This window comes from Aythya fuligula, chromosome 3 (genome assembly GCF_009819795.1).
Source record: "Aythya fuligula isolate bAytFul2 chromosome 3, bAytFul2.pri, whole genome shotgun sequence".
Taxonomy (NCBI): Eukaryota; Metazoa; Chordata; class Aves; order Anseriformes; family Anatidae; genus Aythya; species Aythya fuligula.
Window position 1 is genome coordinate 81,203,820 of NC_045561.1, and position 72,089 is coordinate 81,275,908.

The window sequence follows — 72,089 nt, forward strand, 5'->3', positions numbered from 1 at the left end:
TTGTGAGAATAGGAAGGGAGAGGCTGAACCAGGTTGGCGTGGCTAACCCCAAGACGTGGAAGGGTCTGTAGAAGGGCACCTAGGATGGTGCCGCTCCGATGCTGCTGCCCCCGACCTCCCGTGGGACATCGACCCCCAATTTGCACCAAGACGGGCACGGGGAGGGCAGGAGGCATCCGCAGCCACCTCCACGCGGGGCAGGGCAGCCCCACGGCGCCCTCCCGCTGCCTCTTCTCCCTCCTCCGCCGCCGCCAGCGGGCAGCCCCGGGGCACGGCCCCGAGCCGGTGCTGCGGCGGGGGCTGGCGGGCGGGGCGGGGCTGGGCCGGGCCGGGCCGCGGCTCATAACAGCGGGCGGCGGGCAGAGCAGAGCGGTGGTGGAGGTGGTGTCGGCATGCCGGGCGGCGGGGGGACGGCAGCGGCAGCGGGGGGCTCCGGGCAGGGCAACGGGGAGACGGTGGCCATGGTGGCGGCGGCGGGCAACGGGCGGCGGGAGGGCCCCGCGGGGCCGGGGGTGGCCGACGGTGAGGCGGGGGCCGCGGCAGTGCCCATGCTGCCCGCCCTGGAGGTGGCCGAGGAGCCGGAGAAGGCAGCGGGAGGCAGGAGCAAGGACCCCAACACCTACAAAGTGCTGTCGCTGGTGAGTGGTGGCGGGGGGCTGCGGGGAAATCTGCACAGGGGGGTTTCAAAGCCGTGGGGAGCCGAAGGGACGGGGGAAGGAGTGAGCTGGCTGCGTGCTGGGCTCGCACTGCGCTGCCCCTGCAGCCGCTCGCAGCCCGGGTCTGCTGGACCTGCGTGCAGAGCCGCTGTTAGCAGGTAGGTCAGCTTCCAGTTTTAGCCACGCTGCTGTATTATAATTATCCTTCCTGTAGGGCTGTGGAAATAAGACTGTCCAGACTGCCTGGTGTGATCATTGCGAGGCTAAAGTCATTGTCAAGGTTAAACCGGGGCACTCGTGGAAGGAAGCTACTCTGCAACCGCAGCAGCCTTTATTGCTTCACACACATTATATATATATAGAGCATACACCTGTAAGCTGTCCTCTTATCCATTACAGCATAAGGATTAAGGTGCTTTTCCAACCTTAGGGGTACTGTTGTAAGCTGGTTACTGTGTCAAATGAACTGGCTGCCACACTGTAGCAACTATATACTTCCTGATCTTTCAGTATTGTGGTTACTATTCCCAATGAGCTGGTCACCACGCCATTGCAGCTACACTTATGTCATGCTTCCTGACATAACAGGCTGTACCTGGCATTTGCAAGCTTGTCAGAACCTTATCATAAGAAAAATAGCAAATTTCACTGAAGGTTCTATCATAGTTTCCATGCGGAGGTCTTTCTGGCAACTGTACTTCCATTTAAAAAGACTTTTCATCAGTAAAGTGCTGTAGCTTGTTTCGTAACTTTGCCCCCTTCTGGGAGGGACAGGCTGTTCCAATAAATGCCATGATGATGAAAACAGCCCATCATTTTCCAGTCCTCAAAACAGGTAGTGATAGTGAAAAATCACATGTTATTCAAACCCAATGCAATTGCTCTAGCCTTTTTAGACTCTCATACAACAAAATAATTAGATATAAACAGTCACTTCAGGACTGGTGTTGAGCACAAATTTAAACTTTTGTGCGTACTTATGCACACTTCTGAGTCAAGTCCTTATTTTCCAGACCAGCTGGCAAAACATTCATCCTGTGCTGACTGAAGTTTTCAAGTGAAGTATACATTGTCTGTACAGAAATAATTTGAAAGCTCTAAATATAAACGACCATGAACCCTGTAGCATTGCTTTCAGATCTGTTGCAGGCAGTGACAATTTAGAGTATTCAGAGAGAACTTGGAAAAGTTCCTAAATATTGTAGGTGATATTGGCCTGAGTAAAACAAGAGTATATTTGGCTCAAACATCATATTAGGAAGTCAGAATGGTGAAAAACTGGAGTTGGAAATGTAGGTTCTTTTTATTACCAGCTGCTGCGTTTTACAATGTGTTAGTAGTGTCATTCCAGTGTCAAGGTAAGAAAGGGGTTAGCCTACCTGCTTGGTGTTCTGGGTCATGCAGTGGAAAACAATAAAAGTGATGTTGTTCAAAGTAGGCATAGGTAGACTTCCTTTGCCTGCATTTACCTGAATTGCATGCACCACTGCTACTACTGTTATTTGGGTATAGATGGTTTCAGGTAAGTGCCTGGATTATGCTTTTTATTTTTTCCCCTCTTATTTTTGTTGTTTAAAACCAACTACAACAACAAATCTTTCTGGGAAGCAGGGACTTGTTCATATTCCCCTCTTCCTGTCGTGTGCCTGCCACCCACAGACGTCTGTGCAGGTTGGGAGCACGCCCTCTGTGTTACCGGCTTCTGCCCATGGGGTGAAAATTCCCTGCTACAGAAGATCTGCAGGGTTCCCTTGCAGAAATGGTTGTGCCACACAGAGCCAACCTATGGATTCTGGTTCCAGAAGCCTCTCGATGCTACATGGTGGTGCTCAGCTATTGTTACTGGAGCGTATGATGGCTGGGGGAGGATGTGAGTAGTTGAGGAAGTGGTATAGAATCGCATCCACTTTTAGCAGTTTGTGCTGCGGCAGGCATAATTTTAGCTCAGCTGTAGGTTTTCACACGGTGCTGGTCACTCTTCTGGCGCTGTGTGCAGAGAGGATCCCCTGGCTGGTGGGACAGGCCTGCAGGACTTACTAACCCATCGTGCTTCTCTGAAGGCAACAGAGTGAAAATATCTTGAGCAGCCATGAGAGATGATCCTTCTATACAGTTCTGAAATCTCCAAGCATACTTTTGTTTTGCTCATTTTCTGAGCTCTTTCATCCCTCAAAGCTGTTCGTGGCCCCTCCAGGTGCACCTGCTGCCTTTGTAGGACTGAGCAGCTTGCTGCCCGCACATGAGCAATGTAATTCTTTCTTTGGTTTGAAGTTTTCAATTTAAACCTGCCAGTGTTTCTCAGGCATTGCATTTTGGTCTGGTTCACTCATTTCACTGAAATAATTTTTCTATTTGTTTAAAACAGCTGAAGTGTCAGGGAGAGGAGGCGGAATGTAACAAAATAGATGACTTTTCTTGTTAACAGCCTTAGACTTTCCTTTGACAGAGCTGGAAAACTCATTTTAATGACACTTTCTAATTAAAGTTTCTTTAGAGTTTTTTTTTTGTTGTTGTTGTTTGTTTTTTACAGCTTCAGAATTCATGTTTAGAAAAATTCAGGTAAACTCTGGGCTGAGACCTTGAAAGTATGATAATTTCTTTTAAAGATTTACTGAAGCATTTCATGGAGCATTAAGAGTAAAATTACTGTGGAAGTCTGGGATCACTTTCCTTTTACTTTTTTTTCCAAAAAGGTTAGCTCAGTTTTTAAAGATCAGTGTTTTAGGCATGTGCCAAACACAAAACAGAGTTCTGAAATTTTCTTCATTTGCTTTCTGCAGTTCACTGGGAGGGTGGATAGAGCTTGTGTAATACCCTGTGAATTTAAACAGCTTTTTGTGCCAAGTTCAGACAGTGTGACTCTTGGTATGCGCTCCCAGAAGCCATTCTCAGTTTTAAAGCTGGGTACAGACCAGTACAGATGCCGTGAGGACCAATACAGGATGTGTGGTTGAACTCCTGTAGATGTGGTTGCCTTTTATTTTGGATGGTTAGTGAGCTCCTTATCAGCTTCAGGGTTAGACCAAATTTTTGGGTGGGATAAAATGTTGTAAGCATCTGCAGATGGAAGCCTGTGAGGCAGGCTTTTAGCATGCTTCCGTGCTGGAGATGGGTGGTGTGGCACGGGAACAGGTTGCCCAGAGAAGCTGTGGGTGCCCCATCCCTGGGGGTGTTTGAGGCCAGGCTGGATGGGGCTTTGAGCAACCTGATTTAGTGGTAAGAGTCCCTGCCCATGGCAGGGGGGGGTTGGAACTGGGTGGTCTGTAAGGTTCCTTCCAACCCAAACCATTCGGTGATTCTGTGACATCCCTGGGAGTCTCTGTACCATTCTCAGTTAAGCTTTTTGCCAAGCAGTGTAAGTTAAGTGTGATAAATCAGAAGTTTTTTCTTTCCCTGTTGTCATCACCAGCTAGAGCCCATCTGGAATACTGTGCCTGGGTTTGGCCCCTCCAGTACAGGAAAGATCAATTAAACTGGAGTTGGTTCAGTAGAGGTCCATGAAAGTGGTTGGGGTTGGAGCTTTTCTTCTGTGATGAGAGGCCAAGGGAGGTGGATGGGTTCAGTCTGGGGAGGAGATACCTTGGATGGGGATCAGATCACACCCATAACAGTAGCCATCCCACAATTCCAGGGATGTCATCAAGAAGATGAACCTAGGCTACATGGGCATGAGACAATGGTCATAAATTGAGCAAGAGAGGTTCTTACTGGGTGTAAGGGGGAACCATCCTAGTGAGGATAACTAAGTGTTTGAACAGGCTGCCCAGAGGTCCCATGTATCCTTGGAGGTTTTCAGGACTCAGCTGTGTGAATCCCTGACCCTTCAAAGTCTGCGTGCAGACTTTCAGCTCCTGATGTGGATGTGGTGGCTGGATGAACTCTTCTCTGCCTTCTGCAGTTGCTGTGATGGGGCCTTTGTTCCGAGGGGAGACAGCACAGAAAGCTCTTCCACACCCATGGATTTTCCCTGTGTGTTTATTGCTCAGGCATGAATGTAACTGAGAGGAGAGGAAATTCAATGCCAGGAAAGTGCTTGACCCCTAATTTTGTGATTATTGTCTTAAGAAACTTTAGTACAGGTATTCTGTGGGTTCCAGTTCCTTGGCAGTGGATCCAGCTGACTCGAGGGTACTGTACTTTGTGCCTGAGTTTGGGAGGTGTGGGCTCCACATGAAGTGTTTTCTGTAATCTTTTTTGTCTCTCAGCAAACTATTCAATTTCAGCCTTCTTGTACTGTCTTGCATTATGCCTTCCTTTTCTCATTTTTGAGTAAGGAAAAGTGGCACTTACTGAAATTACTTGCTCCTCTGAGAGTGTTGGACTAGGCTCAAATGGGGCCCAAGAAACTCCCCGCAGCTTAACGGTAATATTAAAGTGATTGTTTGCCAAGTGATTATTATTATTATTTATGGTGCCAAATGTCCTTTGGCGATATAAAAAGTAAAAATGACAGTGACAGGGTGTCCACAGTATATGTAGCCTTTGAAGTGCTATTTGCTTAGAAAATATTAAGGTAGATCTTGGCCAGTCTCCAATATGATAATATTTAGTAGGAAACTCCATTTCAGTGTTTGGAAACAGGATCTCTTACAGTAAATGTCTTTCCTGTGTTCCATCAGAAGAGCAACCATTAGAGTTGGAGAGTTGTATATGTTTTGAATTCTGAAGATGCAGTAAAAAATGATGTTTGTTGGAAGTTTTCTTACTGCATTTGCTGTTGATATTGTGTAAATGCATCTGATTAAAAGTACATATACTTGTTAGCCATTGATGTATAAACAATACATTAATTGTTGCTTCATTTAATCCATTTAAACAAAATGTCAGATTAAGGCCAAACTTAAGATCATAATCTTTTTAGTGGCGTTCTTCAGTCATCTCATTTTTTAAGGAAGGCTTTGAAAATAGTTCTCATTATGCATGTGGAGTAGTAAACCCATAATTGCCTTACTCTTCTTCATGTGGCTACATCTATGCTGGGTATTGAAAAGAGAAATCATCTCACTCTTGTGCTGTAAAAAGCTAAGAAACCTTCAGCCATTCCAACTGTGAAGACTTTTTTTTTTTTTTTTTTTTCCCCGGGGATAACTTGTATTCATGCTTAACTTGTGCTTTGCTTCACAGTGCTCACCAGCATATCCTACCCCAGATGACAGAAGCTGATACTAAATAAAAACGTGATCCAAAGAAGAAGCACTTGCAGGAATTAAGGTTTAGTCTGTATTTAAACAACAAACAAAACCCTCCAAACCAAAAGTTTACATAGAAATCTTCACCGGGGAGAACAGGGACTGCCTGTGTAGTAATTGTACTTGGGACTCGTTTGAACTTTACTGCAGGCTAGGCTGATCCTTGCAGTGTCTCAGAGTTGCTGTCTGACCTGAGACAAAGTCACTTTGTGTCTGGCTAGGCAACAGCCAGGTGTGACTGCAGCTTTTGTAACATACTTGAGCTAACTTTGAGCTGGGTAGGTTAGGCAGTGCTGCCAGCATGGACAGAACAGGGTGGCATTTAGGGCAGGCCATGAGATACCCTCATGTATCTGATCTGGAGGGTGAAAACCATCCTGCAGGCTTCTGTCTCACCTCTGAGCGTAGTGTGTGAGTGGTTTTGGTTTCATTGGCTACAGCCACAGTGCCAAGCTGGGGATCGACCTAAGTACATCCAGCTGTGGGACGTGCGCGCTTCTGTCAACATCCCTGGCTGTTTTCATGGCTGAAAACATCCACATTGTGCCTGGGAATTTTAGTTTAGACTATCTGCTGATGGATTAGACTGTAGTGTGCTAGTATCAGCCATTTGGTCTGCTCAGACCACACAAATGAGTGACTGGGGCTGTGATTAGTGCCATGTGTGCTCAGAGGGCTCACTTGAGCATTTCTTTAATTTTGCAGTAACTGTCAGGGACCAGACAAGGGCAAGTTGTGCTGGAGGAGAACGTAAACCTGTAGGTAGGACAACAAGGCCAACGCAGGCAGTGGCCTTGCCAGTGAGGGACATGGTGAGCAAAGCAGGTTTGGGAACACAAACCATGTTTGGCTAGTTGTCTAGACTGTCAGATGGGTCTGTAGTGATGAAGCAGGTCCAAGGTCAGGGAATAAAGTCAAGTGTGTGAGTTAGGGGTCAGGGTCTGGATCAATGAGGTGTTTAGCCAAGATGGACAAGGCTGCAGGGTGGCCATAACCCAGCTCAGACAGGGAACAAGGGCAAAGACTGCCTAAATGCAGCTCCCAAAAGAGGTTTGGGAGAGACCCTGCTGAGGCTTCTGCTGGCTTTTTGTCAAATAACTGTCTTTAAGGCTGGTTGGGATTTCCCAAAGAGTGCTCTCAGCAGCTGCACCAATGTCAGAGAGTTGGACCCCAGCACAGGCAGCCAACTCCAGGGAGCAGGGAGAAGTGTCTTGGTCCTGGCACCACCTCCTCTTAGATGCTAAAGCAATAAGAGACCAATTAAGAGTTTAAACTTTAACCTTCTGTATTAACTTGAAATCAGAACAAATGTCTGTTACTGTGTTAAAGCTCTTAGATTTTAGGTGAGGTCAAAGATAGAAAATTATGCAAGGCTTCCTTCCAGCTTCAGCTCTTCAACACTTTCCCTTGGTGTTTTTTCACTAATATCAATAGAATTACACAATGGCTGAATTGTTCTGTTTTGACTTACTGTGGAAAGGTACATTTTTATTGATTTCAGCTGAAAGAAGGAATGGAGCACATTAAAGGTTCTGAAAATGTGGAAGGCTTGCAGAGTTTCCTGCTATGGAGCCATTAGTATAGAAATTAATATACCAGTAAACATCACTGTGACCATACTCAGTGGGAACTGGCTAAATACTTGTGTTAAAGAATGCTGTAATTGAATTTGTCATTGTGGTGCATTGCTGTAGTGTTCCAGTTGAATGAAACATTAGTACATGCTATTTTCAGAGAACCTATTTTACAATGATCAGTGTTGGAATTTTGAAAATAACACAGGAAATATATCAACACAAAGCTTTTTTTTTTTTTTTTTTTTTAAAAAAAAAAAAAAAAGCTTTCTGCACTGAAAAACAAAACAACCAAACTTTTGTTTCCTGCACAGATGTTGCACAGGTCAGTTACATAAGAAGTTTCCGTAAGGGTTCTTATAAGGCAGGAGTGGATCTTGTTGTAAATGCAGTGTGGTGGAGGGCACATTCCAAAAAGTAGAGTAAGGGCTTTTGGCTATTGGCTATTGCTTAGCTCTTCAGCACTGAGTGAGTAAGATAGCTAAGAAGAAAGGAGAATTAATGAGAAAAGACGTAATATTTCTAGAACTGGAAAAAACTCAGATGTACCATTTTGCAGTTCGCTTGTGCAAAAGTTTATAGGCAAATTGATCTAAATAGATGCTTTTTAATATGCAGTAGTATTTGGGCACAAATTTGATTGAGACATTAATTTTTTATTATTAGAATCATAAAATGTATAACTTCGATTTTGTGTAAGCAGCTATAGCTAATTGTGTTGTTTATGGTGCTCTTTCTGTTTGACAGGATAAAATGGTCCAGTTCTTAAGTGCTCTTCTGTTTGAAATACAAAGTTTCAGTGTTGTGAAGTAACAAACATTTGATTTTTTTTTTTTTTTTTTTTTTTTTTTGAAGGACTACATTCAAAGGATGCAGAGGTAAATAATGGCCTCTGTCAGCCTTTCACTTTGGAAAATGTTGAAAGGAACCAGGGCTAAAGATGTGCCTGTGACTGGGTATCAGTGAGCTTAGTAGAGGGTCATAGTGAATCACTCTGATACCTTATTTGTCCTGTCTTCTTCCTGTACCCATTTGTGGATCTCTAATTTTTTCCACTCTGTATGGTTTTACAGCATCTAGCAGAATTTCTTCACTTGCTCTGTAAGGTCATCATGTCTTCCTGTTAAGTCTAAAGTAGCTGCCACGACAGTAGCTCCAAAGTCTGCAGCAGAAAAAATGGAGTTGACCGTGGGCTTACTTGGTATGTTTGGTAGCATTATCAGTACTCAGTTGAAGCAGCCCCCTCTGTACACTTGTTACAGATCTTACGACAGTACTATATATAAAAGCAGCTTTACATTTAGTCTTGAAAATAGACTTTTGGAAGAGGATGAGCATAAAGATGGTTCAAGGCCTGATTTTCTTCTCCACTTGTGCTTTTATTCATAGGTCAAGTGTAGCTTGCTTGGGCTGTAAACTTGGCATGACACAGTGCTGACAACTTCTTCTTTTTCTATGTAACCATGCTCTCCTGTGTCACTATCACTAAAGTAGATAGTTGCCTCTGTCTATTGTGTTCATAGTTTGCTGTGCTAAGTAATTAAAATCGTTTTTGAAAGTATGGTACAATTTTTTAAAAGGTACTTTTACCCTCAGGAACACTTTTCAGTCCTGTTTATCCTTAAGTCTTTATAAAAAAAAAAAAAAAAAAAGAAAAAAACAACTAAAAATCTACCTGCTTATTTAATAGCAGAGTCAGCTGCTCTCTGGTAATTTAATTTCTTTAGAGAGAAGTTAAATTTCCTGTTTTTTCTCTTTTTAAACAAGTATATACTTGTAATTTTGTCTCCCTCTAAATTCTCACATGGCAAATACTTTAAAAACAAGGCAGCCAGTGGTAAAATGTATGTGCTTTGATGTGAGCTTGTGTATTAAATACTTTCCCAGAGAACATACTGTACCTATATGGTTGCATAAGCAACAAATAAGAAAAATATTTTAGTACTGAGCTGACAGCTGCTAACTCTGTTTTATTTTTGTCTCTTTCTTGTTAAAACTAGACACTTAAATAGTTTTGGAAGGTACTTTGAGAGCTGTAGTATGATAATGTTTTCTGCTGATATTTCCCCCCACCAAGTCAAGTCACAGCTCTTTGGTAAGCTCCTTGAAGGCTTTTTATGATAGCTCATGTCATGCCACTGTAAGGTGCCTTTAAAACTTTCCTGTCTGTTGAATGACCTTAGGCTGCAATAGTATCTAATAACAGTCTGAGATCATTCCATAGAAACAGCATGGGTAGACCTTCTGCATGCCTGTTTGCGAAGAAAAACAATCTTTTAAAGAGTAAATCCTTTGTGTAGTTCTGAAGAGGTTTTGGGAGCAAACCCCAACTTTTGCCTCCACTGACTTCAGGATAATTCAGTCACTTTCAGTGTTTAAGGACAACCAGGATCTGCAAGTCTCTGCTGCTCCTTTTCCCCTGTGGGCTCCAGGCACAGAATGTGGATCAACAGAAGCAAGTCTTTGGAGAACATAAAAATATTTACTAACGTGGAAAAATGGAGATGAAGGAAGGAAGAAGGATGTGTATGATGAACTTGTTTCAGTGTTGATTACTTCATTTTGGTGACCTATTTATCTACGTGGCTGTGCTGGTGTGGATAAAATATCCACTTCGTTTCAGTTTAGTAGAAAGTCTTAAATATCCTCCTGTTTGTGAATAAAGCTGAATTGGTGAGGGCTATCCCTGTTTAAAAATAGCTTTTATAAGCATGAGCAAATGTTCTGCTACCTTTGGCAAGTGTAGATAAGTATTTTTTTTTAATCTGTAAAATGTTTTCTGCACTTTTAACAATGCTCTTTATAAAGACAGAAGGTGCCTATATTCTTACTTGAAATTCAGTATATATTACTATGTTCTTTACACTTTAGCAAATTAAATTATTTCTCAAAGATCTTTTGGTGTTAAAGTCCAGGTCTTCAGTCATCTATTTTAGGCACACAAAATGGTTAAAAAAAAAAAAAAAAAAAATAGTAAGCCCTTCACAGATCCAGATCCCCGTGGTTTTGGAAAATTCCATGGGTTTTGTAATACTGGCAGCACCAACCCAGTCTAGACGTGCTCACTTCATAGACAGACATGACACAACAACTGCCAGAGTCAGTCATGGAGGTTAGAATGAAAATCCACTATTTGCACAGCTTCTTTATTAGTTACATAGTGGTTAGTTAATGGATGTGTCTTCAACCTTGGATTGACATGGAACACCAGGGATTAAAAAAGGAAGATGGAAAGCAGCTGAGTACATGATAGGCAAAGAGTGAGGAAGGTCAGTCAAAACAGGAAGAAAGGTAATCCCCAATGGTTATTCCTTAAAAGAAATATTCATGTGTTCTTTGCCTTAGAAAATACAAAATAGAAGAGTGGAGGGAGTGTAGGAGTGATGAATGAAACTAGGGAAAAGTGAAGAGAAACAGACCATCTCAGAAGAACTTTGTTCTTTTACAAAGGACAGGCAACAGCAGCTAAGGCTGGTGAGAGGTTTCCCTGTGTATCACTAAGAACTGCTGTGCAGCTGATCAGTCTCTTTGGAATCTGGTACATGCAGCCTGCATGTGTGCTGGCTTTGTGGCCCTTCTACCAGCTCTCTGAAACCCCTGGTGAAATTCTCTTTAACTTCAGCTCTATGGAGAAGTGTTGGAAAAAATCTGCTCTCTAACCATGTTATCATATTGCCATTTGCCCAGCTCAAAATAAAAAGCTTCTGAAATGTTTTTGGGATTGCAGTCTTCCAGACACACAACCACCTATTCCCAACCACCATAATGTTTACAAGGCAAAGCTTTTATTGTGTCCTCCCACATAAAGGAAGCAGTGATGGGACAGAGATTCATCCCTAGATGACAATGTTTCTGATTCCAAAACAAACTTTCTCAGAAAATATTTTTAAAACAGGACATTTTCTCCTCTGCAGTTGTTAGTGTGTTGGTTTAGAAACTTTTCTCAAATATTTGTATTAAAACCAAATCTGACATTTTGTCCTAGCAATCTCTCAAGTTACAGAGCATAAAAAGCTCATGTGCTACACTTGTCTGTAATAAGGTCTGGTTCTTTAATTTTATTTGCCTTCCTGTTATGTTTTGGATTCCCATACTCTTTCTTTTTGCACGTTTTTCTTCTCAATTCTTGCTCTTTTGCAGGGTGGTGGGATGGTGAGGAATGAGAGAGAGAACAGGTGAGGTGTGGTGGACAGCTGAGTCTGGTGCTTGCAGCATGATGCTGCAAGGTTCTAAAAAGGTTCCTGATAGGAAACCTTAAGCAATATGTGCAGGTACTTGTTTCTATATAGCAACAAACATAAATTAAAAACATAAAATAATAATAAAAACTTTATGCAGCACATTGCAGCATCCCAAACTTGAGTTAGTCATATGCAAAATAGTTCAGGTTGTATTAGTAACCTGTCTGCTGCAGTAAGGTCCCATACAGCACAGTAAATTAGTACACCTTTGGACTATAGTAGCACAATGACTCTGTACCTGGGCAATCTTATTTAAGAGCTGTCTTCTGTTGTCATCTGCAGAACTGATTATCTTGGAGCATTTTCACTGACAAGGTGTCAACTATTAGTGTAACAACTCCTGCAGGACCTGTTACTGCTGTTGGCTGGGTTTAGTTAGTATAGCATAACATTTGTGCCATATGTGTGGGGAATATCCAGATGACTAAAATCATTTACGTTCAAGGTAAAGCTTTGGTTCAAAATAAGTACATGGTTTAGTGTATGAGGTTTCAGTTGGCTGTTCCAGAATGTTATCAAATGCCTTGGCTCTAAGCTGCCATCCTTGTGAAGTCTCTTTATTAAGCTCTGAAGAAAAAAGAGCTTTAGAATTCTACAGTAAAAGATTTTTTAAGATTAAATTTTAAAGTAGTAGGGTTAGTGTTAAGAAAGCAAAGGCCTGAATATCCAACATATTGATTCAATACAATTTTTCAGCTCTTTTATTATAGGTGGACATAGTATACTAGGTAAGGACCATGACCATATTTGTTTTTCTTGTTTATGCAAAAAATTTGAGAACAGAACTGTTTTATAGTAGACAAGCAGAGGACTGGCAATGTGCTGTGATTTATGATGCACTGTGGTTTCCAGAGTATTGCTTACAGGAAACATGAGTTGAACTAATTCATCAAAAGCATTAACATTTTCAAACCCAAAAGAGATTCATATGCCATAGGGAACATAATACTTTCATGCCTTTGCAAGTTGAAATTAAGCATGTTCAGGAAAGTGTAAAACTAAAAATCTGGAACACAATACAAAAATAGGTCTTTGTAATGCTTGGTCCCCAAATCTGAGGATTAGAGTTACACTCAGGATAGAGTGGTTTTTGTTTAAGGCCTGTTTGTGGTTACATATCAGAGGACATTCTACTCTTCGAGCTTGGTAGCGTTGCACGTTAGGAGTAGAGAAATCAATACGTCATCACCCTGAAATAAAATATATTCAAGTTGGCTTTTTATAACCAAATGAAGCTTCTATATTCTGAATAATAATATATAAATAAAAGGAACAGTAACACTCTTTACAAGGAACAGTAACAAAAGGAACAGTAACTCTCCAAGTTTTCACTCTTTCCACTGATTTTTCTGGGCTTTGAAATCTAGCATCTGATGTGCTACTTACCTCACTGTGCATGTACTTATCTAGGTGGTATTTCAGATGGAAGATTTCAAAGGTCCAGAACAATTTCCATGGAAAGATAATACTTTTGATACTGACTTAAAAAAATAATAAAAAATCTTGTTACTGCACGTTATTTTGCTAGGAAAAAAAAAAAAAAGGAAGGGAAAAAAAGTGTAGAGTTTTGCAGTTCTGTCATTCCTGAGAACTGAATTAGTGGGTACTTGTTACTTTTCATCACTTGTAGTATATCTGGCAGGTGTGTTGATAATGCAAATTTTCTTATTGTCTTATTATTTTCCTTCTGTCAATTCAAAGACAGATTTGAACTGAAAAAGTAATTGTTTTCTCCTCTGGACATTATATTAAATAATTTAAGAAGACAGACTTGCTTGGTGCAGAATTCTAGGATAAATTTTGATCAGATCCAGTCAATAATTCCTATTTTTTAAATGCTATATTTGTAATCTTTAGTGAATAAAACTGTGTTATGAACTGTGTATTGTCTTTAGTTATTCATGTACTCATAGTTTTAAAAGGTGCATTTGAGAAACAGTTGGGTGCATTTTAAAATGTGGTGAGTTAAAACGTGATGAGGCAGTGGGCACAAACTGGAATGCAGGAGGTTCAGTCTTACCACCAGGCAGCACTTTTGTACCATGTGGGTGACAGAGCACTGGCACAGGTTGCCAGAGAGGTTACCAAGTTTCCCTCCGTGGAGATCTTCCAAAGCTGTCTGAGCAGGTCCTGGTCAACAAGCTCTTTCTGGCCCTGCTCGAGCAGGGAGGCTTGGACCAGATGGCCTCCAGAGATCCCTTCCAGCCCAACCATTCTCTGATTCTGTGAGTTTTTGCTGCATTGCACTCAAAAGGCTGATTCGGCAGCTTTTGCTGATGGAGAAGTAGAAAAAATATAAAGACTTTGTGTAGGCATGTACATTAAGTTTATTAAAGGCTGTCTGAAAATTCAAACGGTTGTTTGAAAGTCATTTTTGTCAGAAGAGGATGACCAGAAAGGTGATGTATGTTCTCTGCTGTATTTACCTCACCAAATACTTCTGAATAAGAAAGTCTTGTGCATTATTTTTCTTAAGGTAGTTTGCAAAAAGTCCTGAAAGACAAAGCACTTTATTACATTTTACATTTGGACAGAATAGCAGCGTTGAATGCATTGCTGGCTTTCCTAGATTCCCTTTAATTTCTGTAAATGTAGTGATAATATATACAGAATCACGTAATTGTCTAGGTTGGAAGAGACCTCAAGATCATTGAGTCCAACCTCTGACCTAACACTAACAAATCCTCCTCTAAACCATATCACTAAGTTCAACATCTAAATGTCTTTTAAAGACCTCCTGGGATGGTGACTCCACCACTTCCCTGGGCAGCCCATTCCAATGCCTAAAGTATACACTATTCCATTCCAATGCCCAAAAATACACGCTATTCCTAAAGTTTATGGACCAAATTCAGTGCTTATGAGCTTAGAAGTAATCTTGCCCTATATTTGAGTAGGCATTAGATCTTGTGTTAAAATACTGAGCGTGAACAATATGGTGCTTGTTTGATAACTTGAATATATTGAGAATCCAAAGTAAGCATGGTGGTAGTTTCTGGTCAGTGTAAGACACTGTGGTCGGTCTAATGTGACATCCCGCAGTTGCTTGCCATAGTATAGACCAACACTGAGCTACATTCTAGGAAGTGGGAAAAGGTTTTCCTGCCTAAGAAAATTATAGGTATCACTTAAGGGCCAAGGCTTTTGTTTGTAGTCTGTGGTCAATGGCATAACTTGGTTCACTTTCTTAGAACAGCCCAGAAGGAAGGAAGAAGTGGAAGAAATAAAGTTCTTTAGAAAACATATACGTGTCTAAACATAAGCTTCCCTTCCCTTCCCTTCCCTTCCCTTCCCTTCCCTTCCCTTCCCTTCCCTTCCCTTCCCTTCCCTTCCCTTCCCTTCCCTTCCCTTCCCTTCCCTTCCCTTCCCTTCCCTTCCCTTCCCTTCCCTTCCCTTCCCTTCCCTTCCCTTCCCTTCCCTTCCCTTCCCTTCCCTTCCCTTCCCTTCCCTTCCCATCCACAGGCCTAGTCTAGAGAACTTTCATGCATGGGTCATTAATTGCAAACATTACTGCTTCTTTGAGTGAAAACTGCTTGTGAGAGTGGTGAGATCAGCCCCTGAATCTGTATGTTTATCAATTTCAGTACAATTGTTCATCATTATAGAGGAAATGAGGGCTATCAGAACCATTCAGTGATCACTGAAGATTGTTTTCTTTTCCTTCTTGTCCCACAGGTACTTTGTGTCTGCATGTTAACGACAATCCTAGGATGTATATTTGGCCTGAAGCCGAGCTGTTCAAAGGATGGTAACTGACATGTCTTTTATCAAAAATATTTCTAAGCAATTCCTTTTTTTTTCCCTCTTCTGTAAATTACTTTTAATATTATCAGAACGTCACCCTTTCTTGTTACATGAAGAGGATTGGATGTATTGATTGAAATAGCTTCAGTTAGAGTGGTATGAAAATACTGGGAAACAAACCTCAGGTGTACTCAGTACCTGTGTACTTCACTGAAAGGTAAACTGATCCTGGCAGTCAGTGACTGGTCTGGCAGCTTCCCTGTATCTCAGCTGTCACTGTGGTGATGTCACGTGGCTGACTTTTCTCAGTTCACTATTTAAAAAAACAAAAAAACACAACACGCAACAATTTCTATTCCATGTTGTCCTGGAACATTTATTTTTTCATCTTTTCCAGTCAACTATGAAAAAAAAGTTGTTTTTTTACTGGTTAGAATTCTTGTCTGAAAATGTTCCTTGTGGAATTCCTTTGGCTGTTTTCTGTCCTGAAAAATACATGATTTTTTTGCTGTTGAAATTTCTTCAGGTAGAAGGTTAAGAAACATGTTTTAAGAAATTAAGCTTCACTTTGGGAACAACATTATTCATGATGAAGATCTAGAAAAATTACAAAGTTAATCTGTTTTACACACAGTTTTGCAGAAATTTTTAGTGGAAGAAGGCTATGCCTTTCTCACATTAAAACTGAACAAAATAAAATAAACCAATGAGCAGTACTCTCGAGTTCATATCTCTATGTCTGATTTAGAACAACTTTTCCTGTGTCTCAGGGTAGTACTTCAAACATAATAAAGTGCCATGTGGAGCTGGGCTTCTTCAATTGCTTGTGCTGAAGTGGCTGTGTTTTGCATGAAAACAGTAATGCCAAGAAGGTATGGGCATGGGAGAGGTGCAGGTGCAGTCTGGATTCCAATTAATGTTTAATTAGTTATAGCAAGTGGAACGTTATCAGGCTCCAAAATGGAGATCTTGGATGCTTTTGCAAAGTATTTCATTGTTAGGGTGCACTAACTGAAGACATGGGTTCATATTTTCTTTGATGGAGATATTCCATATGCTGAGTGACTGTAGCAATATCTTCTGGTGATGCAGAAAGGCAATTTCAGTCACAACTAGAATTGTAGTTCTTTGTTCCACTGCCTTCTGCCACGAATGAAACGCCACATTCCTACTAAAACAGAACCTTTTGTTCAACGTGATGAAAAATACTTTCCACTCAATAAGAGAAAATAAAGGTATTTAGTTGGATCAAGACTCTTCTTTGTCTTCAGCTGCTGCTAGTTTTTGCAGCCACCTTGTAAGTTGTGGAATGACCAGCTGTGTCACTCCATATGCTGATCATACTTGTTCCCTTTGCATATTAATTGATAACACTATCCAATCTTACAGTGAAAACCTGCAAAGGCCGATGCTTTGAAAGGTCTTTTGGAAGCTGCCGTTGTGACAGAGATTGCGTCAAGCATGGAAACTGCTGCTTAGATTACCGGGAAACGTGCATAGAACCAGGTAAGGATAGAAAAAAATATGGAGGCAAACTCTCATACTGCGTGACATGGGAGGGCCTTGCACTGTAAGCTCTGCTGTGGTCAGATGGCTGTAATCCTGACTTTAAATGGGCCACAAGGGCAAGAGAGGGGAGGCTGAGCTGCACGGTGGATGTGCTGCCAATGGTCTCCCCCTCTTCCTGCCCACTCTGTTGCAACTGCAGGCAGAAGTGCAGTGGCGAAGGCAGTCCTGGGGACCCCAGTGGAAACCTCAGGGTTGTGTGTAGATGTTGTTACACACCAGCAAAGCTTGTATTTTACCCTGTGGTGAGAGAGTCTGTGAAGGACTGTGTTGCTGCACTCCCCCTTAAAAAGCACAGGAAGAACTGTGACTGGAGGTCTCAGCTAGCTTTTTGTTTTCTGTGCTTGGGAGTGAGAGAACAGTGACATCCATTGTATTGTCCCTTGCATCAAATACACAGCTAGCATGTTCTGGGGCAGGCCGGGAACAGGAGTGGATTCTGCTTGTTGTGTATTTCTGTCTGTCATCACCCACGTGAGAAAGGGGAAGGACAGAGCAGCTCTGTGAATGCACCCTCCCTACACAGTAACGTGCTGCTCAAGCCCTCTGCCCAGCTTGGGCGTGACACAAAGACAATGTGCCAGCCTCTGGGACAAGGCACGACAACAAAACAGACTGCAGTGGTGGAGAATGGTCACAAAGAAGTTGTCGTGAGTTACCAGGAAGCTGGAAGGCTGATGGGCAAGGGTGTGACAAATACTGTGGAGAAATTTTATGGTGAAAGATACTAGTATGGGTAGTAACACTAAGGACAGAACTTGACTGTGTTCTCTAATGTAGATTTGTCTTAATGCTTGATGCATGGTGTTCTTGTCATTTAACTATTTTGCTTCGTACCCATCTTTATAAGTATTTGTAAAACTTATGAACATAGTCTCATAAATAAAAAATTTCAATGCTGACTTTTTAGAACCAAATGCTTAAATTGAGCTCAGATGTCTGCTTCAGCTGACTATTTTTCAAAGGTCCTCAACATTGCATAGATCTTTTTGCATATTACGATACTTGCATGCTTCTGCTTTGTTTCATCATACCAGTTTAAAGAATTCTTTACAAACAGGAAAGTATGTCTTACCAGTAAAGATGGGATATCATATATGTTGAATGATGGTTTTTAATTCAGTAGTCTGAATGTCAGTGGAGAATGAAATGATCTCCAAATAATACCATGTAACCAGAACCATAACATATTCTGCTTTCTCTCAGAGCTGTTAAGATTAATGACATTGGTAGAGTTGCTCAAGTTCAGTATTCATGGAAGTGAGATTAAGTACATATGTCTTGTTAACCAGCTGAGAATGCTTTTAGAGTTTTCTAATTGCTAGTCTTGTATGAAGATTGAATAATGATTGTCCTCTACTCAAATTTCTGGATTTTGCTTTGCTACTAAAAACAGCAATGAAGTTGAAGTCTGCAGGTCTTTCTGTCACCTTACATAGTAGTTTTGTATGATAACAGACTTATGTCTGTATCTAAGAGATGCTGAAAAAAGCTGTAATGCATGATGGTGATTGGTAAAATTCATTGTGTCTTCAGTGGAAGTCAGAGTCAGTTACTGTTTTTCAGTGTGTTCCAGGTATTCCAAATTCAGACTTAAATTGGGGGTTTTCTTGGTGCAGTTGTTGTGGAGCTTGTTTATAGTATGCCAGATCAAATCCACAAAAATTACCATATTTAAAGAGGTCTGTAAAAAGATTCTTTCTGTTGACCTTTTATGATCTGTGGTATTTATAAGCATATGCTGAATAGTTGTCTTCAGTTGGCTGTGCACTTGAATTGCTTAGCCGCGGCTGTTTCTGTCTCCCAAAGCTTGCACCATTATGCATGCATGAAATACCTCAGGATTGATATTCTGTGAGTACACATTTGAGACAAAGCTTACCATTCAGTTTGTTACTTCTGCACTTACACTGGTGTTAACCATTGTACTGTCCCCCTCTCTCATCTATTTGTAGCTCATATATGGACCTGTAATAAATTCAGGTGTGGAGAGAAGAGGCAACCAGAATATCATTGTTCCTGTGCAGATGATTGTGTGGAAAAAAAGGATTGCTGTGTCAATTATAATGCTGTTTGTAAAGGTAAATGCCCTCAGCACATTCCTGCAGTCTCTCTTGTATGTACCTGTGTTTATTTGAAAGGAGCAAGGATGTGGTATAATTTTAAAAACTCCTAATGAAGTTAAAAACTTGCATTGATCAACAAAGGAATTTACTGTCTTGAAAAATAAATTGCACTCATTTGTTTTAAGGAGAGGCAAGCTGGGTTGAAGAAGAGTGTGAGGACATTACTGAACCTCAGTGTCCAAAAGGGTGAGGATATTGTATATTTCCATAGCTATGTTCTTTGCTTACGTTTCATTTTTGAGATTATTTTCCCTTGTGTGCCCTCATGGGAGCTGCTTGCCTTTCTTACCCACAGCAGGAGCAGCTGCCAGCCAGACGAGTACACTTGTTTGGCCAGTATTTGGTCATGCATACTAACAGATCAGATTGCTCTACCCCAGCAGCACTCACATATCCCAGCACTTGCATGACTTGCAAGATGTGCCTGTTCCCTGCCATCTCTCACAGCTGTGTTTACGGTTGGGGGAGCTCTCCCTTGTGCCAGCCTCACTATTGTCCTACATATTCTCCAACTCATGCTGTCTCGGATGTTCTGGGACCCACCCAGCAATTTCAGACTCCTGACTGCTTGTCTTTGTAGTCACTTCTAAGGACCTTTGCCCTTCTGTGCCTGTTCCAACACCAGAGCTGAAAACAGTGGGCAGATCACTGTCCCATTGTCACTGGCACTGGGACAGAATTGTTTGCAAACTGAGCTACTTTCTTTAGAAGGTGTAAAACATTGCACATGGGATCCTTGTACTTCTGTGGGTGAGCTGTCAGGCCTGCTTCTGTAAGCTGCATGTGCCCTGTCTGAGGAGTAGGTCATCTAGTTTATGGCTGTAGCACTTGGACTCAAGTAGTTCCCAGCCGGAAAATCAGCCTGCACTTCATGTGATGTTATTGCTATGGGATCTTCAAATTAACCTTAAAGCTTAAGTTGACTGCACACTGTACTTGAATGAATCAGGCATTAATAGAAGTGACTTAACCATTCTTGACTGAAAAGTGTTCCACTGGAACATAAAGTTTGAAAACATGCTGTGTGGTTGAATTAAGTTACATTCTTGTCTGAAAAGTGTCAAACATCCCTCCTCCCCCCCCCCCCCCCCCCCAAATTATTTTGATGATTTTGAAATGAAATATTTTTAGTAAAGTAAACATACTTTTTTTTTTCTTATATCATTACTTTTTTTTTACTTATGCTAAGATATGTAAATTATATTATATTTATTCGAGTTATAATATTGTCAAGCAAGGCGTATGTCCTTATGGAATATTTTTATACCAAATGAGCACTTTTCATTCTGATTTGGAACAATAACAAACACTGACACTTCAGAACGTGCTTCAGGACAGACATTGGAGCTTCTTTCTAACACTGAGCCCAAATCCTTGATAAACTTCCACATAGGAGGTTTGTAGTCAGCCAGTTCTTAAAGCTTTTATTATTAATTCCTCTTCTGAGGATTTAATACAGGGCTGTGTGCTAGGAACTGACTAGGATGCTGATTTTTTGAATGCGTGATTAGGGAGTGATACCCCAAAGAGCAGATAAACAAGAGTGTTGTCCAGAACCACTGTCAATAGTACAAATGTCAAATGGCAACTCCTGTTAGTTAACTTGGTTGTATTTTTTTTGTTCCTGTTCAGTGCATGAAAGGAATGCATAGTTACTTGACTAAAATTGTTTTAATCCTGGCAAAACCATAAATGTTGCAATAAAACCCAGCCCAGGAAAGGGTGATGTGTGGTAAAAGTTGAATTGAATGGTGTTTACTGAAGGCTCATCTCAGACTGTTAGCACACAGACTTCTCCCAGAACTGACAAGTCTCTAAACAATTCACTTCTTCCTGTGGTGGAGTAGGTAGGAGTGCAGGTGACTTTAGCTCAGTGCTCATTTTGAAGCCTCAGGATATTGATTCTGATTCTGTGCATATTAATACAATGTGCTGTTGTTAAAATTTTAGTTGGGACTGCTCATATGCGACAGAGGAGACAAAAAATGCAGTGTTCGATGATGTACTTAATCTGAGAAATCCCACTGATTTTAATAAGACGGCTCAGATGCTTAAAATGAAGTACACGTTAAATCTTTCCAATACTAGATTCTGTGTTATTTAATAGGATTATAAGGGGCTATAAGATTTCAAGAGTCATCTAGTCCTTCCCACTGTCTCAGGAGGGAAATACTACTCTGAGATTTCACATCTTCTTAAGCACTTTATCCTACTGCTTAACTAGATGGTTTTCCTGGTGTTTAGTTTCTTTTGCTGTAATTTAAGTCTATTAATACATGTGTTGTCTTCAGTGAGCTGGAAAAAAATGCTTTGCAGTTCTCTCCTGTGTATTTGAAGGTTGTTATTTACTTTCTCCTTAATAATTGTATCTTTTGTGCTTCTTGTTGAGGCCTTACATACATTTAATGGAAAAGAACGTTTTACTTCCTATGCTTCATGGCTGTGCACAGGCAGCACTGTATGCCTGGGGGCAGTAGGAAATTCTCTGTGTAGTGTGTTTAGCTTTTTGTGGAGACTTTTTTTCTTTTTCTTTTTCATTTCCTCTTTTTTTTTTTTTTTTTTTTAAATTGTGGTCTAACCAGCCTTCTGGGAAGCAGGTCAGCTTGGCAGCATGGTCCACAGTTCTGGTCTGTCAATCATCCAGGCTGGTGAACCTGCTAGACCACAGCAAGCTTGTGTTGCCTGCGTTATGTTTCCATAGAAGCCAGTTTATAGGAGTGGATAATTACCACTGCATTTCCTTCAGTTTGGAGTCAGGATGTGACTGTGGCATACGTATTTATCCAAGAGCTGTGAAACAGCCTTGTCATATGGCTTGGACACAGCCAGCATGAATCACTGGCAGGGCCAAAGCTTGGGCCTCTGTCTGCTTGCTCACGATAACATATTTTTGATGGAGCAAAAGCTAAGCTACAAACAGAAAAAGTCACAGAAATCACTGATTTGTCTCAGAACTGAGCTCAGATCAGTTCGTCTTGTGAAATAGGGTTTTACTCAAAGGGGATTGCACTGGAGCTCTTCCAAAGAATGCAGTTTAACACAGCCTTTTAAGGTTCACTTCCCTGACTATGGAACAGGTCTCAAACATTGACTGTTTGAGTTATGTATTTGAGGGTATACAAAGAGCAAAAATGCCAATATTTCTCGCTGTGGTAATGGTCTATCTTGCCAAATTTAATTTACATGCATGAGGTGATAGTAGGTGGATTTGCAGACAACTAAATCATGTATTCAGTAGTTGGTTTACTCATAAATGTTAAGCCAGGCACAACTACATGAAGTTCCTTTCTAAGGAGTTATTTTAAATTTGTTTTTAAGATAGACTTATAGGTAGGTAATATTGAACAGTCTTTGCCTTGAAGTTCATATTTTATTGCAAGAAATTTTGCAGTGAAATTTTTTAGACCTCTACATTGCAAAGAATCAATTTGTTTGAAAACAGTTAAGTATTTGTAGAAGTTGCAGAAATCAAAATCTGTGGTGCAAAAAGTATCTGGAATATGGACAAAGGTAGTACATGAAGTTTCCCTGCTCTTTTCTGCTAAAGACTTCAATATTGGCCTGAAGGTCATTCATTTCTTGTTCCTCACTTACTGTCTCTTCTAAGCTTTCCAAAAGGAGGTATTAAATTTACCATATAGATGAAAACCAGTCCACAAACATCTCTGCTCTTGTGAGACCCCACCTGGAGTAGAGCTCAGCTCTGGGACCCCAACATAAGAAAGATATGGACCTGTTAGAATGAGTCTGCAGGAGGGCTACAAGGATGATCTGAGGGCTGGAGCACCTCTCCTCCAAAGACAGGCTGAGGGAGTTGGGGTTGTTCTGCCTGGAGAAGAGAAGGCTCCAAAGAGACCTCATTGCAGCCTTTCAGTACCCCCTATAGGGGGCCTACAGAGAAACTGGTGAGAGACTCTGTTGGCGAGTATAGTGACAGGACAAGGATAAATGTCTTTAAACTAAAAGAGGGTAGGAACTGGATGGTCTTTAAGGTCCCTTCCAACCCAAAGCATTCGGTGATTCTATGTTACAAATGCATCTTAATATTTTATTCTATCTGGGGTAGGGTAGGCTATGTTCTGACTAATGAAGTCATTTTAGCTGAACTTCTTCCAAAAGCTTCCCACTGTTCATCAATCAAAAAAACAAAAACAAAACAAAAAAAAAAAAGATAGACGTGTTCTGGTTGCCTGACTAATCTTCAGTTTAATGTGGTCACGTTTGTTTTAGACTAAAATAAGGCTTATGAATGTTTTACTTGTCAGGGTAAATTGTTGTTTGGATTTTTTCATGCAGTACCTCAATAAAGAAATTGTCAACACTTTATAAATAATATTTGTCTTCTGTCATCACTGTTTTATTTTGGGAAACTAAAGTCCAATAAAAAATTAAAAAATATTTTCATTTTACAATTTGTAAACAAAAAGGAAAAATGAGCTTCTAAATGGCATGTAAAATATATTAATTTCTTTTAGACAAACCTATGTTTTCAGTGGTTGTTGCTGCACTGCAGTGCTTTTGCGGCCTCACATGTCCTCATTTATAGGTTCAACATAGGATATTTTTTCTTCAAGGAAGAAGTTACTGATGACTATTCCATCAGTGATGCAATGTTTTAAGAACTTACAGTTGGAGAGAAATTGTTTGAACAGGGCTGAAGTTGGGAAAACATAGGTCCTGTGGAGACTGGAAGGAGAGAATTTATTTTTGCTTGTTCCAGTGAAATCAGTTTCTGGATTTGTCTGCCAAGTCGAGGCTGAAATATTATTACAGTGCTCCAGTTATAGGACCACATTTTTCAGTTTGGATATTGGTAGTACTTCTGGTACAGAAGGAGTTGAGATTCAGTTCTTATTTGGTTAAATAATCTTTATAAGATGAAAGGAAAAAATATGTATTATAGTTGCTGATTAAGGAAATTATAGTGTACAAGTTACATTCAGAGTTTTGTGCACTTTATGTCAGAAGATAAGTTCTTCTAAATAAAGGAAAGCCATGGATTAGCATTGCCTTTTCTCTTTCCCTTTTCATACCTTGAAATGGAAAGATTGGGTGAGGCTCCAATGGAACTGATTTCAAGACAGAGTACCAAAAGACCGCAGGCAGATTATGTGAGCATCTTGACTTCTGTTTTATTGTGTGTGTTTGTGAAAATAGGCCTTGTCAGGATGCGTGTGTGTGTGTGTATGTCTTACCTCTTCAGTCAGGATACTTATGCCAGCCTGAAAAGAGAGGGGACACAATGGCTCTCTTTCTTGCTGCTGTGCCAGCCTGCAAACCTTCCTGCTTTGGAGGACTAACTTCCTCAGCCTGGTTTACAGTCCCTTAAGGAACATCTCCAAGATTCTTGGGAATGCTTTCTTGAAATAAGTGATAGAAATTTATTTCTCAGTCTCTCTTTTAATACTTGAATTTCTGTTTGTTCAGATTTACCAAATCTCCGGTGTTACTGTTTTCATTGGATGGCTTCAGAGCAGAATATTTGCAGACGTGGGGTAGACTCCTACCTGTTATTAGCAAATTACGTGAGTAGTTCCCTTGTCTAAGCAATATCATGCTGTTTTACCTCAAAAATCTGTGGGGTTTGTTGTTCTGTATATGCTGCTATTACTACTCTTTTAAATCCTCACTGTTCTGTGGAAATTCAAATTTTTGCACTGTAGAAAAGCTGTGCAGACAGAAATGGAGGTGTGTGGGGGTGGAAGGGCAAGGAGAGGGAGGGTGTGAGGAATGGGCTGGCTAGGCTTTGGATTTTCAGAAATACCTTTAAAAAACAGTTAAGCAACAATTGCTATATTTCGGAGATGGACACTTCCTGTTGTGTGCTTACTTTATTTTTGTGGGGGGAATTAGAGGTAGGAATGCTTTTTGCTCTGTATTGTATATTGTCTCATATTTAGGTGGAATGGCTTTGGAGAAAACAGAAAGTGAGATAGAAAGCACTTCATTCTACTTGGAAAAAAAAAAGGTAGAGAAGGAAGATGATATGGAAGGGCTGGTATGTAGTGTAGAAATGTGATGAATCTGAGAAAACCTTCATATAACAAACTTTTTCAGAAGAAATGAGAACTTCATTCCTCATACATATTTTTTTTCTGTGGATTTTGTAGTGCCACTACTTTGTAGTGTCTAAGTCACTTTAGTTACTTTTCCTGTCTCTATTTTCCTGTGGTCTGTAAAGAACAGATGACATTTCGTGTCTGAAAAATATGCCAATCTTGTTGTCATTCATAAATTACTACCTGGTATGACTGGTTTCAGTTTGACTAAAAATAAATCAGTAAAAATACTTGCTTTTTTGCACAGTGGTTGTTACAACTTGATCTGTTCCAGAGGATAACAATTCACAGATGTATTTGAGGTTTTAGCTTTTTTTTTTTTTTTTTTTTTTTTTTTTTAATTGTGGGTTTTAAACAATTTCATAAGCTGTAGTTATTTAAATTTTCAACATCTTGAGCATTGAGAAGAGAGGTTGGCTATTACAATTGGTTATAGCTCTGGCTGAGATACAAGATAGTGGTGTCACAAAGCATCTATAGGACTTCCAGGCTCCGAAGTCCACTGCTGCATAGAAAGTTTCTGCATTCTTTAGTGCTTAGTGCATTTTAGGCTGCAGTGCAACTTTTTGTGGTGACTTCTATAATAAACTTGTATTTCTGTTTCTACTGAATCCATGATAAATTTTGACCACTAAGAAAATGAGTTGCCTCAACCAAATCTTTCAATATCTTTATCAAAGGCAATTCACCTCTTCAGAATAATGGAGGTTTTTAGTGGTCAAAGCTTAAATTTTTGAAGATTTTAAAGCCAGAACATCTAATAGTGTTTTAGAATAAAATAAAGAACAATCTGGGGAAAAAATATTATTCTATATCATCATTCTCCATTACTCTGGAGAGACTAAACTAGTAAGTGTCCATAAAGACTTAAAATTTATGAATGGCAGGATGTATAAAACCATGAATAGTTATTCACATTACCTAATGTGACTACTTACTATTTTCTTAAACTAGGACATTGCTAAATCCATGGATTTTATTCTTTAAAACACTTGATGTCAATTGCAGCATTCTATTATATTCCTCATTTATTTCCTGATACTGCCATATGAGAGAAAATAATGGGAATATTTTTAATTCTGTCACTAGGGTATAACTGATGCCTCCATGGAGATTTCTTTTAGAGTAAATGCCTATGAGGCAATATCACAATTTTACTTTTAGTAACTTTTATTATATACACACACACAGAGTTATGTGTTGAAGATGGGGAATTCAGAATGGTGCTGAGGCTTCTAAGGGAACCTAGATAGAGCCATTATGGGGTTTGGAGAAGACTTGTTCACATTCTTCTAGACTGTGATATAATAATTTTAAAATAAATCCTCCTCTTGTCTTCAGTTGTCTTTAACTAAGAAAACAATCCAAAAATAGGAATGATAACTCCTACAACTTTGGACAAAATATTTTTTAAGTGTATTTTTCTCTAAAACAAAACAAAAACAACCAAACAAAACCCAACCCACACAACAGCAAAAAAAAAAAAAAAAAAAAAAAAAAAGCTACTATTCAGGAAAATAGCATCAACAACAGATTTGGAAATGGTTGAAATGCATCAAGTGTGTTGCCATACCAAAAAGGGTGAAACTGATGATTTGTTACTTATGAACACAAAGCTGGAGAGAATGCCCATGTAATTTGAGAGGGTTTTTTTTTGGCTGGCTCGGCTTCTTTTTTCTTAATTAGCTGAAATTAAGGTTAGGTTAGGTCTCTTCAACTGAGAACTAACCCAAAACCCCAGCCAATGAGTTCTAAGTGCCTTGGCATGACACTTCTGTTGTTAAACCTTTCATTCTATTCTACTTATATATGTATATAAGTAACCCAGAAGGCCAGTGAAGATTGGTCTTCTTTCTATAGGGATCTTTACGATCTGTTGAAAAGTTTTTGGTTATCATGTTGTATTTTTAATGTTGTTAATGAAGACTATTTTTTTTTTCTGAAAATCAGGTCCTGCACATTTGCCTTTGGAAATCTAACTCAAGTGAACTTTGCTTAAGTGTTTTTGCCTGGCTAATGACTTCATGCTAACAAATACTACTGTGCACAAGTTTTCTCCTTAAGAACCACTTTTTTATGTCAAGATAAAGAAAACTTTGAGATTCATTCTATAAAAGCTTATTTTTATTAATATACTTTATATATGTGTGTGTGTATACATATATAAAGAAGAGAGAGTGACAAAAAAAAGTGATTTGACGGGTGATTGAGAAAGCCAGGGCACCACTGTGGTGGCAGCTGTGCTGTCTCATCTCTGAGAGCTCCCATGGTGAAGTAGCTAGTTGCTCTCAAGCTGCTCATTTCACATAATGCTCACCAGGGCAACTTTGGAGGGTGTGATTTTTTTATTTTTTTTTATTACCCATTTTTACCAATGCATGTGCCTAGGGACTGTAGGTCTTGCTCATATGACCATTGGAGTCAGTCATTACGAATATCAAAATTTTGTACTCCTAACATTCAGTCAGCTTGTAAATGAATGTGGGAAGAAAAATGAAGTATTAACACCAGAAGTCTGAAAAATGAAAACTTTTTAGAAGTATGATTTAGAAAAAATAATAAAAAATATGTCTGCATAATAGAAACATGCAGAAATTTTATCTGCAAATTTGCTGTTTTTCCTTCTAGAGAAATGTGGAACATTCACTTCCAGTATGAGACCAGTGTATCCTTCAAAAACCTTTCCCAATCATTACTCTGTCGTCACAGTAAGAATTCATGTATATTATGTTTTCACGACTGTTCACTATCAAGTTGTCTCCAAGGCAACAGTGTTTTTTTCTTTTTTCTTTTTTTTTCTTCCTGCGTAGATTACAAAAACTGCAGGATTTTCCCTCCAGAATATGGAAATGTATTTATTATACTCGTTGCATAATTTAGATTGTCATTGTATAACACTATAGTTAACTGCTCAGATCTAATTTCTTTAAGTAATCCAGTTCTTCTGAGACCAGCTGCAGGAATTCCCATATAAATGTAAATCATGCCACTTTACAAAACATCATTTGTATTAATATTTCCAATAAATTGCATATTTGTCTCTTCTTAAAGTCAGGAGTGAGAGCTGCCTGACTTTAAATTGTCAGCTTTGTTCTGCTTCTTCAGGGCATCTTGGCATAGCCCAGACATACATGAAATGAAATATCTGAGTATCATAGTAGTGTTGGCTCCATGATTGACTGTACCCAAACCTGGATAGAAGTATCCCAAACCTGACCTTGTGAATATCTTCACCTCCTGTGTATAAAGGAAAAAGAAAAAAGGAGGTTGTCAGCACTGAATGCAGGGTTGGAATCCCACATAACCTTCTTAGTTTCATGATGTGAGAAGTAAAATTGAATTAAATACTTGACGATCTGCATCTTCTTTCTTATCTTCCCGGTTTTTCAGGACTGGCTTTTGATAAATCAGCAGGAGTGCAGGAATGAGATTTTTTAATTGTGTAATCCTGCCAAGTATCCATGTGTCAATATGCAGCTAGAGGTGTTAACCATGCTCTATGGCCACTTTAGAGTATCCCTAAACACCATGTAGAGCTTTGTCTCAGCTCCCCATTCTTGTGAAAATTAGTAGTTGTGTTCATGAAAGCCCCAATGGTGTTATTATCACCTTTATTCTAAAAAGAAGTCAGTCTGTGTGAAAGAAGAGCACTCAGTCTGTTAAAGCTATCCAGCAGCTGGTGACTCGGAACTTCTTTAACTATTTAGAGAATGGTTTTCCCTAGCTGGAGCTTTCATCCATTGATATGCAATTCTCCTTTGAAATGCTTTTAATTATTATTTTCAATCTCACTGGAAAGCATTTAAAAATTGTAAGGTAGGTTTTGGTAGCAATAACAGGTGATGCTGTTAAATTTGCAATTTGAGGTACAGGTATAGTCTTGAGCTTGGAGTAGGGTCACATGCGGATTATTCCCTGAATGTGTCTGTCTAACAAACATGTTTGTGTAGCCAGAAGGGTCATAGCACTGCAACAAGGTATCCTCTCAATTACAGGGACTGTATCCTGAATCTCATGGTATAATTGATAACAAGATGTATGACCTCAGAAGAAATGCATCCTTCACCCTTAGAAGTGAAGAGAAGTTTAATCCACAGTGGTACCAAGGACAGCCTGTAAGTATTACTGCACAGCTGAGAGCATTACAGCAGTATTTTGTCATATTATTTAATGTCACTTGACTGTATAGTGATGTTAAAAAAGTTACAGAGGGTACTTCTAAGTCAGCCAAGAAGCGTTACTTACTTATCATGATTCAAAATTGCTATACTAGAGCTGCAGAATTAGGAACAAAGCAGTGCAATAGATTTTGTTTAACTTAAATGAAATTTGCCTTAAAGAGAAAACTAGCAAACAAAATTACTAATAAAGATAGCAGATTTTCTTCTGCTCTTAATATCACATGAGCTTGCAGTTAAGTTCTCTAAGGAAAATTTCAGACCAATTACAGTAATAAGCAGTAGTAAAGGTTTGCATTCTGCCCAAATTACTACTGAGTCTAAAGATGCAGTTTTAAAAGAAAAGCTCTTAGTTTAATCATGCTGCTATGGCAAATGTGCTGAGACTGCCATCAAAACCAACTGGCATGGGAAAGTTTGGGTGAGAGCTGATGTGAAGAACTGAGAAGGAGCAGATGCAACCTTTTAGTAATGTGTGGAGGACTGATATTTGAGGAGGAAAGAACACAAATGTAGACTTTGCAGGCCACAGAGAAGAAAGTGGTGCAGGAGTCTGGCAGGAAACGATGCTGAAAACAGAAAAATCTGTAAATCATGGGATCTGCCTTAAGATCAGAAATATTGACCTAACTGTTGCTCCTATATTTCAGAGTATGCATTGCTCCTTGGATCATTCCTGCTTCTTCTTGCTTACTCCATTGTTCTTGAGAAATTCCTGGTTTGTAGTACTCAGCTGTGGTTCTGCTATTGCATTATGGCTTCTAGCTGCGGAAGCTGGTAGCTCCTGCTTCTGTCCTGGCTCCCCGCACTGTAGCAGTGGAAGGGGTGTGGGTGTTTGCAATAAGGAATCAGGCTGGATGGTATATTGGGACTGCAGATAGCGGAGAGATGTACTCAGGACAGTCACTTTTGCTCTGCTTAACATTTTTAGTTTTTGATTGTTCTGAAAGGTGCAGAGATGGTGGGAGTGGTTCACAACTGAGTGAACTTCACTAATGACAATGATTATTCTTGTCCTGCAGATTTGGCTAACAGCTATGTACCAAGGTCTGAAAGCTGGTACGTTCTTCTGGCCTGGATCAGATGTAGCAATTGATGGGACCTTTCCAAATCTGTATGAAAAATACAATAGGTATGTGAAATTTTGTGTCTTGGATGAATATTTTACATTAACTATTGTGATGGGACACGTCCCAGAGAAAGTATAAAACATTTCATGTGTTTGTAAATAGTTGTACACCATATGAAAGAAGAATAGGATCAAATTAACTTCCACTGCAGTGTAGATTCTTTGCCTAATCATTTTGTCATTTCTTGGCAAACGTTTTACAGGAAAGATGTGGAAAAAACACCTCTAAGAGCAGCCAGCCTTGAAGCTTTAGTGCCTTTTCATTTATATTTATATAAGTCATCTATGGGTGTGTTTAGAGTCATTCAATCCAAATCCCTCATAAAGTGGATATATCAGGTCTTGACATAGCATTATCCTTGAAAGCTAACATCTTACTGTTAAATTGTTACTTGTAAATTGTTCCAGTGTGAAATTATTTTCATTTCAAATTTTCAAAATATTTCACATTAAGGCAGTGATATTTTAGTCAGTGATTGGTCTTCATTGCAATTAAGCATTTTCTTTCTAATGAAACTGCTACATAAATGTATTTATCACTTTTTATTTAATATTCTCACACCTCTTCCAGGAAACAAAGCTTTTCATTTCTATCTTCCTTGAATCAGTCTGTCTTCCTACACCTTAATATAGCATGGAAATCCTGATTCTTGATTTACTATCTATACTTTTCTTTAGCGATTTGTACATGTTCAGTTAAAGCGGTGATAGGTAGCTGAATTACTACCCTTGTGGATGCCTCATAATGTTACAGGTCAACATGCCTATTGTTGGTCTGCTTCAGAAATTGATGAGGATCTACTTTGTGACATAGTATGAGAACTAGTACTCAAACTGTATAAACATAAACCCCCAAACCAAGACTTTTTAAAAACTTAATACAGGAATGAAAACCTACACATGGCTTTGTACATTAAAATCAATTATTTTGTTTGTAAAATAAACACAAGAAATACTGAGAGCTATATTCTAATCTCATTGCAGTCAGTGGGGAGAATATTGATGTAAGTAAGCTTTAGAACAGGACATCAACTCTTCAAGAATCACGGAAAATTAGATAAACTTGTATTCTGTTAAAGATGCATTAATAGCACCCAGCTGAATTCAAATTTCTCTGCTAATAAACACTGATTTTGTAATATGTGTGACTGAAGTTTTATATGTATAGCTCCTGGAAAGATTTAGTTGATCTTGTATGGTTTTGATACAGCTCAGTCCCTTTTGAAGAAAGAGTGGTAACTATTCTTCGCTGGCTGCAGTTACCTGAAGATGAAAGGTAGGTATACAATTGCTAGCATAAGTTCTTGTTCCAGTGGTAGTGTGGTATTGCAATGAAATGATTTGTAAATATGATTTCTATTTTAAACAATATTATACATTACTCTAGAAATGTTAAAATACTATTTAATGCAAACTTGTTTTTATGTTTAAAACCTATTTTTACTGTTATGTTGCTCTATTTCCCTCTAATGTGCCCTGCTTCTGAATGATAGAGTTGTTTCCAATATTCCATATCCATTGTTGAAATATAATCTTTTCAAACTGTCTCAACGTGTATGTAAAATATTACATTTTTGGTACTGTTTGATATAGACCACACTTTTACACTCTGTATTTAGAAGAACCAGATTCCTCAGGCCATAAGTTTGGACCAGTAAGCAGTGGAGTAAGTATTTTCATAGTTTTTTTCTTCTTTTAATTTGAACTCTTGCTCTGATTCTATAATAAAACTTTTATAAATCACATTAGATGAACCAAGACCGTGTTCAGCATACTTATTAGAAAAAGATTTTTTGAATAGACAGCCTGTTCATAATTAACATCAATACAAAGCATGCAATAAACAGCCTATTCAGTAAGTCTAATTTTTATTTTGCTTCAGAAACTTTAAAATCGCCATCTCTTGTATGTTGTTTTATATGACCCATACAAACCCTTTATGTTGATTTTAGAACAAAACACCAACAGCAAAAACACACCACCAAAAATTTGTACAGTTTCACCTTGTAAAGAACAGAGATTGTATCCATGATAGTCCAAATTTTGGTGGATAAGCATTCATGCTATGATTTTCATTCATTTTCCCCAGTCTCTGTGCAAAGTTCAGATGAATATTGGTCTTATCTCCCTGCTGTTAGATTTTATGTCTTCTTGGAAAGAGAGTGATAAAAGGGAAGCTCACCCTTGACATAGGGTGTCAAGGGTGATATACATGTACCTTGTATAAGCTGTTGTATATATAAGTCTTTGGGACTGGTCAGTGTTGTTGTTTGCAAGAATACTAAATAGCTTTGTATGTGTATGTTTGTATTTTTTTCACTTCCACAAATGGAAGTGAAACATGAAAAAGAAAAAGCTCTCAGAAATTCAAGAACTTTTAAAAATCCTTCTGTCTTGACTGATCAGAAAGTTTGAGTAGGACTGATAGTGTAGATACATCCAGTCTTCTGTAGATGGAGGTAGCTCTGAGCTGTGCAGGTGCTAGCCAGGCTTCAGGCTCTCTTTTCATTTAGCGTCACGGATGCACCACGTGAGTCTGTTCTCAGTAGATGCAAAAAAAAAAAATGTATCTAAAGGGTTCAGAACTGAAAGCAGTGGGAATAGAGGAAAAGCAAGTTTAATGTGGTATTGAGAATGTTGTATTTTCCTGTCCTCACAGTTCCTCTTCTCATGTGAACTGTGTGCTCCCCGTTGTGCGTTTGGGGGTTGCTGCACAGTTGGTTAGTTCCCCTGTGTCCTTCACCTATGTCTGGACTGCATCTAACCTTGAATAGTCTATAAGAAAAATCCTTATTTGTTATTAGCACGTACTGTTGCAGTTTAAACTTATTCACTCTTTCTAGCAGTATTTATCAAATTATTTTTAATTAAAGTAGGCACTACATGCCTGCTTTTGTCCTTGCAGGTCATTTTGGCATTACAGAGGGTGGACAACATAGTTGGGATGCTGATGGATGGTCTCAAACAGATGAACTTGCATAAGTGCCTGAACATTATTTTTATATCAGATCATGGTAAATTTGATTTTGTAAAATGTATCAAAATTTTGAAGGGCTGTTATTATAAAGTAATGTTCTGAGTTTATACTTGCATGTTTGTGGCAATGTTAAGGAACCTGCTAATATATATAAACTTCTGTATTATGGGCATGGCATAAGAGATAATCAGTGTGGGTGAGAATTAGGCTGTGAGTGTGGGAAAAAGAAGTGGAGAACACTGAGAGGGATTAAATCATTTTCATATTTTATTCCAATTTTCTTTTGTAATCATTACCAACTGATAAAAGAAATCAAAAGGAGAATTTAAAAAATATATATATTTCATTTTACACTTTTAACTACACTACACAACAAGTCTATGATTTGCTGAAGTGAAAATCAAAGCCACATCTTCCTTTCAGTTATTAATTCTCTTATCCATTATTAAAAGGCTGTGAATATGAAACTTTGGTTTATTTCTCTGATAGCTTTTCTATGTTTTTATAATTATTTCTGTAATAAGTGAAAGTTGTATCTTTTACCAATCTTTTTTTTTTTCTTTCTTTTTTTTTTTTTTTCTTTTTTTTCCTGCTTTTGGAAGATATTGGGCTAAGTGAATCTTTGGTCTGACCATATCTCAGTGTTGCTGATAAAAAGACCTGAGAAATTGCATTTCTGATTTTTACAATTAACTTATGTGTGTCATCAGCAAGGGTACTCCACACTGATACTCACATATTTAAATAAAATTTATTTTCTTGTGCAGGAATGGAAGCAGGGAGCTGCAGGAAAACAGCATATCTGAGCAACTACCTGGATAATGTTCAAGATTTCATATTAGTACCTGGTCCTGCAGCTCGCCTACGACCTAATAATGTTCCAGATGAGTATTTCTCTTGTATGTAGTTGCTAAACTAATTTCTGTTACTTTGTTGTACTGTTTTGTGCTTTCTGAGTACAAACTTACGATATACATATTCCAGGTCATCTAGGGATAAGCTGGGTAATAATTAGGGGGAAATACTGAGTGGTACACCCATACTTTTAAAGACCACTCAACTTTGCAGGTCTGAAAGTGTACATAAATCCTACAAATTGCTTATGTGGGATGCCTCAGAGTGAAAATACACAAATGCTTTGCTTTGTGAAGGGCATTCCTTTGAATGTATCTTCAGTACTCAAGATAGACCCCAAAATCTCCACTCAAGTCTCACATTATTTCCTGATTCGCCAGTTTATATAGAGAGTTGCTGTATTTCAGATTTAAAGAAATGTAAAAATTTTACCATCTTTTACATATCATTTTAAGTATTATATTTTGTTGTTATTAAAAAAAAAAAAATATATATATATATATATATATAAAAATTCTTCTAATGGTCTGACAACAAACCAGTTGAGTAAACTGCAAATAATCATAAAAGAAGTTTATCAACCTGAGTCAAGATCAATGAATGCCTACAAATTTTAAATTTCTATTCATTAAGCAGTCTAATTGCAGCAGAACACTTAATACTAGCAGTTTTTAATTGATTTTAATGTTCAATACAAGTGCTTCCTTCACACTTCATTGCTTTTTCTGTCTAGATAATTGTTTTCCAAGCCCATTAAAACTTGTATGCCTCAACCCCAATGACTTTAAGTCCTGTTTACTTGGTGGTATTCTAAACAATTTTAATGTTTCCTTTGGAAAGTGTGGGTTCCAGGTTCTCTTTGGACAAACAAGGTCAGGGAGAAGAAAAGCAGAGTATCTCCTGTTTTTGACACATGCACTATTTCCATGAAATACTGTATCTGTCTTTGTAGCACTGAGTATATCTGTGCAGGAATTATTAATGGTTCCCTTGCAAGCGTAATCCTTTATGTACTTCAGTCAGGCACTGAGTATCAGACTCAGGGCAGAGTAACTGTGTGAAATGTAATGGGCCTGTGTTATACAAAACGTCAAGTTAAATGATGTGATGTCCCCTTTTGGCTTAAGTCTAAGAATCTGAATCCTGGCTTGCTTGCTCTTGGCTTTTCTTTCTAAGGACGCTTGCCAGATAAAGCTGCCGTCCTGATTGTTCTATTTGCTTCCTTTTTCCTTAGAGTTTTATTAGCAAGCAGGAAAAATCCAGCTTCATTAGCACAGCATTTAGCTGCCTCTTTTGTGAAAGCGTACTTCTGAGATTATTTTTCTAACTGTAGCTAAAGTACTTGAAAAATTTAAAACTGTAATTAAGCAAGGAAGGAGTGTCTCTGAACTAAAAGTTCATAAAAACAATAACTTGACAGCTTAGTGAATGTTTCGCTCTGCAGAGCTTTCATTATGGAAAAATGATTTCTGTGTCAGAATTTTTTTGAAATTAAATATATTACATAATGGGAATGCTTTCATTTTATGCCTGATCTTTTTTAACTTAGGTGACTAATTCTTACATATGATTCTTCCAGTTAACTATGAAGGCATTGTCAGAAACCTCACAGTAAGTGTTGTCTTACCTGTCCTAGCTTAACTTCTACTCGGTATTTTACAGCACCAGCTATTTTCTAAGCTAGTGAAATAGCATTTAGACTTTGAATCAGTGACCTTCCATATGCTGTAAAATTAACACAAAAAAAGTAGTTCCTTGTAAGGAAAGGGAAGGTCGAAGTTCAGTGAGGTGTCATGTGGCTGTCTCTGGTTGTGTATTAACTAAGGTTTTGTTTTCATTTCTTTTCACCTCTGACATAATGCTGTATCATGTTGCTCTTCAAACTGGAGAACATGTGTATCTGGGCTGTGCTGACTGAGGGCCAAATCAATGTAAAGCTTAGCTCCATTTCCTGGACAAGCTTGCTCTACACCCTTTTGGTAAACAGCTTTGAGCTAGGATAGTGATATGTTTTTGTCAATTCCAACTTATGGAATTTGCTTTTCTGCGCTATACTTCTAGACTTCTGTTCTCATCCCTGCACCACTGGAAAATCTGTTTGTCCCTGTGTGACCAAACTAAAAAACTCTAGAGTGTCTGTGACTTCCAGTGTTACAGAAATGTACAATTATTGTGCAATAAGTGGATAGTCTACTACCACTTGAAAATATCATAATGTTCATGTCTCTGTAATTTTTACAAATTATAGGCAATACAGTTTGGTTCTTGTATGACTGTAGCCTGTAAGGAAAAAAATAAGAAGAGTAACTCATTTCTATAATCTCATATAAATATTCTTTTAATAATTATTTAATGCAAAACCAGTTAGTTTTTGCTCTCTAAGTATAAATATTAATGTGCCAGACCATATGACTCCAAACTTAAAGGAGTCCCGTTGTCCTTAATAGAAGCTGTTGCAGACGCTTTTTAAGTGAAGTGCTTTGTAAGAACTGTGCATGAAATAAAGAAAATTGTGATGAAATGTACATTTATATTTTAATTTGAAATATTTCAGTGCAGAGAACCAAATCAGCCCTTCAAAGCCTATATGAAACAGCTTCTACCCAAGCGTTTCCATTATGCCAACAATGACCGAATTGAACCATTGCACTTTTATTTAAACTCCCAGTGGCAACTTGCTAGGTAAGTTGCAGTTTTCAGTACTTGGTTATACAGCAAAGAATTCATTGTTTTCTCATAGCTTTTGTCTTCCAGACACTTAGAGTCCAATGTTAGCTATTGTAGCCTGGAATTTTTGTCCTTGAGTTTCTTGTTGCAAGGGATGTTGCAAACAGAAACTATGCTCTTTTCTGCAGTTTGTGCAGACCTGAGAAGGCTCAATTCTAAACTCACAACTATGGATACTCCCCCATTGAATATGCGGGTAGTGGCAGGCTTTGTGACAAATGTTAGAAACTAAGGTCTCCTTTTTCTCAAGCACATCTTGCCATACTTTAGGAATTTCTGAAGTGAGTCATAAATAGTAAGCATGTGTACAACTGTTGTTGAATCAATCTTGTGAGTGATCCACATTGAATTTACAGACCATGCTGTTGTTAGAAATTAGCTTACATGTTCTGACCAATGAAATTACAATCCCCAGAATAAGGGCACCTGCTGTAATAATGTAATTTTGAACACCTCTGATACTCCAGAGCTTTCATCATCAAAGTGTTTTTCAGCCCATGTATTCAGTAAGTCCTGTTCTGTAAAACATGCAAGTCCTGCAAGTCAGATTTGGGTTACTAAAAATGAATGCATTCAAGTGATGTATGTGGATCTGACATATGTTGGAGATTCATTTTTACTAGACTATAAGATGCCCAGCTGAATGCTCTGAATTACATTACTATGTTTATTAAAAAAAAATAAAATGAAAATACTTATATAGTATACTGTAAAGATCTGCTTCTTAAATACCAGTGAAGCTATAATCTCTTACCCTGAGAACAAATATTTTGTTCATGTGTCTTCTAATACTTGACTTTAAATAGACACTTGAGAATTCCAGAGGAATAAGATTTATGGAGAAAACTATCATTGTAATTTTAAAGGCATTCTTCTCCAGAGCTTGAAGACTTTCTATTCCCTATGGATAAGCCTCTTAAAACTTTAAATAGACAAGCAAACAACACACCATGGAATGTATTCTAAGCTGATAGGGTTTGTAAAGTCTGAGTTATATAAATTGGGATTATTTTTTTTTAATAGGAAACCGTTTGAGATTAAAAGTTGCACGGGTGGATTCCATGGCTCTGATAATCGTTTCCCCAGTATGCAGGTGAGACTTGAAAACTTATGTTAACTCTTATTTTTAGCACTTTCAGTTTATGAATGTTGTGGCTGCTAGGTGTTGGGTTTATTATTATTATTATTATTTTACGATCTATGGTGCTATTCCATCTGCAATTAAAGAAATCAAACATTTATTTTTATATTTATTTTATACTATTGTGATGTGCTGGGTAACCCACACAAGGTGGGATTCTATTGGTGTAAGTGTCAGGCAAAAATACAGGACTTGCCTCAGAGATTTGACTGTGCTGGTGAGAATATAAAGATGTTCCAAGTTTTATTGTTTTAACATTAAATGCAGGAAAAGAGAAAACTTATCTTTCCAAATCCTTAAATATAGGAATCATAGAGCATGAGATTTCAGATTTGATGGGACCTCATGAGATCTCTAGTCCTATCTCCAACTCAAAGCAGAGTCAGTTTACTCAGGACTTCATGCAATTGCATCTGAAAACTGCCAAGGATATGGAATGCACAACCTCTCTGGGCAGCTCCTTGCATTGTCTCATTGGCCTCATCATTTAAAAAAAATAATAAAAGGAAGATGGTGGGGGGTTACCGTTGTCTCCCTCCCTCCTACCACGTACCACTGGAGAGCATGGTGCTGCCAGCATCCCTTAGCCAGTCAGTTCCTCTGGTCTCTGAGGCTAGTCCATTCTCCACAGTAACTACCACCAGAAGTAACAGTCTTAAACGACAGTAAAGAAGAATGGATTTAATTATTAGAAAACTCCTTTTAAATCATTATAGAATTGGATAGTTTGACCTGTAAGTCTATGGAGATCCCACCACAGGAATACTCTAAGAACTGTTCAGACACACATCTTGCAGAAATGATTATATATTTTTTTGATTCCGTTTATTGCATAAGTTGACCAAGTGGTCTCCCAACTCTATAATTCTATTGTTTCATGATAGCCTAGGTAACACTGTTCTGAGGTAGCCCTGCTGTTTAGCTTGTCAGTCATGTTTAAATTGAGGACAGAGTCCCTAACGTCTTCTCTTTAATAAGGAATGTAAGGGAAATATAGGGTATTAAACTTGAGAAACATGAAATCATATTCTCAGTCAGCTCCCTCTGATTTGGGCAGGTCACTTAACCTATTCTCAGCTCAGCTCTCTATCAACAAAATGAAAGGCAATACTCTATTTCAAAAAAGTTATCTTCAGAATAAAATCTACTAACAGTTGTGAGTTAAACAGTGTTGTAAAAAGACCTATTTAGTCCCTGTAAAGCATAGATTTTACTCTTAAAAGACTTATTTTACATTATGATAAATATAAGTATTTAGTGTTGACATCAACTTATTTTATTAACTGTTAATCAAACCTGTATTAATTGTGTATCAGTTTATCCTTCCAGGTTTACTCTTCTTCCCTGATTTGACAATAGAAAATAAATTGTTTTTTCTATACCTAACCCTGGGTTAAACCAACAGGGCCACGTGATGCCAAATGACTGCTTGTTGCAGTCTCTCTGCTACAGTTTGACTGCATAAATTTTCTTCAGTAGTTTGACAATAAAGTCAAACTTCTTGCCAGACTTGGAATTGTCAGTTTATAGCATCCCTAATTGGGCTTTTTCATCCTGTTGTAGCTTACATCACACCAGCATAGATTTCATACTGTGTAATTGCCCAGGTCAATGGAAAGGAGGTAGCATATTCCTGCCTCATCTAGTTGTGATTAGGCCTCTTGAGTACATTGTTAGGCCACAGATTTTGGTAGCAACAATTGCAGAATAACAGCTTGCATTATGCTAACATCTTAAAAAAGAAGTTAGAATTTTTAGCCTCTATTTTTGCCACACAGCTATGAAATGAGACAATTGCATGGTTTGCAAAGAGCTTTGAGATCTACAGAATGCAAAGCATCTATTGCTCATTCAGTATATTTACGTCAGATGTGCACAAGCTGCTTTACTTAAAAACAAACAAACAAACAAACAACCCTACCTGAATGTCTCAGGGTAAGTTTAAAAACAATTGTCTTGACAACAGTTGAATTTAAGCATTTGCTGCCTATAGCTACCTTGCTCTTAGTCCTGCAGTGAATCCTGCTCTATGCTAGCGTAAGCTTTGCATGGCTGCAGAGCTAAGTAGGTCTGGGAACTAAACCAGATGAAAAAGAGCCAGCAGAAAAAAAAAAAAAATGTTTTGAACTGACCGAGTTTCTGGATCAGGTTTGCCATATAGCTATACAGTTGCTTGTGCCAGCACAGCTCAGGAAGTGGTGCAAGAAAAAGAATAAACAGCTGCAAATGAGAAATAGAAGTCTAGGATATCACCATTCCTTTATCTATTTAAAACAATGATACCAACAGATGTTTTTGCAGACTTAAATTAAAAGTTTCCAAATTGTCTACAGGTGTCCTGGTTTCGGCTAGAGTAGAGTTAATGGTGTTTAGCTGCTTGCTGGCTTAAACCACAACAGGGCATGAATAGCAATGGTTATTTTGGCTCAACATTTCCATTAAATCACTTAAATCATTTAGGAGAATGAGCTTAACTTCTTCAAAAGCAGAGGAGAGCAAAGAACTTCATAAATGGATGGAGACATCTTTTTAAAGGCGATGAGACAGAATTGGTTTTCCTACTACTCCTTTACTATTTTTTAAAATTATTCCCATATCTTTTCAAATATCTGATTAAGTGCATTGTACTAGAAAAATAAACTTTTTAAATAGAAGGATGTTTTAACTTGACCCATACAATGTTGCTAAAGTAAAGGTAAGATTTTGGAAGAAAATGCTGAGTGTGAAGATATTTTCAGTTTCAACCTGTCTGAAAGAGAATTCCACTTTTCTCTGTGAACCTTAGGCTATCTTCATTGGTTTTGGACCAGGATTCAAGTTTCGAACTCAGGTTGATCCATTTGAAAACATTGAAGTATATAATTTAATGTGTGGTAAGTACAATTGATTGGGGTCTCCTCTGTTCATTAAAAACGTAGCATCTTTTGGGTGTTAGAAATCTTTTTTTAATAAGTAACTTTTAAACGTCATTAGAAAACCGTCCTTAAGATTTCATGCTGATTTTCATTAATTAAAAGCTGTTTGTTTTTCTGAGAAAGATTCAGCTTCTAAATGACTGAGAACTATTCAGGCTGTGCAAGTTAGGCTGCTTATATCTCTATTTTCCACCAGTCCCTGTGCATGCCACTGGCTCACCAGTACTAAAACTGCCTACTTTACAATCTCCCTCTTGTCAAGAAGGCATCCTCCCTTTCTCTCTCCTATTTAATTAGAAGCTTAATTCAGTATTATTCCCTCAGGTGACTTTATTCAGGCAGTGTAGTAATAGCAATCACAGTAATGGCTATGAGGATATGGATTCAGCTGCCAGGCAGCTCGTTTCCAGGAAATCTGAGTCATGTCCCCCTTGCCCCATCCAATTTTTCATGCACTTGAGCAATTTCTTGTGAGTTCTGTCATGTGTGTTCTTATTTGTTGTTTTCCTTTTTTATGTTTTCAATTTTAATTATTTTAGATGTTTTTAATTCAGTTAACTGAATTTGAGATTTTCTTTTTGAAATTGACATACTTAAGTCATGTAACAAACTGTCTCCCTGATTCACCCATGTCTGTGTCACTTGTTCAATTTATGTATTGTATCTTTTAATACTTGAATTTGGATGTTTCCCTGTTCATTCTCATTGTCTAATATCACAGCTGTTTCAAATGCACTTTTTTTTTTTTTTTTTTTTTTTTTGTCTTTTAATGGTCTGCAACTATCTTGTTAGCTTGCAGTTCCATGGCTTTAGAGCCTTGCTCTAAAGCTCGCTGTCTCTTCATTTGCATAGCTGCAGTACTCAGGTTCCCCATTTCTTACACCTCTGTGGTCTTCAGTGCACCAGAGAAGTGGGTTTTATTCTAGAAAATCAGACCTGGCTGCCCTCCTGTTTTTCCCCTTTCAAATACAATGTGACTGTTATTGCCTTCTCTTGTGTCTGTTCTCCTTCGTTCTGTGTTTCATGGTTTCTCCCAAAGCCCACCACTAGTTTTTCTGCTTTCAGAGTTCATTTATTCCCCTTGAGGTCTTCACCTGTTTTCCATTATCTCCTGCCTCCTTCTCTTTCTTGCCAGGATCCATGCTTGCTCTAACACCTGCTTCTGTGAAAGACAATATGTTGCCAAAGGGTTTGATCCAGAAAGCACTTAACGGGAACACTGCACATGCTTGAGATCAGTGGCAATATTCAGGTATACCATATTTAAACCATGTGTTTAAATTCTCTGCTGGAATAGGAGACAGAGGCCATTAGGAAGTGTGTATTGCATACCCTTGTATGTTTTGATGTCTTGTTATGTAGTGGTTGATTTCCTTGAACCTTCCTATACGCCCCCATTCCTTTCTGTATATGCCTCAGGGGAGGGGTAGGGTCCCTACTGGCATCTCATGGAAGCAAGTTCAGTGACAGATGAGACATCTTATGTGTATTCACTGAGATACAGATTTCTTCCATCCTGTACAGAAAGGGTTAGAAGCCAGCAACTTAACTTTTAGGTAGAAAATTGTGAAATGAGACAACTTCCTAAGCCTTTTCCTTGCTATGGGTTTTAGGTGTGGTTCTGGATGGCAGAAAGGCATCTTTCCCTTGTCATTTGGGTTCCTAAGGTGCACCTTCTTCAAAGGGCAGCTAGAGAAAGAGAAAACGGTTCCAATTTATGCAGCACATTAGCGCTTAAATCATGAACACCAGATATGTACAACTGATCCTCTTGTCTGAATGAAGATCTCATGTTTTCCAAAGCGTTCGAACTGCTAGACTTGGAGGTTTCTCAGATATTGTGAGTTCCTGGATGCTCCAGTTAAAATGATAAGAAGATAAGAGTGTAATTTAGCTGTTGAACTGGGGATGTGAGTTCCAGGATTGATTCTGTGGTATGGCTTACTTATTTATTTATTTTTATATACTGTTTTTTTTTGAGATGTTCGTTGGAGCAGGGACTGCTATAGAAAGCTTGATTAATTCTTCCCAAAGAGAAGCAGCTTGTTCTGGAGGGAATGAGGTCATAATATGAATGGCACATTGCAGGGAGAAATGTGTTCAATTGCCACATGTAGGAAAGAAAGTTGAGCTCTGAACTCCTGTGCTCTAGGTGAGTGATCTAACCACCGAGCTTTTGGATGCAAGGCTGTCTCATCACCTGCTGTACTTTGGAAACATATTATTTCATAGATTTAATATGAAGTAGATGGAGAAACAACAAATCTATAAATCCTAGTGAGGATTAAACATGAAATAGGGCTTGGTCTTTTCAGCTTTGCAGAATTGCCCGATGCACCTCTGAGCATTGGTGTTAGGCAGCTTTTAGTTGCTTAAGTTTCTTTAACTACACAGGTGGTTTTGGAATGCAGATTATTTTTATGGTTAGTCTACTTTGGTTGGAATTTTGAAGCTTTACATTTTAGAGTTCAGTGCTAAGCAGAACCCATGTTCTATGCTGGTTCTTTTACAGTTTTATACTTTAGTGATGTTTAACTGAAGTGTGTGTACTTAATTTTCAGATAATAAAAAAACAAACAGAAGAACACCACCAACAAAAAAAAGCCCCCAGACTTATGCCCCCAAACTTAAATGTGTAGCCACAGGCTTCAAGTGTTTGAGATTCCCATTCTGTCTTCTACTGCATGTTTGGATGCTGCAAGTTCACTTTCCTTCAGAAGTAAACCCTCTGTCATTTTTTGTGCTTGTTCTGTCCCTCCTTGCAAGCAGACTAATAATATCCTGAGCCCTAGATGAGAATATATGTGCTTCCTTTTAAAGGGGTCATTGCTTTCCCTTTCAGTTGTCCTGAATAGCAAGTAGTGCAGGATTATTGACTCACCCATGCTTTTAATCACACGTAACTGTGATCACAATACAAGCAGCAGTGTGTTACAGTCTTTTTTTTTCATCCTGTTATTTGAATTATTTTGTAGACTTGCTTGATTTGAAACCAGCCCCAAACAATGGAACCCATGGACAGCTAAACCATCTTTTAAGGAATCCCATTTATATCCCTCAGCATCCCAAAGAAACAATCCATCCTTCTGAATGCTCTGTTGTGGGACAAAGAAACTTTCCAGTGAGCCTTGGCTGTTCCTGCAGGACAGTGGTATGTGCTGAAATGGTTGAAGTTGTGGAGGCAAATGTCTGTGTCGTATTCAGAGTGAGACTCTGGATTATTTATTTACCCTGTAGTTTTTCAGCTTGCGTTTTATATCTGGTTTTTGATCTAGTCTCAGATCAAAATGAAATCTTGCCTGGGGCTAGTGGGTACTAGCCTGTATTTGCACGTTCATTTTTGCAGTTTTCTTATGTGAAGACACATTCAGCTATGAAGAGCCTGGAAAACACTGCAGAAGCAAGCTTTGACGGGGAAAATATTCAGTTCTTGCTTCACTAAATTGTGTTGAAACTTTCTTTCTGTGACTATGTTGTGTCCTTGGGCTGTGTATTTCAAGGCTGTTGATTTGCCTGTGGCAAAAGCATGTTTCTGAATATAGCTCCTTTCCTGTAGATGTCAGTGAGTTCTGTACAGGGATAACTTGCAAGACAGAAGTGTTAACATTTGTTATTTTAAGTGTAGTAGTAGCTCATAATTTTCTTTGTGGAACACATAGGAGAATCTCAGTGTTTTTGCTTTATACTTACAGGGTTTGCCAGTAAGGGATTTTCAACAGCGTTTAAATCTCACTGAAACAGAAGGTAAGAACTTTAGCTAGTAGAATAGAATGATAACAAAAATGTAAGAATGATTAACAACATGAAATGTTTAACGTCTAAACTTCTGAGCAAATCTCAAATATGTGGGATAATAATTCTTTGAACTACTCTGGGGTTACAGTTATGTTGTGTATATACTTGGGATTTAGATGCAGTCCTGCTGAGCCATTTGTTCGCAAATAAATGCTTATTCTTGTACGTGTCTCTATGACACATGTATTATTATCTGAATTTTCCAGCACTGAAGTAATGATTACTCCAGAAGGTAAAGCAAAGCTGTTGTATAGGGAAGTATCCGACAAGAATATAACGCCAGCACACTCATAATGAAGCATGGAGTGTTCATGTGATATGGTTGTTACACAGGGTTAAGTCATTGTTTGTCGTAATTCTGCTGTGTTTCAAAACTATGGACACACTCATGCCATTTTTGAGCTGCAGTTTGCAAGGTGGTAAATGTGCTCATGACTCACAAAACAAAATAGACTAGTTAGAGCATGAAGCAAGTAAGACAATAAGTGAATAATGAAAATCAAGTTGAAATGGAATATACTAATACCTTGATACTAATACGTTAAAAAGTGACATCAAGATATTAGGTTGTCAGAATAGGAAATAAACTGATAGAGACCTTTGCCATGTGTTTGCTCACTAAACCCTGTTTCTTAAGCAAATAAACTCCGTATTTGGTGACACCTCACTGTACTTCACTATTAACTACTGGATTTGTATGCCAGTTACAGGCAGGCACACAGCAATAGTTGCTGCTTATTCAGGACTAATTTAAGCCTTCTGTTGACTCATGTAGCTAGCCCTGACAAAAAGTGGGCAGAGTTTTCTTGAGTCTTTTCCACTAAAAACAGGGCATCTTTTTAAAATGTGTTCCAGAGTCCTTTAAAAATCATTCAGTATTTTAACACCCATGAGAGCACACAGTGACATTCAGTTAGTAAAATACAGGAGTACGTGCTTTTCCCATAGCAGGTAAGCAGTTTCACTAAAACAAGCTGTTAATGTGTATGTAGAAGCATGAGTGCCCCGCTGAATCTGGCTTTGAAGAAATATGCCAGGCACATAATCCATTTTAGTCCCATTTTGTTAAGATATGAACCTAAGGTGCTCAATCTACATTTCTGAAACAGTGGGGTCTGGGTTTGGATTATGAGTGAGACCTATGGTAGCACTCATTTTAACAGCAGTAATCTGCTTCTAAGAATTGTGCACTTATTAGTTATAAAAGGCACGGATAATGAAAATTTAGTAGCCAGGCTAGGTGCTCCTTAAGATTATTTAGAGTTTTTTAATTACTTTTTCATATTCTGGCTTTGATTGCTGTAACTTGACAACTTGTGAGAACAACGAGGTATTAACTGCATATTTATTTTTATGAAAAAAAAAAAAAAAGTTTGCCTTTTCCTTCTTGGACAGAGAAGTAAATGTCATAATCTTGACATTCTTTGTCATGTGGAATTACAGTGAGAAAGGAAACTGCGGCATTAATTGAACACTTTTTTTCCTCATTTAAAACAATTTTGTGGATGGCAGTGAACTACTTAACAGAAAATATCCTTTGAAGCCTTGATACCCTTCCTTATAATCCCAGACCTGTAACAATTGAAAATACTTCAATTTTCAGTAGCAAAATAATATTTTTATTATTTAAGATAATTTCATAATGTTCTAGCTTTGCTTAGTTTTTTATTTTACGTCAGAGAACTAGAAACTTGAAAAACTTATTTTTTGTTTATTTCCAGTCAGAAAAATAATCTTCAATGTTTTGATGAAATTTAAATCTATCTTGGAGGCGGTGAGGGAAAGGACCTGAAAGTTTTTGCAGACGTCTTTTGATAGCAGCAGATGATTGCAAGAGCATGTGTTTCTTATGACTTTTATTTACCTTTTTTTTTTTTCTTTTTAAGATAAATTATATTGACTAATTCTGTTGCTAACTCTGCTTTACTCTTCAGCTTATGTCTAATAACTTTTCCTCTTCTGATCCCACATAGTGTCTTTCTGATATGGTTGTAAAGGAAAGTCTTCTCTTGTCTGTTGGATGAGGTGGTTGGCCAGTCAATATAAACAGGCAGTGTCTTAGGCAAGGATTTGTGCAATATCTTGCATAAAGCACTTTGAGATATTTATTTCCGTATACAAACTTTCTAAAGAGGTGTGGCCCATGAGAGAGAGAGAAGAAAGCTTTTGTGGCTATAGCCATCATTATAAAGCAATTCCACATGCATTTGAAGATCTAACCAGTATTTCATTTAGATCTCTATAGCCCTTTAAGTGTCACTTTTAATATGACTTTGTGGGTTATGTTAAAATAGTCCCTTTAGCAGCTTTGAAATCATGATGGTTGGTTTGTGTCCTATATAAATGTTAATTAAAAGCAGATCCCACATTACATATGTATATCAAAACACAAAGTCAACTAAGACTTAAATTTGCATCTTAGATTCATCTATTATTTTAAATGGCAAAATGTTTTAACTATACTGTAAAACTGAATTTGGTATGTTTGAATTATGGATATTGGTATTTTACTTTATACTGGCGTTGTCAGTTTACTTATTGCGTTATCACAGAAACTATACCTTTGATACAAAAATTAATTTCTTTTACTCCATTACTGTGACTTTCCTTTTTGGTAATTAGAAACTAGGGCAACTGTAGGTGTATGAGAGGAGGGTTCTCAAAAAACATTATTGACTGAAACATAACAAGCACTATTTCTGTTCTAGTTAAGAAGACAGAGAAACTTACTTTGCCCTATGGACGGCCCAGAATTCTGCAGAAGAGACATAATTACTGCCTACTTTACCATTACCACTATGTAAATGCGTACAGCAAGGACTACAGGATGTCTTTGTGGAATGCATATACCATTAACAAAGATGTAAGTAACTGAATAAAGGTTAGAAGCAACTTTGAAAAGTAAAAAGCTTGAATATAAGTTATTACTGAACACCTCTCATTTAGGTTGGAAGAGACTCTTAAGATAATCTTATCCAACAGTTAACCTAGCACTGCCAAGTCTACCCTTAAACCATGTCACGAAGCACGACATCTACACATTTTTTAAAGAAGTCTAGGGATGGTGACTCAACTACCCAGGTAGCCTGTTCCAACAATTCATAACCCTTTCAGTGAATAAATTTTTCCTGATATCCAATCTAAACCTCCTCTGGTGCAACTTAAGGCCATTTCCTCTTGTCTTATCACTTGCTGCTTGGAAGAAGAGACTGATTCCCCACTTTGTTATTGCCTCTTTTAATGTAATTGTAAAAAGTACAATAAGGTCTCCCCTGAGCCTCCTTTTCTCTAGGTTAAACAAACCCAGGTCCCTCACCTGCTCCTCATAAGACTTGGTCTCCAGACCCTTCACTAGCTTTTTTTTGTCCATCTTTAGACGCGCTCCAGCACTTCATTTGTCCTTCTTGCAGTGAGGGGCCCAAAATTGATCACAGTACTTGAAGTGCAGCCTCACCAGAGCCGAGTACAGAGAGACAATGCTTCTCTAGTCCTGGCCATGTTATTTCTGACACAAGTCAGGATGCTGTTGGCCTTCTTGGCCACCTGAGCACACTGCTGGCTCATATCCAGCTGACTATCAACCAATACCCCTAGGTCCCTTTTTGCTGGGCAGCTTTCCAGCCACTCTTCCCCCAGCCTGTCTGTTGTGTTACATGGGGTTGTTGTGCCCTAAGCGCAGCATCCGGCACTTGGCCTTGTTGAACTTCATACAGCTGACCTCAGCCCATCGGTACAGCCTATACAGATCCTCCTGCAGAGCCTTCCTACCCTCAAGCAGATCAACACATGCACCTAACATGGTGTCATCTGCAAACTTACTGAGGGTGCACTCGATCCCCTCATCCAGATCATCGATAAAGATATCAAAGAGAAATGGCCTCAGTATTGAGTCCTAATACATATGAGATATAAAAAGTCATTTTGTATGATCTTCTCTTTACTTTCCTATGTTAGTAAGGACTGGCTTTGATTCCTTCCTGTTCCTCAGCATGAGCTGTGGTTTTTGCCTGGTGGAGAGAGCAGATCCACCAGGAAGTGGGGAGACCATTGCCACTGGTACTGAGGCCCTGTGAGTCTATGGCTTGGCAACATAGGTCCGCTATAGCAGTTTAGCAGGGCGATCCTTTAAGTCTTTAAGTGGTGCTAATAGCATAGTAGGAGCATTTTGAAAATATAATATTTGGACTATCTACAACCATTCATGCCCTGATGCAATCTTTCCGTCAGAAGATCATCCTTAATTGGTGGAAAAAAAAAGTGTTGGTGGAGATAAATCTGGCCTTTGCTGTCCTGGGCCCTATGCTAAAATATACATATACATGCAGATCTCAAGAAGGAAAGTTTTTCAGGTTGGTTTTCCAAGTTGGAAAAGATGTACAAACCAATTCATTCTTGAATTAGGACTGTAGAAGATGCTTTTTGGTTCAATTGTCTGGGCCTCATAGGCCCAATGTCTACTACAAGTAAATCAAACTAAGCTCTGTCAAGGTTGGCTTGGTCTTCAATTTATTGAGAGTTTGGTGGCCTGAAGCAACCATTTACTGTAGCAAGTGTCCATGTGGGGAGAGATGACTAACAGCACATCTGGTTGCCTCTGATTCTTAGCCTGAATGGGCAAATACATTCACACCAGATCAAGTTATCTTTGATGGGGCCCTCTGACTTTTCATTTGGAAAAAGCTACTGTAAACTAGAAATCTGCAGTTCTGTTCAATCTATTTACAAAATGTATGTAGCAGATGGGGGGGCTTGTTTTTCACTGATGAAACAGGAACACCAGTTGAATCTGAAGTCTCTTCACTACCGCTGAAGGCAGCTGTTGCTATGTATTTAGAGTTCTTCAATCCCCCACCCTGTGAGATTGTTGCAAGTCCATTTTACCAGTGAAACTTTCTTCTTGTTCAACAGGAAAAATGGCTTTCTGCTACAGAAGATATCTCCAGCTGTTTACACAAGGATGTTCGTATTCCTTTTAATCATAACCAGACATGTTCGTTTTACAACAATCATCCTCGGCTATCTTATGGATTCCTTTCTCCTCCAAGTAAATACATGGCTTTAAATGTTTACAGTATATGTGATTTAAATAATTTGTAATGCAGTAGCTATGTTCTTTTATATATGCTACTGATTGATTAATCAGAGTTTGAAGCAGCGGTTACTGAATTATTGCAGTTCTTTTTAGCATATGAGAAAGAAAAACATTGCAGGTGCTTCAGCAGTTGGTGGGTTGTCCAAGGTCATTTACTGATTCCTGAAAGCTTCTGAACTTGTCATGTTTCTAACATGGCATCTCATGGAAGAAACTGGAAGGAATGTGTAAAGCATGAGTCAAGTCTGGCAAACTAAAAAACTGCAAATTCACTTTGTGTGACAGGAATTAGTTAGAACTACCCAATATAAAATTGATGCATTTGTCCTTAAGTGAAAAACTGCCATGCTAAGTTTATTTTATATTTGAAATACATGCCCTATGTGGTCTTTAGTAAAGGGATTCAATATTTGGTCTGAAAAGTTCAATTCTGTTTCTCAAAGCATATTACAAAAATATTCAGCTGTTTACAAATAGTTACATTGTATGTGAACTGTTGTTGATGTGATCTGGAAGTATTCTACATCCATTTCACTGCATGAAGTATTAAGTAGTGGGTTATTTTAACATCCACATCAAGTGTAACTTGCAAAGTCAAGCAGAGCTCCTATTTTTGTGCCCAAATTCTTGTGGTGGTTTTACCTTGCTAGGCAGCTAAATACCACAAGTGCTCTCTCACCCCCCCTCTTTAGATGAGGAGGGGAAAAAGTAAAGTAAAGAACAACTCACAGGTTAAGGATAATTTAATTAAAGGGAAATAAAAAAAATTTTAAAAAAATAAATAATTTAATTAAAGGGAAAAAAATAATTATTATTATTAAAGAAAGATTATTATTACCTAAACAAATTAACTAAAGGGGAAAAAAAAAGGAAAGGGGAAAAGGGAGGGGGAAAGGGAAAAAGGAAAACAAGCAAACAAACAAAACAAATAAAGGCTATGTAGAAGTGCAGAGGAAAGAAATTACTCTCTACTTCCCACAAATGAGTGATGCTTGACCACATCCTTGAAGCAGGGCCTCAACACATGTAGCCGGTGTTAGGGAGGAGGACCGATGTTTTTACAACAAGAGCCCACCCCTCCCCTCTTCTTCCTGTTTCCACCTTTTATTGCTGAGTGTTACATCAGATGGTATGGAATATCCCTTTGGTTGGTTTAGGTTAGCTGCCCTGGTGATGCTTCTTTTCTCACTTTTTTGCTCACCCCCTAGGAGGGTTAGAGAGAGTCCTGATGCTATGCCAGCACTGCTCGGCAGTAGACACAACACTGGTGTGATAACACTGCTGTTCCAGCTACAAGTGCAGAGCACAGCACTGTATGGGCTGCTGCAGGGAAAGTTAACATCCCAGCCAGACTCAGTACAATTCTGTAGGCAGAACAAGTTGGTCTGACATTCATGGAGTGAATTTTATACCCTTTCCCGCAGTTCAAAAACCTGTTCTGATATTTTAAAACATTAAAATATGTGTCCACCGTTACAAGGGCAATTAGTGTTGCTGCTAAGATTATTTTATTTTTGGAACTGGAAACTTCAGCACATACTGAAGTTACCACTGAGACCTACATCAACTTTGAGAAGTGAAGTTAGGTCAGCTCCATGTTAACATCATTACATTAATCTTTAGAGTTGTGTTTTAATGCTTTTAAAGTAACAAATCCAAGTAATTAATTCCTTTTTGATTTCAGATTTGATGACAGATGCAAAGAAACCTCACTATGATGCCTTGCTTACCAGCAACATTGTGCCAATGTATCCTGCATTTAAAGGTACATATTTGTGCATTTGAATGCAAGACTCCTGATATCTTGCTTGCTTCCAAATCATGCAAAAGATCACTGATACAGCTGTCTCTGTGAAATAAGAGCTCCCCAGACTGTGGACTTTGTGAAAATTTCCTTAAAGTAGGCCTGTCACTTGTGGGACAAAGACCTACCATTGTGAGCTTGTGATTCCCAATCAACTGGCTAGTTGCACAGGATTGTAATATAGATGTCTCCATTTAATGCCTGATATTTTTGCTTGCATTTCCTTACCTATCTAAACAAGGTTTTATACAGTGTCTTCTAGAGAACCTAGATGCCAGTTTTATAGTTATGTGAGTTAAATTCACTTCTATTTTAGGAACATCTCCTAATCTCAGACTTTCTAGGCAGAAATTTAGGGTCTCAATCACTAAGGAAACAGGAAAATAATCAAATCTCTAGCAGAAAAGATATGAAGACCTGGGCTTTCCTAGGTGAGAGTGGACACGAGGCAGTCAGCTAAGGGAAGTTAAGCACATTCCTGGTGAAAAGAAGAATAAGTATGGCACTTTCTTTGGACAAAAAAAGTGTCTTTTTTTTTTTTTTTTTTTTTTTTTTTTGAACGGAGCAGTAGGTCTCTCTCAAACTGAATTAAAAATATAGAAGTAAGGAGACTTTTTGCATGTACATCTAAACTGAAAACGTGCACATGAAATAGAGATGTGGGTGTACATGCTAGCCATGATAGATGTAGCCTTTGAAAACTGTGAACACCTATATAATTTACTATTTTCCTAGCTTACCATGCCTGTCTGTACACTACTGAAAACTCTGCACAGTTATATTAACATCTCCTACCTTGGAGATGATGCTTACCACTTCCATTGCTGTGTTTCAGTGTTATGGAACTACTTCCATCAATACCTGCTGCCTGAATATGCTGCAGCCAGAAATGGTGTCAATGTAGTCAGTGGTCCTGTGTTTGATTATGACTTTGATGGACTGTATGATACCCCAGAAAAGGTGAAAAGGTGAGAATCTTTTGCATCATATTCCTTTGCTTCTTTACTCCATTAGAAGTTACAAAGTAATTATGATCCTTGTTAGCAAGGAAGGCGTCTTGCTGAGATGGATCCTTGTCAGGTTGTGACAGTTCAGAGAGAGGCAGTAAAATGGCTCTAAACAGACAGAGCTGTGTAACGCTTAGAAGTAAACAACAAGCATATAGAAAATGCATGATAGAAATGTGTCATCCTAAAACCTGACAGTGAGGTGTAAGAGAAGCTGTTGCATGTGGAATAATGTCTGTTAGCCTGAAAAGTTATGACATTGCCTCTAGGAGTGAATGAGTGGCGTCTTATCCCTAGTATTGTGGTTGATATTCCTGAGTCCATGTTTCTAGCAGTGTTCCACTATTAAGTTGTCAGCACAAATGTAGTAGTTAGTCCCAGCTAGCAAAATTGGTTTAAGATAGCAAACAGATGGTAAATTCCTGCACCTTTTTTTTATGATAAATCAGTTTTGTTGTTATACCTCATCAAACTCATTATTTGGATCAGCCTACAAGCCAAACTTGATATCTGGAATATTAATCTGGAATATGCTGTCAATTTTGATTACAGATGAATTTTCCTTCCAGGACTAAGCATTCTTTTGATTAAATACATGGATTGGTAAAATCAATATGCCAGAATATAGCTGATTATTGCCAGTTGTTCTTTGTACAAGTATGATTTGGTAGATTTACTGAAGGATCTTATGCATTTCAGACACCGTGGTAACTCAGAAGTTCCTGTTCCAAGTCATTTCTTCATTGTGCTGACTAGTTGTAAAAATACTTCTGAAACTCCTCTGGAGTGTGAAGGGTCTCTGGATGCCTTGTCTTTCATTGTGCCTCACAGAGAAGACAACAGTGAAAGCTGTGCAGTAAGTAGCCTGTTTAGTCCCCATACACATCAGAAGCCAGGCTTGAACTTGTTTTGCTTGAATATCAGTGATTAGCTAATTAAAGACTGTAAAAACCCTGCGGTCTATCATGATCATCCTAGGAGGGTAGACAATGTTGTAAGCAGAATTATATTAAAATGTGTATATATGCTGAAAATAGGCTTTTTCTGTTTGAAGACCAAAACTTATAGCTAGTGGAGTAGTGAGAATGTGTTGAGAGAATCAGTGTGATGAACACATAACTTTCTATAGCAGTAGTCTCTAGTCATAACATCTGAGAAGGCTGAAGAGCTTCTAGGAGAAGGTTTCATCCACAAAGAAGATTCAGTTGTAGATCAAATACATATCCAAAATGAGAAGATGTAGACAGTCTTGAACAGCATTGGTTGCTTCTAGTTCAGGTGCCTTGGCATTGTGATGGAAATCAACATAGCTGTTCTCCTTATAAACCAGAACAGAGCATGTGAAGTGTGCTGACCTGTCCTACAGAGAAGATTTACACAAATCACTCCCCAAGTCAAATGCAGTTCTCAGCAACAGCTTTATGATGGAGATGGTGGATAGATGTTGGACTTCACATGGCACTCCTTACTATCACCAGTTTTCAACTGGTGCAGATTCAAGTTGTGTGTACTTAAGGATGTTAACTGCATGTACTAAATTCAGGCAAGATTCTAACTATTTGTAGAAGCCAGTGCTTTCTAAGTTATATCTTTGCCACCAGTGACTGCGTTTTGCCTTTATAAAACATTAAAATGTTGTTTATTTCCCTGACATACATTAAGTCAATGAATAAATTACATTTTACAAACACTTTTTTCTTCCTCTTTCCCAATAGGATGGCAAGTCTGAGTCTTTGTGGGTTGAAGAGAGAATGAAATTTCACACAGCTCGGGTCAGAGATATAGAATTACTTACAGGACTCAGCTTCTATCAAGACAGAAAACAGCCAGTATCTGAGATTTTACAGTTAAAAACATATTTACCAACTTTTGAAAAGGTCTGATTTTTCCTATGGAATGTTGTTGTCCATTTCACAACTGGTTTGTAAATAGACTGTTTTTAATTAATGAAAACTTTTTTTTTTTTTTTTTTTTTTAAATAAGCTGGAACATTTACTGAGATCTCTTGACCAAAATGCCAGTAGGGAGGAGAGTGGGTGCCATATTTGTATCTCAGGGACTCCTGATGGACTATGTATATAACACAGAATGGCAGCTCCTGTCATTCCCACTTGAATGTGGTAAATCATGTCCATTATTAAGTGTTATTGGCGTTTGATCATCATAGTCTGAGACACAAACAAAAAAAATATTTTTACATGCACTGGAGAAGGAGAAATTTATGAGGTATGGGTTATGACTAATACCCTACTTTAAAAACAGATAATTAGCAAATATCTTACACTTTGGGGGAAATAACTATGTTCTTGACCATTGAAATACAAACAGCAGCACCTTTCTACTCCTGTTTTCCTTGAAGCATGAATTACATTCTGAGTGTTGCTTGGGTCTCATAAAATAATGCAGCATTATGGTGCAAGAACCTATACTGAGGTTAGCAGTAAGACTGATGTTTGCGACTTCCCCAGCAAGGAATAGGCTCTTAGGTGGTTTTGATAGCAGTGAAGTTTTGGTGTGTTGCTGCCCTCTAGTGTCTCCAACATTGAAGGAGAGTTTGATGCATATTTTGCCTGTTGTATATGCGTCCTCAGAATTATTTTGAATATGATGCATCAAGTCACCTAAAAATTAGAAAAAAAAAAAAAAAACAGAAAGATGACCTCTCATAAATAACTTTTCATCAAATATAAGTATAATTTGAAGTAAAATAGATTTTTTCTTAAAGCAAAGATGCCTTTTTAGATTTGGTGCATGATTATGTCAGTTGTGGTTTTGAAATTCTTTTTTTTTTTTTCCTCCAAGAAAAGGTATTTTTGCACTAAGATTGTTGCCTTAAAATGGTAATATGATCTTCTTTAATGGCACAGGTTTTACTTCTCATTACTACAGTAAATGCCCACAGGCAGTTCCGTTGTCCATTGGCAGCAAACAGCCAGATCCTAGCTACATTTTTAGCTGTCTCTTTAGTGCTACATCATCCACATTCCAGCTCACATAAGTTATCTGTCTTGAACGCAGACACTGCTAGATGCAAATCCTGAAGAAGCATGTCATGAGCTTTCTTGGAAGCTCTCAGGTCACACACAGCTGCTACAGGTACTCAGGAGTGTAGAAACTCCCTCCTTTTCTAGTACACATGCTCTTGTCTTTGTAATTCTTCCACTCTCTCTAAAACTGACGAGCCAAAATTGCCTCTGTTATGTATAAAGTTTGGCATAGTCAATTACGCATTTATGTTCTTCTTGTTTTAAAAGAAAGAAAATACATCACGCACAAGTATTTTAGAAGTCTGAAGGGTCTGTGACTGAGCAGAGAGAGGCGTTTGACCTTACAGTTTGGTCAGGGCATGGTGGAGGCTGGATTCAAAGCCTGCTGAAGTCAATAGAAGCTTTCCCATTAACTTCAGTTTGAGTGGGCTGATGTCCTGGGACCGTTTTTTTCCTTTAACCAAGTGTATTTTCTTGACCTGTTACAAGCATGTTTGTTTGTTTTTTTCCTAAAGTAGTTTCACTGTGTGAAATTTAAATGTGTTGTAGCAACCTCACATGACGACATGACTGTGACAGCATTATTCAGTGTAACTGCTTTGTAACTTTGCCTGTGACCAATAAAAACATCGGATGATGTATGCTGTTCTTGACCCTCTTTTGTACCAAATGCTACTGACTAGTTGAATGCTAGTACGCATATATAGCACTCTGTAACTCGTCTCAGCTGTAGTAGTTATTGACTGTTGATGCCTGATTTCAGGCAAGAGGTGGTGAGAAGTTTCATATCAATCTCATTTATCAAGGTTGGTTTTGATTCAGATTGACATGGAATAAAGCTCCAATAGAAGATAACATCAATGAAATACACCAATGAATCAGTAAATTTGGGAGTTAAACTTATTTCCTCTTGGGACAAAATATTCTGACATCTGGTAGAACTGCTATCATCTCCTGAATGCAAATGTCAGGGATGTTAACACCTTCAGAAAGTGAAGCAATGCCAATTTCAATTGAGAGGCAGCATGGTGAGCCTAGCTCCTGGGTAAGGATGGGTAAGGACTTTAGGGAGCAGCTGACTGCTGGTTTGACCTAGGGAAGATTTTGGATGGAAGAGTGGCTGTGAAAGCTGATGTGGTCATCAGGACAGGGTGGTTGCTGAGAGGAGTGTGCAGTGTGGCCTTGCCAGAAATTTCCAAGTCAACTTGACAGAGCAGAGAGCTATCCTGATTTCATCTTTGTGTAAATAGTTTTGCTTCTTTTCTTCATCTTTGCTTTTTAAAAATGTGCAATGTGCAATTGTGTCATCTCAATGTTGTGAATAAACACTTTTATTTTTTTCCCATAACTTGTTTATTTACTAAAATTTTTAGGATGGTGGGGCAGGAATGAGCAGGGGGGCAGAGGACATCTCAGGATGGTTTTGCTGCTGACAAAATGTCCTTGGAGTTGTGCCTTCAGAGGTTTTCAGGTTCATATTGCTGGCTGCTCCCCTCTCAGTAACTGTGAGGTATTCGCTTGACTAATGTGATAGATTTCTTGCTCTCACCCCAGGCTGTCCCAAGTGTTTTAAAAATAAAATGAGGCAAAATCTGTGCCTATATTTGAGAGAGGCCTGTTCTGGTACCTGTGCTCACAACACACCCATCATACACTGGAACCGCTGCATCCACCCAGTGCACAAGAGCCATTTGCCATCAGCACCTGCCAGGGTGCTTGGTCTCAGCTGGAGAGTGGGTGGTCTGGGCATCTGGCTGTCCCTAGGCTGAGGAGATTTGACGTACATAATTATCCCTTTAAATTCAAGGTTATAAACCAGGCCTGGCAGTCAGGGAGGAGCTGCTCCTCTGTTGCATGGGAGGGCACTTTCCCTTTTCCAGGAAAATGAGCTTCATGGAGGCCAGAAGACAAAAAGAAAGCCTAAATCTGTGGCTCTGTGGTTAGAGCACTCAGCTGGGAGGAAAGGCCTAATTTCTCGCCTCACTTCTTCCAAGATCTGCAGTGAAACTCAGTGCTCTTGCTGAGGAGGCCTCTGTGCCGGGACTAGTTGCCTATCCTACCACCCCAGAGAGGATGCTGAAGGGCAACAGCATCATGAGGGGCTTCTCCTATGGCAGGGTCACCCTGCAGCTGCTGTAATGCTGTGCCCGCAGCAGCACCACAACAGGGCTAGGAACCCATCCCAGGGTGCATGGTGAGGATTATATCCAGCTCTTTTATCACTGTACTGTGGAAAGCCATTTTTACCCTTTTGAGGAGTTCAAGGACAGAGTGAATGTGACACCAGCAACTTACTAAGCAGAAATTTCCAAATATTTTGTTTGGGTTCTGCCATCACCAGTAGCAGCAGCAACAGCAACGTCTCCAGCCTACCCTCATACACCCTGTGGCAACATCCAGCTGTCTGGGAGCACCGCACTGAGGTGGCTTGTGCACCATGAGTGGTACATCTACCATAGTTTGGGAACCTTTGCGTTACAGGAAACCAGCCCAGGTTCGGTATCCTGTGACTCAGACACCCTTGGAAAAGAGTCCAAGTCCCTCACTGAACCGCTATGAGTCACCACTCCGGCCTCCAGCCTCAGGAAAGGCTGCTATGGAGACCATGGACAAACTTGCAATAATTATGGAAGCCTGGCTACAGATTCTAAAGGATGCTGTTGCAAATTATCATATTCCTCCTTGGCCACAACATGTGTTAAATTTGTGTTGCCCTTTATTGCAGATTTAATCCTTTTTATTTTTAGTTTCTCAGCTCGAATAAAACAAATGCAGTGGGATGGAAAACTGAGTCACCCCAAAGCCTTGACCAATGCCCCCTGATCAAGAGTCAGTGGAATTGCCCTTGGGTTGTGTGCATAACACATGTGAGGCTCTGTGTTCACAGCACCTGGGCAAAGATATACTCCAGCACCAGCTTCTGTCTGGAGTTTGAAAGAGAAATCATTTGTGTCTCTTCTTGTCTCCCTATGCTGGAAGCTTCACAATCCTGCATCTGTACCAAAGGTTTGATCTTCCAGGTTGTAGAAAGTGCACTGCTTGAGTATACCAAATTCACTTTGAAATCTTGTACCTACTGGCTGTGTGAAATGGCTTATTCTACCGCAAAATTTTGACTAAACTCTTATAGTGGTGAAAATACATGAAAGCTGTAATTGGCCTTTTTACACTGCAGAAAGTAATTATGTACACTTGGTTCTGCTATTGAAAATAAAAAATGTTTAGGGGAGTGCAAAGTTTACTGATCATTTATGGATGCATTTGACTTTATGCAACAGCAAATGCATTTGCAGATAACTGCCCCTCTTCTGGTCTGATCTGAGGTAACTGGGAAAAGATCTGTTTTGCTTAGCATATGTTTTCTAAAGAAATATGGCCCCAGGATAGTAGAAATCCAGACAAACCATTTGGAAAATGGTCTTTCCTAAGCTTTTTATGAAATACTTCGCATTCTTGTAATGAGCTAACACTCCTACTACAAGTTTTAGAGATGAGAGCATTGGGAAGACTGAATTACTGAAGTCCAAAGAATCCAAAACATTATTGGAAGGTTATGCTAGACAAATTGAGGAAGGGCGTTTTTCATATACATTATTGTATATCCTGTGTTTCAGTAGAACTAATTATACTGCAGATATTGGTAATTTACTTTTCTTGTCCAAAACATATAAGATGCTAAATCCCACTGCTTGCTTCAGCAGGACAGAAATGCAGTATGACTCTGTATCGACTGCTTAATCACTGTGACCAGTAGAATCATAGAATCATAGAATATCCTGAGTTGAAAGGGACCCATAAGGATCATCAAGCCCAACTCCTGGCACCACACAGGTCTTCCCAAAAGTTTAGACAATATGACAATGTGCACAGTCCAATCGCTTTTTAAATTCAGACAGGCTTGGTGCAGTGACTACAAACCCAGGGAACCAGTTCCAGTGTGCAACCACAATCTCGGTGAAGAACCTCTTCCTGATGTCCCGCCTAAACTTCCCCTGCCTCAGCTTAGCACCATTCCCGTGGTCCTATCACTGGTTTTTACAGAGAATAGGTCACCTGCCTCCCCACTCCCCCTTGCGAGGACATTGTAGACTGCGATGAGGTCCCCCCTCAGCCTCTCCTTCTCCAGGCTGAACAGGCCCCGTGACCTCAGCCGCTCCTCATACGTCTTCCGCTCTAGGCCCTTCACCATCTTCGTCGCCCTCCTCTGGACACTTTCCAACAGTTTAATGTCCTTCTTGTACTGTGGTGCCCAGAACTGCACACAGTACTCTAAGTGAGGCCACACCAGTGCAGAGTAGAGCTGGACAATCACCTCCCTTGACCAACTAGCCATGCCATGCTTGGTGCAGCCCAGGATACGGTTGGCCCTCTTGGCTGCCCAGGATACGGTTGGCCCTCTTGGCTGCCAGGGCACACTGCTGGCTCATATTCAACTTGCAGTCGACCACAACCCCCAGATCCCTCTCTGCAGGGCTGCTCTCCAGCGTCTCATCACCCAGTCTTTATATGTAGCCAGGGTTGCCCTATTCCAGGTGCAGGATCCAGCACTTGCCTTTGTTAAAATTCATGTTGTTGGTGATTGCCCAGCTCTCCAATCTATCTAGGTCTCTCTTCAAGGCCTTTCCACCCTCAACAGAGTCCACAATTCCTCCAAGTTTGGTGTCGTTGGCAAATTTGCTCAAAACACCTTCTAGTCCTACCTCCAAATAATTTATAAAGACATTGAAGAGGACTGGACCTAAAATGGAGCCTTGAGGGACCCCACTAGTGACCGTCCACCAGCCAGATGTGGCCCAATTTACCACAAGTAGTTGTTCTTGAGGTAGTTTACAGAAATGGATGCCATCTTGGAGTTTACGTAATATAAATCAGGTTGTCCGTAGCTTTCTTTCCCTTGCTCCTTTATATACCACAAGGTCAGAACACATCATAACCAGAATAGTCTGGTTCAGAGTGGAGAGGTGGGTCGTGGTGTAACAACTGACACTCAAGATTTGAGTGGAAACTCAGCTAATGGATTGGGTGGTAAAATCTGTATATTAAGTCAACAAATCTGGCTGCAGATCTTGGGTTCCAGAGTACAGGATTTGGCCTGATATTCTGTTCATATGGAGAAGTGAAGAGTTTTAGCAGGGCTGGGCCAGTAGGCAAGTTCTCAGTTTGTATAAAGGGCAAGGAAAACGCATGTTGGAAGATCAAAAATCAACTTGAAGAAGAAGACATCAACTGTTAGATATCTGCACCAGCTGGTTCTGAGGCAAGTGTCTGTTCCAATGACTTGAAGTCTCTACAGCCTTGTCATCTGAGGGCTGAGGTAGCCATAACTCTGGAACAGTTGGTGACAGCCATACAGATTCAGTATCTGATGAAAGTTGCATTCAGCCTTCTTAGCTTCCTAATGTGTAGCTCCTTGTACACTGAAAATGTGGAGATTCTTGCATTGACCAGAATAACTCCTTTGCAAAGCAATGATAATTTGCCAAAACAGGTGATCCACACCACAAGGAAACTTGTGAAAGCTGGACATTTTTGGTGTCAAAGACATGATGGTGAATCCAAAGCACTACAAGTGAAAAGACTTACATACAAGAAAAAGGCATATGAAGTTTAATATGAGTCCACAAAAATAACGAAGCAGTAGACATTTCAGCAAGCTGCCCGGGGTTAGCCAAACAGGGCAAGGTACTTCAGCCTTATGTAAGAGCTTGTGAAAACTACTGGTTGTACGCTAAAGGAGAACAATGTCTCCTGAGGGCAAAGGGGCTCATATCTGTAGGAAAAAAAATTGCCAAAGCCACCCCATCATGAAGGGCTTACATGCTGACATCCATTGCCACAGATCAACTATAGCTTTGACAAGGAGTGGCATCGTTGGATAGTGTTGGCTTTCTGGCTTACCATATCCCGTGCTGCATCAAAAGAAATGTGGCCAGCAAGGTAAGGGAGGTGATTGTCCCCCTCTACTCTGCTCTTGTGAGGCCCTACCTGGAGCACTGTGTTCAGCTCTGGGGCCCTCAGTACAAGGACATGGAAGCATTAGAATGAGTCCAGAGGAGGGCCACGAGGATGATCAAGGAGCATCTCTCCTATGAAGACAGGCTGAGGGAGTTAGGGTTGTTCAGCCTGGAGAAGAGAAGGTTATAATGGTTTTCCAGTACCTAAAGGGGGCCTACAGGAAAGCTGGGAAGGGACTCTTTGTCAGGGTTTGTGGTAACGGGACAAGGAATAATGGCTTTAAACTAAAGGAGGGTAGATTTAGATTAGATATAAGGAAGAAATTAATCACTCAGAGGGTGGTGAGGCCCTGGCACAGGTTGCCCAGAGAAGCTGTGGATGCCCCACCCGTGGAGGTGTTCAAGGCCAGGCTGGATGGGGCTTTGAGCAACCTGGTCTGGTGGGAGGTGTCCTTGCCCATGGCAGGGGGGTTGGAACTGAATGGTCTTTAAGGTCCCTTCCAACCCAAACTATTCTGTGATTTTATGATAATAGAATCAGAAAGAAAGCTTGCTTTGGTCCCAAGGGAAAAGCTCACCTGGAAGCTCACCTTGAATGGCCTGCTTACGGGCTTTCAACTCCATGGGGAACTGGACAAATTGTTTTCTGGACCAGATATTCTCTAGCAGCATGCTTGGGCTTCCCCAAAATCAGGCTGTGGGGCTCACCCTTGCACCTTGGCAGACTGGTCCTAGGAGCAGGTTTTGGGGGTACCCGAGGCTCTTCCATCTCAATGCTTGAGTTAACAGTGCCAATTGCATGCTCTGGGAGAGGTCTCAGAAGTGTAGTGACAATGATACCCCTAAGAACAAGTCTAGTCAGCATCCACCCGCCTCATCCCATCCCCAAAACAAAAAAACAAACAAACAAAAACAAAACAAAAACTTGAAACTCTGAGTTTTGTCACCTTTCAGCATCTTTTTAGGTGGCTGCCACAGCTCTTCCAAGCACCAGCATGCAGCTGGGTAGTTACTTGCACTTTGACACTGCTTCAGGTCTCCTGCCATGTAGGCCCAACAAACCTGACCCCAGCTCTGACTCCCATGTCTGTTGATCTCTATCACTGTTTCACAGACCAGTCACACCTGTGGCATCCCAGTGCCTGGGATCCCTAAACTTAATGGCTGCCATAAAGAAGGCAATCTGTCTTCACACGCCCTGTAGCATGGGAAAGGTCAGGGCTTTTATACTGGGAATTCAGGAGCCGTTGCTGAGCTGTATGAGTAAATTTGTCACAGTTCAGTTTGTCTCAGACTAAGGTCTTTGCAGATGGTGAGAATAGGATTGAGAAGGCTGATGAGCAGGCACCATGTTGCCACAGGCCTTGAGTGAGTATTGGACTTCTAAGTGTTAGGAAGTCAGTCTTCTCTATATTTGAGTTAAACTACCTAGATGTCTAGAGCCTAAATCTGTGCTAGTCGTGGATTTGCACATTACATGTAGGCTAAGAAAATGGCCAGGCAGGTGAATAAGGCTTGGCCAATTGAAGTATGGCTTTGTTTGGGGATGTTTGGAAGACCAAAGCAATGGTACCAGCATTAAAAAAAAAAAAAAAAAAAAAAAAAAAAGCAAGTAAAAGCAGAGGGGAAATGGAAGCCTTTAGAGAAAAACTCAACATTTAAATCAAGGAACCTACACTTCCAGATGTAACTCTTGGCAAAGACTGAATAATTTGGTCTGTTAGAACTGTAATGATGTTGAGCACAAAGCTGGGCTGTCCCCAGGTCTTCCAAAGAAGGAGACTGGTACCAGAAAATTGAAGAATTTTTTTCTGACTCATGACTGACACAGTGGTGTCAGTCTCTATCAAAGTGGTGTCAGTCTATCTCAAAGCCTCTTGGGTCCTGTGCCAGGTTGGAGGCTTACTAAGCATTTCCAGCTGGATTGGTTAAGAGTTGGTGATAAAGGTCTGAAATTCTGTGAAGACCATTTGCTTGCCTAGGAAAGGTGATGTGAGGAAATGTATCTCTAAAAAGCCTCTTTTCTCATGCAGATGAGGTGCACCAGTGGTGTTAAGGAACAGAGCAATGAAAGCAAATCTCAGGTGATTCTCTGATTCTGAGTGACTACCAAAGAACAGCTGCTGCTATTTAAAGGTGTTATTCAAACATTATTGAAAGGGTCTTCATAAGTATTTTTAATGAAGGAATTGTATGAACCTAACACCCAGCATTTTCCACCACTGTTTTGAGTCTAGGTAATGTAGGTGTCCACAAACTGGACTCTGCTCCATGCTTTGGCCGAGGGGTCAGCTGTGGTAGAGATGATGGGGAAAACAACACACAGCAGCCCTCTTGGCCACTTGCATGTCCAAATCCATTTTGCAGAAAAGGGTCTTTACTAAGGAGCTGGATCAGAGAGTTTTTTACACTTGGTTTGGGTTAGACCCAGAGCATCAGACCTCAAATCCCCTTCATCAGACCCGACCTACACAAAACGGATGCGACTCATTGTCTCGGCATGTCGAAGAAGCCAGGAGGGACATGATTTTCCCTTTCAACAATTTAATGCAAGAGCTTTTTGTAACATAATTAGTTAACTGGAAAAAGAGGTGTAATTACGTAAGGTAATTCCATGGATGGCTGACAAATCCCAAATGACTATGTGTGGAGCTGTACCCGCCTAAGAAGGAGAAGCAAGTTCATCCCAACATGCGGACCTCAGATGGTTGATGAGTTTTTAAGAGACATGCAAGGTAAAAGCAAGACATTTGAAATATTTTTCTTTATTATTGCCTTCAATAAGTACACTTGTTTTCTCCTTCATACGATTTTCTGGACACTTCCCAGTGACAATTATTGTGATGTATTGAGGCATGTCATTGTGATCCAGGCCAGGTGCCACAGGGATGCTAAAGAAAGTCAGAGGATGCCCAGGGAGGGTCTGTGCGGGGCTCCTGTTACAGCCCAAAAGCAGGGGAGAGAGAAGATCAGTGAGACCTCAGCCTGTCACTGGCAGCTGCTTCCAGACAATATTAGCTGAGCACTTGTTTATTGCTTTAAATTTCCTGCATCCTTGCAGGCATTGACATGAAGAGTGCATAAACACGTCTAAGTAACACATGGTGCTCACAGGTGTGTGCAGCTATTGCTCAAATACTTTATGGGGAAATGGGAAAGATTCCCTGTATTCCGTTCTTGTCTTGCACCACCCTCAGAGAAATAGCAGGATTTCAAAGGAGACGTAGAAATGAACACCCACCGCCGCCAAGAGCGCAAGGACTGGTTTATGTGCTTGCAGCCGGGGAGCAGCACGCCCAGCAGCCACGCGGGGTCGGTGTGAGGCCGGGAACAGGCCCCGTCCCGCTGCCGGCACCTTGCTCACAGCCCCCGAGCAGGTCCAGGGAGCACCCGCAGGAGGGTGTACGTGCTGCTTGGGAGCCTTGGTGTGGTACTGGGTCTGGTGGCCTGTTAGTGCCAGCTGGGCTAAGTATTAGACTGTACTGCCATGCTTCCTGCACCATCTATTAATAGCAGCCTATAGCAGCCTATAATGAAAAGCCTACAATGATGTGCTTCAAATTTGCCTCATCAAAATTTGCCTCATCAAAAATAAAAAATAAAAAATAAAAAAAGCACTCATTAAATTAAATGTCAGACTGACTTTTTCCTCTTTCCTGTTTTGTAGAAGCAGCCAGATAAAATGCAGTTGCCAGAGCGCAAGTCTGTGTTTTCTGACCAAAGAACAGGTTGTTTCTGTGCAATCCTGGGAGCCCACAGGTTTTCCTGGTATGGCTGCACAGAGCACAAACACATCTGAAGGCTGTTTTAATAAATCTAATTATTTGGAGAGGTCTTTGACAGAACTTTTAACTGTTTGGAAAAAATACCTGTTGCCTATCACAGCCAACCTTCTATGCAGCACAAGGAGATTTTATCTGCCAGGATTACAGGTGCATTTTTATTTTTATTCTTTTTTTTTTTTTTTTTTGGTGTGTGTGTGTAATTATATATATCTATGTCCAGTTGCTGGAAAATAGTCATATAGTTTCTAAATTGCTTGTGATAAGGTCAGTGGAGAATGCCATGCAAAGACAGAGAAAATATTGCATTCAAATTCTGCATATATGATGTCTACTAATTCTTGATACAGTCTATCGAGCTGTGGCTGGAATGAGCAATGGAGGGAAAGAAACACTATTTCCATGTCATCTTAGAAAAAAGTTTTAGAGTCACACATGGTGGAAAATCCTCAGTTGGACGTATCCTATAGAAGGGCAATTACAGCTACAGCACTGATGGGAATCCCATTGAGAGACAATCGTGGCAGTTCCCAAGATAAGGTGACCTGGCCTATTAAATCCTATCATATAGGATTTTAAAAGCTTCATCAGCTTATTGACCTTGGCCTTTTTGACCTCAGAACAAGCCTAGAATTAGCAAAATATTTCTAAATGAGAAAGGCCAAATGTGACTTTCTACGTATTTCCATTGTTCTGCATATTTCCTCTGCTGCATAAACAGTGTGGAAAATTCATTCAAAACAAATAGGCTTTTCCACTGAGATCAATGAACTCTAACACTGACCTTACTTAGGGTAGCAGAACTTGGGAATTTGTGAAGCTCTTGCTCTTTTCTCAGCAAGACTGTGTACTTTTATTCCCTGGCTTTACAGACTGTAGCCATTCTCAACTGCTTCATGTTTTTGTTTTTATTTTTATTTTTCCCTGCTGCTTTTCTTCAAAGATGCATTTCTCTTTTTGCTCTTGATTCACTGGCAAGAAAGTTAAAATTCTGCACAGTAAGAAGCTGAACCCCAGAGGGATGGTTGTCAGTTTACCTGATCTGTCTTCTGATGTTTTACCAGTCCTATCTTCATGCTGGGCTCTCCACCTGGGTCTGGAGCTGTGTGGCAGCAGAGAGTTGGCTGGGCCATACCTGTTATGGGATCACAGAAACGCCATGCAAGTGTGGTGAGACCAAAGCCTGAGAGTTAGGGCAAAGCAAGTTCCTCCAGAATATGTATGGTATTGTACCAAATCACAAACCCTGTGATGAGATGATTGCCCTTGGAAGCTATTAAATATCTTCTTTGGTTAAGAATACAATTGTTATATCTTTTTTTTTTCAATGTTGTGATTTAAGAAATACAGCATAATTAACATTGTAGCACATCACAGTGCATTAAGATTGTATTTAATACCTTCATAGATGTTTTATTATCCAGAGGTTGAACAGTGTTTTAGATGTATTTTGAAGTCTAGTCCATCATGCTTATTTACCAGATACTCTGGCTTATCACTTGCCTAGCAGGTTGTTCTTTTAGCTATTTACAGATTGATTTCTTGTGTAATTTGTGTTACCCCAAGTGCTTATTGCCCAGTAAATGCCCTAGGTGCTGACCTGTGTCCTCCTGGGAGCCTGCTCAGGCACAGAGCCCTGTGAGATTCCCTTAAATTGTTTAGCCTCAGGACTTTGGGTCAGGTTGGTGTAAACCACTGCAAATGCAGCTATGTCAGTTACCTGGGCTGACATAAGTCCTGACAGCAGCTGAAACACTTGTTCTTAGCATTTAGCTTGGGAGCAGGGAAACATATTTTGTAGCTGCTAAAAGCTGTTAAATACCTGCTTATGCTAAGACTAATTTACAACAACAAACATTTTGGATTGTGAGTTTCTTTCAGGAGCCCAATTAATGGGGCCGAGTAATGAAGGGAGGCACCACTGGGCTGTGCTTACCCTGTGGTCCTGCTAGCAACCTGCTGGTCCAGCACACGAGGCTGTTCCTCACAGCACAAACACTGCCACTGTTAGGCTTGGATTTACTGCCCATTAAGCAAATGCATCTGGCACTGCCTCAGTAATGCGCAGGAGCTGAGGAATGCTGTCACAATATACAGGGAAAGGTTTCTGGGGGATCTTTTCAGAATTGCTCCAGATTTGCTGCTCTGGTGGCATGGGCTCAGATGAGAACAGAGGAGAGCCAAAGCTGCCAGGGTTAGCAGTAGTGACTGCAAGCAAATGTCCTTCAGTGCAGGAGCAAGGCTCAATCGTGCAGTGGAGATGGGGCCTTAGTCATGCTTCTAAACTGCATTCAGGCTCTAAATGTGTTGAAGGCTTTAGTACAGTTTGGGAACAGGTTCTCTGAAGAAATTTCTGGTATTTCCTGGTTCCAGTCAGGCTGAAAAACACTGTGAGAATGTGGTGGTTTTTGGTATGTCCATTTAAGGGCATGAATCAAAGGAACTGCAGGGAGGAAAGAAGTGGAAAATGAGAGGAAAAATAAGTTAACTGAGCTACTTCCTCTCTCAGATTCTTCTTGGGTTTTGGGCAAAGCCTTACACTGGTATTTCATCCCAACTTCTCCTTGCTAACTACTTCCATATGCAGGCATAGTATAACATCAGTTAAAGCCACATTTAAGCAGTGTTTTTGGTGGTAGGATGCAAAGTCAGAATGGTTGAATTATTATATGTTTAGGTAAGAATATTACTGTGCCTTCTTACATTTAATGTCCTTTTCAGTGTAATGTTAAGAGTACTTTCTTCAAGTGCAATATCTGAAAAAGATGTGCTACGTTACAAAATACAAATGATCTAGTTAGAGTGTGCTATTTCTAGTGATGTGTCCAAAAGTCAGTTTTCTCAGCTGAGCCCCCATCTTTGTGAGACAAACAACTGGACACTGCTCAAAGACTTATTTGTTCCTGTGTGGTTATGGATCATTAAAAGTTGCTCGTTCTTGAAGAGTTTGTTAACGAGTGTCTTTTGGATGTTTCTTAGCTCTAAGGAATCTGACAAATTTCCATCTGGAGAGTAGAGCCTATTTCATATGAAAGGGCTATAATCTGTGTCTGTTGTTCACATCTGTCTTGTGTTAGAAAGCTAAGCTGCAAATCCATGCAAATGTGTTATGGGACAAAATTCTGCAATACGATGGCTTAGAGTTATTTCACAAATTATTTGATACTTTGGTCTCCAGCCACCTTCTGTTCAATGATTAATCGAGTATCATTTATTAAATGAGTATTGACTTCACAGTGGTGCTTTACCTACTGTATTATTAGTATCCTTGGAGATCCATTTTAAGGAGCCAGCCATCTGAATGTATATACCTTCATATGTGAATAAGGTCTTTTAAAAGTGCAGTAGCAAACCCACATCATAGAATTTTCTGAGAATGCAAATTCAAACACCTAAAAGCAAACTCCCAAAACAAGGTATTTTGGAAGGAATGTGAACTAATGTTTTCTCCCCATGGAAGTGGCTTGGGATTTCTGAAGTCAAGTTTTTATTCTTGCATCCATATATCTTGGGCACGAAGAATGAAATTAGGAAACATCTTTATGGCTGAAAGGTCCACATTGTAACCATCACTTAAGATACCATAAATTCCACACAAGAGTTCCTTTTTTCCCAGGATACCTTTGAAAGAAAGTCTCACAAACAGTGTGATGCATACATCTCTAGATCTTACAACAAATGATTTAAACTTCTTTACCTTCAGAGGTAAAAACCTCATGCCTGTGAAAAGGTGTAAAATTCATGCTTCTTCAAGAAGAGTACCTATGTCCTTGGAAAAGAAGAGGACTGCAAATTAGTATGTTGCAGTGGTAGCTGAAATTTATGATCCTTGATAGGCTCAGTGGGAGTAACAACTTGCCAAGCACATTTGCATATGCAGCATACTTCCTTATTTTACTTCATGGCAGTAGGAGCAACCACCTTTAAAATATTCTAATAGGAAGCCTCTTCCATACTCCTCCTCCGGCCTATGAAGCAGCGTGATAGTTTGTCAGATGGTAGTCCAAGTGGCTCTATGGTTGCATTACCAACCAGAGGCCGTTGTCATGGGCTGCTCTGGAGGAACCCCTGTGTGGGTGCCTTCAGTTACAGGCTGCGCTCCCTGAAGCAGGGTGCTGCTGCCTCTCTCCAGCCCTGCAGCCTCGTATGCCAGGCATAGCTGGTGGATGGTGCCACAGGAGGACACAGCGCTGTGCAGCCGGGGGATCTGAGATACAGCCCCCACCTGAGGAGACTGGGAACAAGATACAGGTGTGTCTCATGAGCTAGTAAGGAGACCCACGAAGATGATGTGATAAGGAATGGCTATTCATTATAATGCTCAATATCAATTTTGACCATTGTAAAAGAACATAGTGTGGGGCTTTAATCAATAGGCTTGAGCAGCACCATAAATACCTCATCTCTAAAGGTGTTACTCACAACCTGACAGAAACATTGTGCTCCTTTTTGATCTTCCGATCCTGAGAGCTTTTGTAGTGATGGTTACGAATGAAGCCCGTGTGTGTCCTCTCCTTGCTGGAACTAGAAATGACAGTTCTGGTATTACTTGGGGGTGGAGACACGGTAGCAGTTGGACAACCAGTCCTTGTGGTTGTATGAACCTTTGAAGTGTTTCCAGGGTGAACTGAACGGCTGCATCATATTCATAACCTGTAAAAAAAAAAAAAAAACAGAGAGAGAGAGAAAAAATGCTGGAGCGTCTCAGTGAGCGTAAGAGCCAGAGGCTACCCAAAAATATTTCATATGGGACACAGAAAGCCACTTCCTCATGCCAAGAGAATTCCTTGTACTTTTAAGAGGAAGGGGAAATGCTTCTATGGCCTTAAGCACAGTCGGTGAGGCCACTGGAAAGGCTCCCATCGACTTCCTATTAGTTTAGGGCCCTGCTGTCCATCATTAGTCAAAGCTGGTGTTATACTGATTTGCTAATGCTAGCTGAAATCAATGGGCTTGGAAGTTTCTCAAGAAGGATGGACATTTTTGTAAGCTAACACTCTTTCACCACCAGGAAATTCCAGATTGAACTTGTTTGCCTGAAAAGGATTCTTGTTGGAGGGTATGTGTTTTTTCTGAAAACAAGAACTAATGCTTCTGGTGCAAAGGTTAATTTTAAATTCAAAGAATTCCCTAGTTTTAATAAAGGGGCAAAGAAACTCTGTTATTAATGTAGGACCTAGTACAGGACTGAAGTTTCCCTTTTAACTGTAGGTGCTGAGGAAAGTGAGTCTCACTGTCCTTAAGCTGCTTGCTCCTGTCTGAGAAGGATGCTTGGACCATCACCGAAATGTGTAGCTCTTACAATGTTTCTCACCTATGGGCCTGCATGAGCTTGAATCAATGGATATTTTACAAACTGAACCATCAGGTAAACTGATTTGCTCCCCAGTCAATAGGTATATAATCCAGGTATTTGGCATCTGAGTTCTGTGCTCTGTCTACCATAACACACTAAGGTCATAATTTACGTAGAACCATGTGTAAGTTGGAATTACTCCGCATGGAGAATGAATCAGAAGATCTTAGGAGGTCCCTTCTGACCTGTATTATTCTATGATTTTTATAGTAGAGCTCATTAGCTCTTTACTGAGAATTTTACCAGATTTCAGACTTCTGGATTTAAAATGAGTCAGGAACCACTTCAATGCAGATGCTTTAAAAAACAATTTCCTTTCCTTAGCTGAAAAACAAGTTTTAACCAGTGAAATACATGAAATTAAGCACATTGCACGGATTACTATAACAGGGGTTGAACACTACAGGGATCAACTAGCTTGTTTTAAAGGCACCACGTGATGCCCAAGGAACCTGTTGTACTTTCCAACGCAATACTAGGCTTGGCAGAGCAAGCCTGGCCCTGCCCTCCATTCAAAATGTTGAAGAGTAACATTTGATTCATTATTAACAGAACAAGTAACCACAAATCATTTAGCTTATTCCCCAGTGTATGTGTTTCTGGACAAATACAACATACAGCACTTGAGTTTTACTTAGAGCAAAGCAAAGCCCCTTAAAAAATATAAAAGGTCATAATGAAGATTAAATGAAATGCCAAGCCATTTATATAAAAAATATAAATACTTTATTTTCAACTAAAAAGGTGCAAACATGTAACTTTTGGTCACACTTCTCAACAAATGAACTGTCCAAAAAGAGCCATAGTCAAAGACAGAAACAAATGCTCAAGTGGAAAGACTGATTAGCTACAGAAGAGCCCTTCTTCTTAAAGTCACTTGCTCAATAAAATGGAGGCAAATGCATTTTGCCCAACAGATGAGTGCTTTTTAAGGATACAGACACGAAGTCTTACACTCTCCATCTTGATCTCAACACATCATTTTGCCCTATCTGAACAATTTCCACTAGAGTATCTATTTCATGCTTTGCATGCATTGTCAGACAAGCTTTAGATCCTACCTATCTTGTTCCAAAAAAGAAGGCTATCACTGAAATTTCAAAGCATTAAACAAAGGCACAAAACTTTAAATTAATTTAGATAACTGTACAAATATATATACATAGTATTTACAATATTAATAAAAAGTAGCTTGTTACAGGTAAATTAACTGCCACAAGCTGTCCAGTCTAATA

General features: G+C 39.5%; 2 protein-coding genes across 2 annotated transcripts in view; one reads left to right on the top strand and one right to left on the bottom strand.

Moving 5' to 3' along the window:
- Positions 1-392: 392 nt before the first annotated feature.
- On the top strand, positions 393-54,671 carry ENPP1 (ectonucleotide pyrophosphatase/phosphodiesterase 1). The gene is made up of 25 exons (XM_032184480.1): positions 393-638; positions 15,336-15,408; positions 16,794-16,910; positions 18,926-19,051; positions 19,222-19,282; positions 24,524-24,621; positions 27,784-27,863; positions 29,151-29,270; positions 30,356-30,465; positions 31,673-31,738; positions 32,056-32,128; positions 33,368-33,476; positions 34,207-34,338; positions 35,874-35,905; positions 36,849-36,976; positions 38,045-38,114; positions 40,948-41,035; positions 44,053-44,228; positions 44,770-44,821; positions 47,581-47,735; positions 49,781-49,916; positions 51,649-51,729; positions 52,604-52,736; positions 53,475-53,631; positions 54,491-54,671. The coding sequence occupies exons 1-25, from the start codon at positions 393-395 to the stop codon at positions 54,656-54,658; spliced, it is 2,787 nt and encodes a 928-aa protein (XP_032040371.1). The 3' UTR covers positions 54,659-54,671.
- A 16,886-nt stretch (positions 54,672-71,557) lies between these two features.
- Positions 71,558-72,089, bottom strand: part of CCN2 (cellular communication network factor 2) — a 3,002-nt gene continuing 2,470 nt past the window's right edge. The window contains exon 5 of the mRNA XM_032185689.1: positions 71,558-72,089. This exon is cut by the window's right edge and continues 803 nt beyond it. The gene's annotated coding sequence lies outside the window, so the exon portion shown is untranslated.

Excerpts from the sequence above, each read along its gene's own strand:
- ENPP1 (XM_032184480.1), top strand. The coding sequence starts at position 393 with ATGCCGGGCGGCGGGGGGACGGCAGCGGCAGCGGGGGGCTCCGGGCAG. Across the intron at positions 33,477-34,206 it reads TATTTTTATATCAGATCATG|GAATGGAAGCAGGGAGCTGC; the intron begins GTAAATTTGATT and ends TTTCTTGTGCAG. Across the intron at positions 47,736-49,780 it reads CATATACCATTAACAAAGAT|GAAAAATGGCTTTCTGCTAC; the intron begins GTAAGTAACTGA and ends CTTGTTCAACAG.